At 35.0% G+C, this 72,089-nt stretch overlaps 2 protein-coding genes and 1 pseudogene across 3 annotated transcripts; 2 read left to right on the forward strand and 1 right to left on the reverse strand.

Moving 5' to 3' along the window:
* Positions 1–2,104: 2,104 nt before the first annotated feature.
* LOC145130479 (shikimate kinase 3, chloroplastic-like) lies at positions 2,105–46,714 on the reverse strand (annotated as a pseudogene).
* Positions 46,715–47,819: 1,105 nt separating this feature from the next.
* LOC145129905 (vacuolar-sorting protein BRO1-like) lies at positions 47,820–51,268 on the forward strand. Its single transcript, XM_079064739.1, has 8 exons — positions 47,820–48,655; positions 48,835–49,788; positions 49,893–49,982; positions 50,070–50,138; positions 50,261–50,401; positions 50,479–50,527; positions 50,608–50,711; positions 50,802–51,268. The coding sequence occupies exons 1-8, from the start codon at positions 47,981–47,983 to the stop codon at positions 51,084–51,086; spliced, it is 2,367 nt and encodes a 788-aa protein (XP_078920865.1). The 5' UTR covers positions 47,820–47,980; the 3' UTR covers positions 51,087–51,268.
* A 996-nt stretch (positions 51,269–52,264) lies between these two features.
* LOC145133601 (GDSL esterase/lipase 6-like) lies at positions 52,265–54,737 on the forward strand. 2 transcript variants are annotated; one of them, XM_079068529.1, is made up of 4 exons: positions 52,265–52,716; positions 52,887–53,029; positions 53,787–54,246; positions 54,356–54,737. In XM_079068529.1, the coding sequence occupies exons 1-4, from the start codon at positions 52,467–52,469 to the stop codon at positions 54,580–54,582; spliced, it is 1,080 nt and encodes a 359-aa protein (XP_078924655.1). In that variant the 5' UTR covers positions 52,265–52,466; the 3' UTR covers positions 54,583–54,737. The 2 variants fall into 2 exon arrangements, with proteins under 2 accessions (XP_078924655.1, XP_078924654.1); XM_079068528.1 differs by having other exon boundaries at positions 52,277–52,716; positions 52,887–53,032; positions 54,356–54,733.
* Positions 54,738–72,089: the final 17,352 nt, after the last annotated feature.

Here is a 72,089-nt window from a genome sequence, read left to right on the forward strand (position 1 = left end):
GTAGTAATAGTAGTGGCGGCGGTGGAGGTGGCAGTAACAGTGGCGGTGGTGGTGGCGGTGGTGGTGGTGGTCATCGTCGTCGTCGTCGTAGTAGTAGTAATAGTTGCAAAACATCTAATGTATGCTCAAGTATGTATACGTCCCTATATTATAAGGATGTTAGATAAATATCTAAACAACCTAATTAGGGATCATTAGAAAGCACCCAAATGGGTTTGGAGATACCTATAGAGAACAAAAGTCTATATGCTCAAAAATAGAAACTTAGATGATTTGGAGATCATTTGTATTAGGAATATGATTTTATTACATGCCAAAATGGTTACCGATCCATATCGGGATACATTAACATGCAATCATGATGAGCTATTTAATGAAATAGACGTCGGGATCATTAGAAAGCACCCAAATGGGTTTTGAGATACCTATAGAGAACAAAAGTCTATATGCTCAACAATAGAAAATTAGATGATTTGGAGATCATTTGTATTAGGAATCTGATTTTATTACATGCCAAAATGGTTACCGATCCATATCGGGATACATTAACATGTAATCATGATGAACTATTTAATGAAATAGACGTCGGTAACTTCTTCCATAATGGATGCATAATTTATAGCATGTTATGAGACATTAAATCAAGGAATATGGTTGTAGAATTTTGTCACGGGACTGCATATTATTGGTATTGAAAGACCACTAAAGTTGTGAAAATAAGTCAACAATGTTATATCCAACAACAGAAGTTCTATTAAGTCAAAACATATTGATATCAAGTTTCATTCTGTTAAAATAATAGTGCAAAATGGATATATATATATATATATATATATATATATATATATATATATATATATATATATATATATATATATATATATCACATATGAACAAACTCCATGATAGCAGATCTGCTCATAAATTGATTACCTCCCTAGGTATTTCATGAGCATACTATACACATTGGTGTGATATTTGGTTTTAGTAAGAGTTTCTTTTCGTGCTTTATGTTTTTTTTAAAACAATTATGTTTTTCTGTACAGAATTAAGAATTCGGTTATTCCATTATTAGTTGCACTTATTTGAAGTTTGATCTAACTAAAGAGGAACTCGTTGGAAATCTATTTTTATTTTAAAGCCACATATCATGTTTAATCTATGTCGTTAGTTATATATTTATATGCGACCATTGATGAGTTTAGTTATGTAAATTGTAACGAAGACCGTTTGTTTAAGGGTACCAATACTATGATAACATACAATATAGCGCTTATATGGCTATATGTACATTTATATATGCGTGGTCCATTGGGAGGTTATTAGATAATTATGGGATCACTTCATAAATATGTATATTGTTATCATTAAATCCGGTTATTATGGTTAAAATATAACTTGTTGTTGGACCGATTTATACGATATATTCACTTACCTTTTATGGGTTGGGTTCTCGATTTGACGCAAGATTATCTATATCCCTTCCATCTCTCACATTAGAGTATATCTCCATTTATATATATATATATATATATATATATATATATATATATATATATATATATATATATATATATATATATATATATATACATGTGATGAGGAACACATAAAGATATACAAAATACACATATAAATTCGTTTAGAGTTTGTTGAGGGATTTTAGAGAGAGTTCTTGTGATCAACTGGAAACTCATTCCATTCTCCAGATCCGAACATCTCTATATATAGAAGCGGGTATGTAATCGTTCTTTTATATTTAAGTATTCTTTTAAATAGATTCGAAAATAAAGATCCACAGTTATGCTTCCATGTTTTATGGTTTGGTTATGAAAATAACCAACATCAAATACTACAAGTTTTATTGTGACAATGCACATTGTTCTAACAACCGCACACTTGCCACTACCCAGTCAATAAAGGAGATACAACACAATTTTAAACTTTCATAAATGATAATTTAAGATGTGTCCCAAAGAAAACCTAGGTCAGCGAGTTTATGGAAATAGTATAGAATCTATTAGTATTATTCACATTGTTACAAAAAATTAATGAGAACATTTCCATCGTCTAGCATTTGAGCTTAATTGCAAAAGAGAATACATCAATCACACAACATCTGTAAATAACTTTCAATTTGTACAAGCACCTGCCAAATTATCCGAAAATGAGAAAGAGAAAACTTGTGCAATTTTAACAAACAACATAAGCCATCGAACATAGAAACATATATTTGATGTCGAGCATTAAGATAAGTTTTGTTAGATATTACATGTTTGAACATTGCAAAACTAAATCCGTTACTTCCATCAAATATTCAACCAACTCCACCATATTGCTATTATAGCACGAATATATAAGTTAATGTATATTTTCTATTCTTATAATCAGTTTAAGAAAATAATGATTTTGATGGAAAAATATAGTCAATATATTTAATTAGACCGGAACATTGTACTTCATCAAATCCCATGAAAGTCATAATGTTTTTATATTGGGATTTCTAATATAATAACAGTCAACAAAGGATCTAATGATGAAAATAAGATTTTTTTTCTTTTTCTTTTTGACCTAAGCCTAAACCAAATCCGAATGGCTTGATTTTTTTAGCCATTGGAAACCATTTATATGGTTTTATTTCTATTTCATGATGTTGGATAGTAAGAGCAATGATTGAAATTTATAAGATAATTTGGGACGACAAAATACATGAAAACTGATAAGAATAGACAAAAAGGGGAATGAGAGAAAGACACTTGAAAGCAAGTTTTGACAATTAAATACTAGTTTGAAACCTCACATTAAATTTGTAAGTGGTAGAAAAAAGCTTTTGACATAATGTAAGTGATTTAGTTGAAAAATAGAATAAACGAATTGTCTTGATAAATAATTTTAGGAAATGGAAATACAAATTGTAACCAACATTGTATTCCATGAAATAACTAAACGTAGTGAGATTAATATTTATTTTATTAGAGAAAACTTATGAAGGTAACTTAAAAAACTAACTAAGATTGATTATGTTGTTGCACGTTATTTTGGTCGTAAGATTGATATTATTTTGGTCGTAAGATTGGTATTAGTTTACAGAATTTTATGTGAATTAATACCAATCTTACGACCAAAATAATGTGCAACCGCATAATCAATCATAGTTTTTTGTTTTTTGTTTTTGCTCATTTCTGTATTGTTTCCAGTCCATGTTGGTTTTGATTTTCTTTAATGCATTTTGCTTAAAAAAAAAATACAGAAGTTTACAAACCTAACCTAAATTTTTGGCTTCTGAAATACTAAAACATTCAAAACCTTGTACTTTAAAAATAGTTTGGTTTTTCGGCCATTTTGTTTGAGGTGGGTTTATATATATATATATATATATATATATATATATATATATATATATATATATATATATATAGAGAGAGAGAGAGAGAGAGATATGCGTTCTATCGAAGTTGATATTGAAAATTACTAATAAGCTCTAGCAAATTTTCTTTTACCAAATTAATTAACCAAAACAAGAAAATTAATTGAAAACTACTAATCTTAACTTTTTACTAACTTAGTTTGTTACAAACTGTTGATTAAATAAGAAAAATATGTTGAGAGAGAGAGAGAGAGAGAGAGAGAGAGAGAGAGAGAGAGAGAGAGAGAGAGAGAGACCTCTATCACAATTTGAGTAGGAGTAATATTGCATATATTGCGATGCCCCAACTTGACTGCAATATCTATACAAGTATAAAAGAGAGTTTAAATGAATAGAGAGTTTATATGGATAAACAAAATGATATAAGAGTGTATCAACTATGATCAAAATGATATAAGAGTGTCTAAGTATGATGTTTGTAAACAAGGTCCGTAATTTTAAAAAAGCACTCCATGAAAGCAACCCCATAGGCGCAGCCAAATTCATGATGAAATGTCACGAAGGGGTTTATTGCAACGAATTGGTCTATATAATTCACAATACATATTCTTTGTACTACAATTTGTTTCCTATTTAATTTCACTTCCTTCTTTTCATATTAGAATTTCAATTTGCACCTCTCCTTTTGTTAGTTTGTTAGAAAAACATAATAAAAAATGAATATTATTTTTAAGCAATCACACCATCAAAAGACTAATTAATACCAATATTAATACCTCTCATTTTTGTTTTATGATTTTTTATAAAATTTATGGATTAAATTAAGAAACAAAATGAATGGAACTACACTAGACACTTGTACTAGAAAACCGCCAATTTTCCTACGAAACTTTTTGACGGAAATAATTATGTAGGAAAAACAAAGAGTTTATTGATAGATTTCCAACAAGCATAAAAAAACCCTAATTTAACGCCAATTTGCAACAAACTAGCAACACTAATAAATTCGTCGGAAATTCGTTGAATGCTACCGATGTAATATAATGAAATGCTACCGATGTAATATAATGAAAATATTTTTCAAAAGATTATTATTCATCAAAAATCAGTCGGCAAATAAAGATGAAAACATTAAAAAATAACGTATTATTTATAATCCGTTTACGTTTGTGCATATGTATGGATTTGTATGTGTATGTGTATGTGTATATGTATGTATTCCGCAAGAATAAACCAAGAAACTAAAAGATTTGTTGGTATTCTGTCGGAAATAGTTAAACATGAATTCTTGTTAGTTATTTGTTGGTAGTAAAATATAATATAACGTTTACCAATTATCTGTAGAAAATAGTCAAACCTGAAATTTTCAGAAGTGCGTTGGTAATTACCCATGCCTTGTAGGCCGAAGGATATTTTTTGTCCGATTCTTGTCGATAATGGCCACTTTGGGCGGAAATGGTCATTTTTCTAACATTCCCATCTATAAATCTTTAAAATGTTGATGTATAATAGTATATAGGTTTATAAAGAATATTCTTGGTGATATGTGCAAAAAGTGAAAAGGTGATGTGGCATTTATGGACCTCTAAACATTGGAGATGTTCTAAGATAAAAAGCATGGTCTACGTACTTTCCAAGGAAACTCTTGCATGGGCCTTGGTGTATGCTTCACTCCTTTCTTTCCAAAGCATAGATAGTTGCTTGAAAATCTACATATATCGCAACAATTGAGTATCATATAACATCTATACATACATAAATATATACATTTGCATCCGCATAACATAAATATGAATCCTCGAGGGCCGGCCTAATAGTGGGTAAGCTAGGGACCGACCAGGGTCCCACAACATCTGTGGGCCCAACTCTATATCCATTAGTATGTTTATATATAGGCCCAAACATCCCTTATATGTATTATTATACTAGCCATTACTCCAATATAATAAATAAATGTAATCCTAGGTAATACTATCTACGTCAGTGCAACGTCACTAATATTTTAATTATGTTCCATCAGCTTTGCAATGACTACTCACATCAGTACAATAACACCAATCTTTTAAAAGTGGTCCCCATTTCCACATCAACAATTACTTTACATATATATATATATATATATATATATATATATATATATATATATGTGTGTGTGTGTGTGTTTTCACGTATGTAATTCTAATTACCAAGACCATCTACATCAGTGCAACATCACTAATTTCAATTATGTCATATTAGCTTTGCAATGACTACTCACATCAATACAATAACACCCATCTTTCCAAAGTGGTCCCCACTGCCACATCAATAATTACTTTATATATATATATATATATATATATATATATATATATATAATAAATAACTATAAATTTAATTATTATAATATTAACATTTTATTTAAAATGGTCCCACTAAAAATTAAGAAAATGTTTTATATATCTTAAAATATATATTTGTGTGTAGACATTAGAAATAATATGGATATATAATAAAAAAGAATAAGCCCGCGGTTTGCAAGCTTTTCTAAACTTGCAAGATCAAATCCTAGGTGACAATGAAAACTCATTTGCAAGACCATCTGGATGGTCTAAGGCAGCTTCCATCTTTGACAGAAACACGGTTCCAACACATGGCTATGCCTTCGTTTTTACTAAATTTAATTTTGTTGATATTTATGCATATTTAAAAAAACTAAATACATAAGTTGTAGTTTACTTGGTAGAACTATAAAACATTATTTCTATTCTATCCACGTCAAGTGCAAAATCTTTATTAAAATTTAACTTTATTTTATATATATAAGCATATTTAAAAAATAATTAAACAGCCATACCTAGAAAGCAGTTTAAAGCACCTCCCTTTTTCTATGTTAAAAAAAATACCAAAGGAAGGCGTGTGTATGAAGCAATTTTACATAAAAAACTGAAATTTGTAAAATGACTTATGACCATGACTTCTGAAGAGAGGGGTTCTGCGTAAGCCTTAAACCTCTGAGTAATCGGACACGTGAGAAAAAAAAAAAAAAAAAAAATCCCGCTGGTTTACTTTTTCCGCAGAAGATGTCTCTACGGAAATGCATATGGCTTTGCGGAACTATGAAACCTCTGAGGATGTTTAACAAAAAAAAACAGTTTTTTTTTTTTTTTTTTTTTTAAGGCTAATTCCGGAGAGGGCACTATGGATCCGCAGAAAGGCCTCTGTGGATTTGTTCTTCGTCCAAACAACTTTGAAAAACTGTTCTTCTTTTGAAAATGACCAAATTCCGGATTTTCTAGCTGTTTACTCACCATATTCGTTCCTATTTCTTCGAGATTCGATCGATCGTTTCTTTCCCGTTTCTCGTCTTCGCTCTGCAGCAAACCTCCCCCAAACTCTTCCTCCTTCCGCAGCCAACACTAAAAACCCGGTTTTGTGTTTGGTGATTTTACAAAAATACCCCTGCCACCTCATTTCCTCAGTGCTATTTTCAGGTTCCTCATAGGTTTAAGGCCTCCGCAGAGCCTCTCTCTGCGGAAGTGTTGGTCATTTTACAAATTTCAGTTTTTTATGGTTAATTGCTTCATACATACCCTTTTGTTTGGTCATTTGATGAATTTTCTCAAAAAAAAAAAAAAAAAAAAAAAACTTCAAACATCATGGTTTCGTATAAATATGGTTTTATATGAACATATAAGCATTTTAAAGAACTAACAAATAACAAAACCATGTTTTTATATGTATATATAAATATATTAAAGAAAAACAACAAATATTTGTTAGAGGTTTTATATTTTATATAAGTGTTCACATTAATAATTTTGTAGTCTGCTTTAAAAACTTAAAGACCTTGCATCTTAACAATAACATAAAAAAATGTAAGTTAAATTTATTAACTTGTTTATATATAAATTTGTTTCTTATAAAAAAATTGTATCTGATCCATATTAACAAAAAAATTATATTAAATTTAGTTCAAAATTTAAAGGTCACATGAGGATTTTGTATATTAAAAGGTTTTTTATTTTGTTTTTGCTCCGTGTCCAAATATCTAGCAAAGAGAAAAATACCACCTTTACATATGCTTCTCCAGATTCATCATGCAAAAGTGGGCGAGATGCAGTTCCTACAGAAACTATTCGTAGTGCCAGTGTTTCCAATGGTACATCTAGAAATATAGTAACACCCTTCTGCATATATTTCCTGATAAAAAACGCAAACAATATAATTACCAAATTAGCAACACAGTTTGCTGACAATTTATATATATATATATATATATATATATATATATATATATATATATATATATATATATATATATATATATATATATACACATGCGCTAGATGTATATATACCAGTTGATAGGCTGAACAACAGCACCTCCACCCGTGGAAATCACCGATCCATGCATCGATGACAGCTTCCTCAACACCTCAGTCTTAATGAATTAAAGTACCAAGGAATTATAAAACAAAAAGTATGATCATCAGTGCGAATACATTAATGGAAAAAAAAAACAGTTTTTCAAGGTCCGAAAAAATTAATAAATTTAGAGCTACTTAACCTCCTTCTCTCTAAAGAATTTCTCGCCATGCAATTTGAAGATGTCAGCAACTGCGATTCCCCCAACAACCTCCTCTATTAGTTTGTCACTGCACGCATTACTCAAAATAAAACGTGAAAAGGGATGACATTTGGGAACGAGCTTTAACTTTAAAGTGATTAATGTAATCAGAAGTCTTGTCGACACAAACCTGTCGACAAAAGAATAGCCAAGAATTTCAGATAGGATTTGGCCAACTGTTGTTTATCATTCCTGAATTCATATTGTAAAGTTATGAACATTGAGTTTATAAATTTTCTATGCATTTTGAACAAAGACAATATTAGCTGGAACTCACCAACAAGATATATACACCTTCCATCTAGATATGGTCCAATCTTCTCTAACTTGTTCTGCCATTTGAACAACATAAACTTAATTACATTGCCAATGTAATTCATTTTTCGAAACAAAAAGAATACAAAAAAAAACGCTAAGATATAAGATATTAGATACCTTTATCATCAAATCTTCCTCAACACTAAAACATTCAAATTGGAAAGCTGAAGCTACAAGAGTTTAAATGTCAGAATTGGTTAATTACTTATAAATGCATGCAACACCCTTCATATATAGTTTCACATTAAATGGTAACCAATTAAGTTTAGCTTTCAAACATTCTCAAAATAGGATGTGAATACTTGACATGCATGCATACTTGTATAGAAGAGAGAAGTTATTGACATAATGACATGCATCTTTCACTAAATTCGAGGCATGTCTTTACAACTTGCATATACAATAAACCATATAGGGTTAACTGATCTTGAGTACGTATTTCTTGTAGTCTAATATTTAGCATACAATATTTGTTTTCATCTTGTGATCATTAAACTAGAAAGTATATACCCGAAGATTGCTGAGGAGAACATAAAGCTTTCGTTTCTGGTGATCCATGTCCAAACGCTGCATTTATAGGCCACAAGTGATTCCGATTAAGCATATGAATCCTTTGAAATAGCCTGTAGTTTGTACAAATCCTCAAGGAATTGTTCAGTTTCAGAAATTTTCTTATATGAACACTTACATGTTGTAAAGTTTAGGCTCCTAGAGATTTCGGCTTCCATTCTTTCAGTGATCAAAACAATCAAGATTGGCTTGAGTTTTTTGCATCAAACGCGCGTCAATGGAAGACCTTAGATATATTATTCATGTCAGAACAATAATCAGATAAGTTTGCCTGAATAAATATATTATTAACAAAATCATTCATCTTCTTCATGCATGGAATATTTTATATAGAACTAAACAGCAAAAATGTTGGATAAATCATGAATCGGTATGGTACTATATTGATATCATTAACTTTAATAATTATTTTCAAAAAAACATGGTGAGCACATTTAACACAAAGTTGTAAAGGATATGGAATATAAATAGTAAAACAAGCAACAGACATTAGAGACAAAGAGAGAAATTGTATAGATTAGAACCTGATTGGAGCTTTGAGGTACTGATAATGGATGGAAGCGAACTCAAAATATATTAATTTTACGTAGCGATATTACGTGTTTAATTTAATTACGGGAGTTTGAAGAGTTATGAGTTGTACCACAAATCCTCCCACCAAAAATATCACTAATCGACCCAATTTGGTATGAGTTTAATGCTTCGAAACCATGATTAAGACTTAAAAGTATCCACTATGATACGTTCTTTAGAATTTCATTTCCATGAAAAATGAAAAAATTGTAGGATTGAGGTTTATATGACATCTCATTCTCCATGAATTACAATAAAGTGGCCCCACCACTTATCAAATAAGATTTATATTTTTATTTCAAACCCTTTTAATTATATACGTACGGTACATATTTTACATCCTTTTTTTTAATATATCATGAATACATGCTAGAATATAAATAATAATTGAAAAAATACATCATTAAAAAATGCTAACTAATACCTTCAAAATGAGATCAATGTTGAATATGTTTTGACAATTTTTCATTATGATTTTATTTTTAGTTTATTAAAAAACCAATAGGGAAAATGACACATTAGCCTTACTATGTATTTTGACTTTGCCAATTCAGTTTCTGAAGTTTTTTTTCAAGCTTTTAAAGGGAACAAATTGTTTTTTTTCGGGTCGATTTGGTCTTTTTGTAAGAATTGAAGGGGTCAGCCGGTTACCCCTTTGTCACATAGACTTTGACTTTGAAATCTCCCACCTCTTTTGACCTGACCCATCGTTTCTCCTCCAAACCCATGACTCGATTCACCCCTTCCACCACTTGTGTCTTCTTCTTTTTTCTTCCTCCTCCCTCCTTATACCATATGAAGTGTAACTTTCTTCCTCACCCATATCATAATTTTTTCCCTAATTAACAACACAATTTCTTAATTACAGTTAACGGTTACCAAAATATCACAAAAACCCAACATTGAAACGAAATCTTACCTGGAAAATCCACTAAGTTGAGAAGTGTCATTGATCAAGAAAATCAAAGTCGGACACCCTTTGATTTCAAGATTTGAAGCGCCAAACAGAATGTTGTTGTTTTTATATGTAACAAACTGTTATTTCAAACCTATGTAATAATGTAGGTCAATTTTTAGTTCTTTTTAAATAATAAAGAGAAATTTTAGCATAGTGTATATATTTACATAATTGACCCTCAAAAATAAATTGTTAAACAATCTCGATTGGGATGAACAAAGTGGTAGAGATTGTAACAAGGTTTCCAAAAACATAAAGAACACTAAAATCCGAGTTATAACGAAGAAGTTATGACCAATCGAAGATCCGCGACAAAACCGGCAAAACACTGTTCAGTGTAAAAACTGAAATTTCAATAAAAGGCTTTTTAACCTTAACATTCTAAATGAAAGTTGTAGTTTATGTTAAACCGAGAACTTTCATAAAAAGAACGTCAAATCTGACTTCGTATGAACAAGTTATGATTTTTCTAAGTTTCAGTATAGCAGTGTACACCTAAAAACTCGAAATAATGATCGAGTGATTTTTAGCCGACACAACCTAAACGAGAATTGAAGGTCTCGTCAATAGTAGTACAACGGTAAAAAGACATACAAAAACGGACGTCGGATGAAAAAGTTATGAATTTTTAACGGATTTCCTGTCCCGTTCTGTTAAAAATAATAATATTAAAAATAAAGTCAAAATTAGTCGACGAAGTCTAAACAAAAGTCGTAAAGTATAATTTTACCTACGCGTGCATATAAAGAACGTCGAAAATGGAGCTCGTATTCGAAAGTTATGATTTTCGCAAGTTTTTGGCACAAAAATCGAGAAATGTTGAAAACCAGGAATTTTCGCATGGCTGACCTTCGGCCACGTCACCTCGCATGCGAGGCTTCCCCGTGTCCGCTACGTGTCGTCTGCTGATTGGACCGAAGTCTCGTGTGGCGCCTTCTGATTCGACTAAGGCCGCGGTCCACTTACCTTCCGACACCCTCGCAGGACACACCCCTCGGACACCCCTCGGGTACTCGTGGCACCTCCTCATTGGACCGAAGTTCGGTCCACTCCGAAGCCAACATCTCCGAGTCACCTGTCCGAAGCGAGCCTCTTCCCTTCGCCACCTGTCCGAACACGCGGCATCCTTCCCCAGCTTCGGATCCGAGGCTTCGGCCTATATAACCCATGCGAGACCTTCCGGATTTTTACACATTTTCACCCCATTTTCCATATATTTTCACTTCTTTCACTTCCACAAACTCATATACAACCCCTAAAGCCCCGATATCATATCTCAAACCCTAAGCAAACCTCGAAGCCCCGAAATTCTCGAGAAGTTAACCTTTCTCCAGTCGAAACTCTGCCCGATTAAAGTCGGTTTTTCGTCAAATAAACTCCTTTCCGGGAAACGAAACGCTGTCCAAATCACCACCTATCAAGTGAGTTCATAACCCCGTATTTTCATAATTTCTACTATTTTAAGGGGGGGGGGGGGGGAATACAAGCATAACACAAGAACTTTGTGTTATAAAATCATGATTTCAAATCATGATAAAACGACATTAAATCATCAAAATATACTCAAAACTTTAAACTCTTTTGTAAACTTATATTTTTCCCCAAAAATTCATATTTGTATATATATATATATATATATATATATATATATATATATATATATAAGATTTAAAAGGCTTAGGACTGACAACTCATTATGGGTCCTTTTCGTTGTTTGGATGTGGGCTTATAGTACCGGTTATTTGACCGAGTGTCGTTTAAATTTTACTTATATATAGAATTGTATATGTATATAAATATAAAAGTTATTTCATCAGTTTAACTACCTTTGTAACATGTTGAGCAAGGGGTTACATACAAAAATAGTTAAATACCGATTCAGAAAGTACATATAAATTATAATAGGTATAATTTATGATACATAGAACAATAATTCATGATTCAAGTATACTAGGATACACTGTTTTACAAGAAACTAGGGTTTTGATTCAAAACAAATCAAGGGTTTACAACTGTCAAATACATGTTCGGAATACTAATTCAAGAACATACTATCAATCGTTTATTTCAGAATGATTGGGTTTTCATGACTAATATACATGTAACGTTTATATGCTTTTTATGAGTCATTCAATTCAGGTTGTTTAATTCATTTAGACAACCAAGGTAAAGTCCTGACATTATAACCAGAATCTCCAGCCAGGGGATCGAAACAAGTTGTGTGTAGATCTATGTTGGGATTGACAACTCCACACTCATACTGCTAGCTACAGTCAGGCATACACGCCAATGAGTGACAATTGTTATCAACAGTTTAAACGCCTACAAGCGTTTGTTTCAGGCCATCCAGTCATAGTATGGTTATAAGAACTCATTAAAAAGATATTAACAGTACGTTAGTGTATAATCAATTAAACGAAAGTACACCTTCAAAGTACTAGTTTACAGAATACAAACTACAATGGTTCAATACAGTTTTCAATAACAGCTGGTGAAGCCAGGCACACTCTCAGTTACAAGTTTTACAAATACAGAACATTGGTTTACAAATAGAACAGTTTTATGGGAATAAAACTACTTTTCATATACAACAGAAAATATAGGATTTTCTGGAACATTTTACATATGCAAGATACAGAGACACCTTTTTAAACATAAACACTTATGCACTCACTCAACTTTATGTTGATACTCCCTTTTCAAATTACTTGTATTCTCAGGGAAACAATAAACAGGTACTCACCGAGCTTTTTGAGAAGATGGAGCTACTTTGAGTCATATCTTTTTCTTTTGTATAATTATTTTGGTTTCAATATACAATGATTGAACACATGTAAATACTTATACTTTCTAAATACAATGGTTTTTTGTACTTTGATTACTATGATGCATGTGTTGTGATACTACAAATAAAGTCCTCCACCCCCGGACGTTTCCGCCGTCTGGTTTGGGGGTGTGACAGATTGGTATCAGAGCATTGTTTATAGTGAACTCAGTATAGCAATCCATAAAAGATATACAAACTATAAATACATCGGGGCTAAGAGCTCTAACTACAAGTATACTTTTTAAGAATTATAAGTATTTTTACAAGAAGTATACTAACACTCATACCTACAAGTACAGTATCACAGTCATAAGAACTTAAAAGTATTTGGATGTTGAACACTATAGTCAAACCTGGGCAATTATGTACTCATATCTAGAATTAATATAGCATGATCAACTATATTGATTTGAGATATGACCAACATGTGTTTGGGAGTGATAGTAGTGTTGCGACATGTCTAAAACTTACCCTACATATTCAGAAGAACTATAGAACAGAACACAAAGATTAAAATACTACGGAGAGTATTTTACTAACCTTACTTCTAATACAGAACCTATGGCTAAACACAATTTACCTGGGGACCCCTACAATCCACAAAATACAGGCTGGATCTCAAACTCAGATGAAGAACCCTATGAAGACAGCGAATCAAGTGGTACGGATACGGAGCCACAAGTCTGCAACCCTGGGGAGCCTCCCCTGAGACAAGATGAAGCAGAACCCATACCCGAGTGGGGCCAATATATAAACCATTGGAGTCGACAAGACGGCCAACGCCCTCCCTACGGAATGGCACGAGGTTTCTATAACGTCTCTAGAGGAGGAACAGCCGATGGAGCTCTTCCAGTTATAGTAAACCGAATAGCCCGGCAAGTCGATCAATCAAGGATGTCGATCAATCGAATCCTATAAGTGAATACGGTTGCGCAGGCTAACACTGCAGATATCCTTCGTATTGATAAAATGTAGGATGACACCCAGCACCATACAGAATCCCTTCAGAGGCAAGTCTATGCTGCTCAATCAGAGATAAGAGAATTAAGAGAGTATCAAGCTGCCCAAGAAAGGCGCTGGAAGACGCAGGATGAAGCAGGACCCAGCAATCGTCGTAGCAACCGTCGTAGCAACCGTCGCAAGTAGTGTTTACACTACTTCTACTTTCTAGTTTGAGATACTGAATGTATAGACTACTTTTCACGATATGTACAAAACCGAGTATCAATTAAACAATAAGCACTTTACTTCAACAAGAGTTATTACAATTTTCATAAACATCCTATTCCCAAGTTTTGGATCACATAAATGTTCTAGTGTTATTTTTCATGCTTTCAATACGACCGCAAAAATTTTATTTTCGGTAGGTCGGTTTGATGTCGACACTTTCTCAGTATTGTGGTATATTATAGACCTGCTTTAAGGTCAAGTTTTCCGGACCTTATGTATTTAATATACCAATACCATCGACATGTACATTCATACTCTTTGAAAAATAACCATTCAATTTCATATTATCCTGTTTCAAGTTGTACTTGCAGTGGATTCATGTTGAATTAAGTGTTTAGTTCAGAGATATCAAATTCATATTTATTCTTGATATTTCACTATCTTTTTATCTATTGACTTTTATAGCAAAAGATGCCTCCTCGTAGAAATCCAAGACATGTCAATGAAGCACCGACGCCACCATCACCTCCTCAATTCGACCCCGCTATGTTCCAAGCGGCGGTCATGGTAGCTGTAGCTGCTGCCATGTCTCATATCAATACTCTTGGTGCTAATGGGTCGAGAGCTGGTGCACGTCCTTCTAACCATGGCGAGGGTCATGAGCACTCGTGAGAGTGCACTTATAAAGACTTCTCGAACGCCAAACCCAGGACCTTTAATGGAACTGGGGGTGTGATGGTTTTAAGGCAATGGATTGAAAAGACAGAAGCAATCTTTGAAATTTGCTCCTGTTCGGAGGGTAGCAAAGTTAAATTTGCTGTCTGTACTTTTTCAGATAGGGCCCTAACATGGTGGAATGACCATGTTAAGTCACTGACTTTGATAGTGGCTAATTCGATGAACTGGGAGAACTTAAAAGCCATGATGATGCGGGAATACTGTCCGCGCGGGGAAATTCAAAAACTTGAACAAGAGCTCTGGGGTCTTACCATGGCCGGTGCAGACATAACAACTTACACGAATCGAGTCTGTGACTTGGCGATTCTGTGTCCTGAAATGGTTGCTCTGGAGAGCAAAAAGATTGAAAGGTATATTTGGGGACTGTCGTCCCAGATACAAGCAAGTGTCATTGCTTCTAGGCCTGTCACCTTTAACAGTGCCAAGGAATTGGCACAGTCACTTATTGACCACGGAAATCGTCAAAATTTTGTGGTTATTGCTCCAGAACAACCTAAGGAGAACAAGAAGAAGAAGAAGAAGAAGGGTTGGAACAAGAGGAAGGGCAAATCTCCTCTGGAACCTTAAAAGAAGCAACAAGTAGTGGCAGTCCATGCCGCTACTATAACTGCTACCATACCTACCACTGTATCTGCTGCTGTCCCTAATAACCTTGAACCAACTAAGCCCTATGCTGGTAACCTCCCTAAATGCAACAAGTGCAATTTTCACCACAATGGAAATTGCCAAGAAATGCAGTGTCGTAACTGCAACAGGAAAGGGCATACTGCCCGATTCTGTAGAATACCACCTCAACCACTTAACCAAGTACCTGCCGCTGGAGTAGGCCGAGCATGCTACCAATGCGGTGATGTGGGGCATTTCAAGAAAGATTGTCCAAAAGCTGGAAATGCCGGTTGAGTTGGGAGGATTCTAGCACTGGGTCATGAAGAAACGGTGGCAGACCCTGCAGTGGTCACGGGTACGTTCCTTCTCAACAATACTTATGCATGCATTCTATTTGATTGTGGTGCTGAGAGGAGCTTCGTGAGCCATAATTTTAAACATCTACTAAATCAAAACTCCCAACCACTAAATGAAACTTTCACAGTAGAATTGGCTAACGGGAAATCCGAATCCACCAACGATATATACATAGGATGTATCTGTTGGGTTATAAGCATTCCAACACTCCTAAGTGTACATGCAACCCTAAATACCTTGGATCTATGTTTTCTCTATTATACATACAATTATGAACATCCAAGGTATTATCCTAATCTAGCATACAAAATAATAAATATAACAAGATAGAATACATACCTTTTTGATGTAGAATGTCTTCATGAAGCTTGAGTGCCTAGTGCCCCAAGTGTGACACCTCAAATGGTTCACACAACACCAAATACACTTGGAATAACTTGAGAGAAACTTGAACACTCCTTAAAATCGTCTAGCCCTCACACTCACACATTAGTGCACGATTTCTTGAGCCATGGGATTCTTTTATATGGTGGCTATTAGGGTTACACCATGTAACTCATAACTTTACCCATTCCTTATGCTCCATGGATTTTAACCTCCATGGAGTATCCATGGGTCACCCCATGGACTTAGTCCAACATAAGGAATCTTGGATCACAAGCCCACATATATAAGAATGAATGATTTACACAATCAACCCATATATTTAATTAGTCTCCTTTTGATCACTTAATTAATTCCAAATTAATTCTTGATCAATACTAATTAAATAACCTTATTAATATATTAGAACTTATAATATATTAACCAACCTTAAGTGTTATTTCTCTCATTATAGTCTATCCAAATGCATGATGCCATGCAACCCAAATGGACCATGCCGGGTCGGGTCAAGTCTTACCAATTATAGTTATGGACTTAGACATTAATCCAACAGTCTCCCACTTGGATAAGTCTAAAACTATTATTGCGTATGACTTCAGGAACCGATCAGCAATCGTAGCTCTCAAGCTTCTGTCGAACTCTGACCTTGTCGATGAACTCTGACCTTTGTCAATGACTTGTCCATTAGATAAGGGATCATATATTCCTCTATTCTAGATATCATATGGACTGAGACATGGATTATCAATCATTCTCTCTGTCCATTTGTTGTTTCCCGATTTCCGATTCATGATGACTGACTGATTGAACAAATCAAATCAGTCATGGCTTGGCCAAGCACTCACATGTATCATCTTTAAATCATCAAGGGGCCCACATATATCGCTTTTATCCCGAAGGTAAAAGGAATGGATAAACTTCGACTCATATGGCTTGTTCTACTACTTGTTGAATCATACACAAAGGCACGTTTTATAACATCGAGTTACCAATGCGTTTTCGTGCAATCAATGTATAACCAACTCATGTAACAACTCATATCTCTAGGTTTGAAGAATATAAGATATTATCGTCTCATGATCACTCGTGATAAAATCCATGAAGTGATTCAAATGAGCGCGGGTTGAATCCAATACTCAGAACTTATGAGCACTCATGAGTGTTGTAGCACCACTTTTTCCACCAACTTGGACCTCTACAAACCAACCCATGACAGTCTTGATTCATATCTACTTCCAACATATGACCGACTGTGGATGGTTTGAATAACTTAATCATTCAGGAAGAGCGACTTAGTTATTCTGGAAGTCAAAACATGCAAAGTGAAACACAAGAATAAATGAATCAAATATGGTATCAAACCCTATGAATATAAATAAACACTTTTATTTATCACCATACTGATTACTCATTATTCATTGTTTCAGTTTTATCAACTTTATACTTGAATTTAAAACAATAGTTGTCCCATGCTCCAAGCATGTACACTATGTTTTCTAAACACTAGTCATGCCATACACCAAGTATGCATACTATGTTTGTCTATGATCTTTACTTTGTAAAATAGATCAATTGAACATCACTCCAATGATCCTCTTTTCACAGTCCCAAATCCTTACTGCAAATGCAAGAATTCCAAATTCATGCCATTTACTGAAATCTGTTAGATTCTAAACTTATATGCATTGATCCTCTTAATGATTATGCACGAAGTCAGAAAGACTTGACAACAATCATTACAGAGCATTCCAAAGGAGATCGGCTCCTTGGAAACATCCTTCTTTCATTAAGTTTCCTAATCTTACACAGATTGAATAATTTCTAACTTTGAAACATTTCCATATTCCATTTTGACTCTCACTTCTGAACAAGAGTTGCCTCCTTACAGATTATGTCAATATGGTCCTTCCAGAATTAACATTATACTTCCAACTGTCCTTGAGCAACCAATCTTTGGTAAACCTTAGATTGTCCTCGACAATTGCTTAATCATTTTAGTCATATCCAATTCTAGACCTTTTCCCTTCATAATGCCCCAGGCATTTGGAAAATTTTAGAAAGGATGAATATAGCACATGTAATCGATCCTATATCCGAAGCATATGGGACACGATTCATGATGTCTCACATAAAGACTAAACCAGTCTTTTGCTATAATATTTCCATTTCAATTTGCCAAGTTCTCAAAATTCAGATTATGAAAAGGGATGACGTAATCATAATCGAATTTTAGAACGCAAATAATGGACCCATATATATAATTTCCTATGTTGAGCCATTCCAACATGAAATTCATATATATATCCTTGATTAAATCTCAATCTAAGCTTTTAGAATTGAAATGAAGTATAATTTCCTCTCCCTTAATTATAGCAAAACAACTTTTTCAACCCCTGCAACCTCACGAATTGAAACTTTTGTTTTCTATAATTAACGTTGCTAACTTGCAACCTTTGTCATAATTATCATGCTCCCACTAACATGATGATTATTAGCATAACACTTATGCTCCCACTAGCTTTGACATGTACTCAGAAATCAGCTGACTTTCTTACCAAAGTTCAGATTTCTGATACTAGATTGTTTTGATAAAACTTTATCAAAATCATACACCTCTCTTAGATAGCTCACATGTGTGTCCAAACAATTTTAGAACTATGAAAAGGGATGCCGTAATCATAGTCTCAATTGTTTAGACCTTTGCCACTTCTCACAAGTCCATGTTAGTGTGCCGGTAAACCACACACGCTCCACTAACGACTTTGAGAATGCAAATATCACAATTGCTATCTAGCTAAAATCTACTTAGTGAAAGTGTTTCCTCACCATCATTTTCATGAATCGGAGAGAAACCTTATGACACTTAGATTTAATAGTGTATGTGTTCTTATCCATGTGAATTTGTCAAAACCATAATCACAAGACATGGTTAGTGACAAATCCAAACTCATATTGATTAAACTTGTGCAATCTTAAATTCTTGCCATTTGGCAGCTCAGGTGCCTGCCATTGCTTCCAAGTAGTTGTGCAACCAATTGAGAACTCTCAGAACTCCTATGCAAAGCCAACTTGAATAGGCACAAAAATTTCAACACGATAGGTTATAAACCTCAAGTCGTGTGCTAGTGAAGGACTTTAGGTTTTATTCTTGATTAAGTCTTGAAACTTTCAAGAGCTTTAAGACTCCCACTGTCCTCTTGACATATAAGACTCCCTTGTCAAATATTCAAGAGATAGTGCGGATTCTTTATCAAGACTAACACTTTACACAATTGGCCTAAGTTGGTCTCTGTTTTATCCAAAACATCACAACTTACCAATTTCAAATGTACAAGAGTAGATAACATTTTACTCTTACATTTGACTAGTGTTAACAAACCCTCTTTAAGATATGTCACTCAAGTTACAATCTTGGAGTATGACTCTAAGAATTGTTTTGGAACGAAGTATGACTCATCTTTTTGATTTAACCATTTCAACAATTCATGACTCCTCTTCTTAGTCATAAGAATGCACTAAGATGACTTTAGAGGACCAATTGTGATATGGTATCTTAATCATTAAGATGATCATAAACATGATACTAAAGTACTCTCCCATCTTCTCAAATTTGAAAAACTTTTATCTTTCTGCCATACTTTGATTCTTCTTATTCGTTCTGTCTTACATTGAAACTTCTCCAATGCTACAGACTTATACTTAAACTTATAAGTATAACCATATTTACTGAACTTAAGTAGATCATGACGAATAGTCTTCTTGATCTTTTGTGGTGGACTTGACCAGTGCACAAGAATGTGTACTCGATCCCTTAGTCCTTTCCTATTCACATAAGGAATTAGTCTTAATTTTCCAAGCTGAAAGTTCTCATTCATCATACTATACAACTTGCATGATTCCAAGTTTCGGTCCAATTGAACCTTGGGTGATGAGAATCTTTCCTTATTTGGTAATATTAGACACTACCACAACCGAAAGAATCAAATCCATTTTTCCAATATTGCTATCAATGGAATCTTATAAGCAACAACTTTTCACAAATGCCATTGTAAGGATACTTAAAATAAATAAAATCAAAACCTTTTTCTTTTATTTTAAAACTTTGCGGAAAAACTTATCCTTACAATCCATATGATAACCTTGTTGTTATCTATTCCTAAGCAATATAAATATCATAACTCTTAAGTAATAGCCCAAAATTCTGATCACCGAACCATGCGATTGAAATCCATCTTCGCGATCAGAATCAGCTTGTACTTAATAGAGTTAGACAATGGACTTTACCTGAAGTAGAGCCAAACTTATTGACTTTAACATCCTTAGGTAAATTTGGCAGCTTCGTAACCAATGCCCCTTCCTTTGGCAATAGTTACCTATGGACCCTTGATAATGGGACTATCTCAGACTTCGCCTCTCTTTTTACCATTGGGTCAACCGAGTTGACTATGGCCGATCCCTTTCCACTGGGAAGAGAGAGCTTTACTGGATATCCAATGTCATCATTGTCAATGTCCATAGCGTTTTAGGAAGTTGATCTTAGCAAATAGATAAGATCATTAAGGGTCTTGTCTTAGTCTGTTTCATAGGATTCCCAAAAGAACTCACTATGTGACTTAGAAAGTAGTTGAGCCACCAACTTTCTCAAGACTTTGACACCCAACTCTCCCGGCTTGTCAATATGTGCCTACATCTCCAAGATGTGATCACACCTAGACCTTGCCTTGCCAATAGGGCTTGAGTGACCTTAAACTTTTTAGGAACTTGTGGGTTAGGGAGAATAATTGGAGGAGGTGAAAGAAGTATGATATCCATAGGACATCATCTTCATTTAGGAAAGCTTGTTTCAAGAGATTTGGGAAGATCATAAATGTCTAGACCAGACATCTTTTTGGGAGATATTCAAGATAGTTGATTTAAAGTCCTTAATATGACACCCAATGAAATATTAAGGCTAGGACCCAACAAACTATTTTATAACTTAGAAGAGGGATGCCGTAATCCAAGCTATAAAATATTTGAAGGTAGGTGAATGACGATTCACCAATTTCCACCATGAAAAACGAAATAATTTATTAGGTTTTAATTGGATTTGAAAGTCCTAGATCTTTGAGATTCATTGAACTGTTCAAAGGCATGTTTCAATCTCGAGTGTGCCCTTCAGGTTTTGTGACTGGGATGCCGAGGATCACAAAACAAGGTGTGAATAACCATGCAAATATACTTGGTACCCTTAATATTTACCCCTTAATCAGTGTGCCGGTTAACCACACACGCTCCACCGATACTATGATAAATATTAAGTTACCCTTTGCCTACCTTGTTAAGTCCAGGTTAGTGTGCCGGTTAACCACACACGCTCCACTAACGACTTAAGCAAAGTGCAAAGTGTAATTTCATGGGTTAACACCAAATTCACATTTTCCTAAGTAACTAAGATTGGGTATTAATAAGAGTTTAGTTACTTAGTATTTATCATTAATACTTTTAATGAAAGGAGAATTATAGTCCTTGTCATACCCGTTCGGCTAACGATCCTCCACCAGTCAAGGAAGCGGTGGGTGAGAGTGGACACCCATTAAACTGCCATTTTATAGGCAGTAACCTTATACCCCCCTTATAGATCGACTTCGTGAATGAGGCCTACTAACGGTAAGACTGACTTTACTCTTATACATATATATAAATATTATTAACTTATAATATTATAAAGTATAAGGGTTGAATTTTAACTTTTAAAATTCTAAGGGCTAACTTGGAATTAAAGTATTCATAAGTGAAAACTTTTCAAATTCCAAAACTTGAGGGCAAGTTTTGAAACTATTCAAAACTAATTAATTCCATAACTTATGAGTTTAAAGTAGTTTTAATTAAAAAAAAAACTCTTCAAGTTCCATATCTTGAGGACAAGTTATGGAAGACTTTAAACTAATTAATAAAAAAAAATAACTTTTTTTTATTGTAACTTATGGAACTAATTAAGGTTACACATTTTTTTTTAATTTAATGAAGAGACTCTTGAACCTCCATAACTTGAGGACAAGTTATTGAGTCATAAAACCATTTAATTAGAACTAGACTCTTCATTTTGTAACCTTTGCCAACTTTTATGAGTTTTATGATTCTTAAATGTGACTTTTCATATAACTTGAGGACAAGTTACAAAAACACACTTTGGAATCAACTCTTAGATTAAAATGGATTGAAAACAACTATTTCACACAACTTTTCTATTAATCTAAGAACCTCATAAGAACAAGATAATTCAAATCATCAATCTTCAAGAAATTAGCATGAACATACAAACTAATACAAATCTTGAAATTATGACAATTATCTTAGAAATTGGACTAGCATGAACATTATCACATTAAAAACAAGTTTATAAGTCCAAAAACATCTTAGGGTAATGTTCCTAGTCCAATTCCAGCCAAAACAATCGAATATATGCATCCAACTCGATTTTTCAGCTACTTTTGCAAGTATAACAAGAAAACAAGCCTAGGCTCTGATACCACTGTTGGGTTATGAGCATTCTAACACTCCTAAGTGTACATGCAACCCTAAATACCTTGGATCTATGTTTTCTCTATTATACATACAATTATGAACATCCAAGGTATTATCCTAATCTAGCATACAAAATAATAAATATAACAAGATAGAATACATACCTCTTTGATGTAGAATGTCTTCATGAAGCTTGAGTGCCTAGTGCCCCAAGTGTGACACCTCAAATGGTTCACACAACACCAAATACACTTGGAATAACTTGAGAGAAATTTAAACACTCCTTAAAATCGTCTAGCCCTCACACTCACACATTAGTGCACGATTTCTTGAGCCATGGGATTCTTTTATATGGTGGCTATTAGGGTTACACCATGTAACTCATAACTTTACCCATTCCTTATGCTCCATGGATTTTAACCTCCATGGAGTATCCATGGGTCACCCCATGGACTTAGTCCAACATAAGGAATCTTGGATCACAAGCCCACATATATAAGAATGAATGATTTACACAATCAACCCATATATTTAATTAGTCTCCTTTTGATCACTTAATTAATTCCAAATTAATTCTTGATCAATACTAATTAAATAACCTTATTAATATATTAGAACTTATAATATATTAACCAACCTTAAGTGTTATTTCTCTCATTATAGTCTATCCAAATGCATGATGTCATGCAACCCAAATGGACCATGCCGGGTCGGGTCAAGTCTTACCAATTATAGTTATGGACTTAGACATTAATCCAATAGTATCCTTACCTTGAATGACTTGTCTTTCCCAATAGACCTTTTGCCGGTATCTATCAAAAGTTTTAACATCATAATAGGTATGGATTGGTTGTGCCCCAACCAAGCCGACATCCTATGCTATGAACGACATATTTGTTTGAACTTGCCAACTAATGAAACTCTTATTATCTATGGAGACAAACCCGGAACGAACCTTCAGATCATTTCTTGCATCAAGGCACAAAAGTACCTTCGCAAAGAGTACTGTGTTTTCTTAGCTCACGTGGTAGACAAAAAACAAGAAGTGAAAGATATCGCGAGCATTCCTGAGGTCTGCAACTTTCTCGACATTTTTCCCGATGATCTTCCAGGAGTGCCTCCCGAATGACAAGTCGAGTTCCGAATTGACTTAATCCCTGGAGCTACCCTTGTAGCCAAATCCCCCTATCGTCTTGCACCTTCTGAAATGCAAGAATTATCCAGCCAGCTTAACGAACTCCTTAGCAAAGGTTTCATAAGACCAAGCTTCTCACCTTGGGGAGCACCGGTTTTGTTCGTAAAGAAGAAGGATGGATCATTCCGCATGTGCATAGACTACCGCGAGCTGAATAAACTTACCATCAAGAATTGATATCCTCTGCCTCGCATTGACGATCTGTTCGACCAACTTCAAGGTGTGAACTACTTCTCGAAAATAAACTTAAGATCCAGGTATCACCAGTTACGGGTTTTGGAGGAAGACATTCCCAAGACCGCGTTTAGAACTCGTTATGGTCATTACGAGTTTATAGTGATGCCATTCGGATTGACGAATGCACCTGCTGTGTTCATGGACCTAATGAACAGAGCGTGTCGTCCATTCCTGGACAAATTCATCATAGGCTTCATTGACGACATCATTATCTACTCAAGAAGCAAAGAGGAACATGGCCAACATCTTCGTCAAGTATTACAAACCCTTAGAACATAAAAACTTTATGCGAAGTTTTCAAAGTGCGAGTTTTGGATTAGAAAGGTTGAATTCCTAGGTCACGTGGTCAGTTCAGAAGGAATACACGTCGACCCATCCAAAATAAAGGCAATTGAAAACTGGTCAGCACCCAAAACACCTACAAAAATCCGTCAATTCTTAGGTCTTGCTGGCTATTATCGCAGGTTCATCCAGAATTTCTCTCAAATAGCTAAGCCTCTTACCACCCTGACGTAAAAGGGTGTAACCTTTAGCTGGGGAGAAAAGCAAGAAACAACGTTCCAAACGCTGAAGCGAGCTTTGTGCAGTGCACCGATCTTGTCTCTACCCGAAGGGACAGAGGACTTCGTAGTGTACTGTGATGCTTCTAATCAAGGGTTTGGATGTGTTCTTATGCAAAGAGGAAAGGTTATATCCTATGCCTCAAGACAGCTAAAGACACATGAAGTCAACTATACAGCACATGACCTTGAACTAGGAGCAGTGGTATTTGCTCTGAAGATCTGGAGACATTACTTATATGGCACGAAATACACAATATTCACGGACCATAAAAGTCTCCAGCATATCTTCGATCAGAAAGAGCTGAACATGAGACAACGACAATGGGTGGAGCTACTTAACGACTACGATTGTGAGATTCTTTATCACCCTGGTAAAGCTAACGTAGTAGCTGATGCCCTTAGCAGAAAATAATACTTGGGACGCCGAGTAAAGTCGTTGACCATGACAATCCATTCACATCTGTCCACACAGATCAAAGAAGCTCAACTTGAAGCCTTGAAACCCGAAAACGTGGCAGGTGAAACCCAGAGAGGAATGGATAAGAACTTCGAAGTCAGGGATGATGGAGTCTATTATTTCATGAACCGGATCTGGACACCAAAGTTCGGTGGTTACAAAGACGTGGTTATGAATGAAGCACACAAAACCCGATACTCCATTCATCCAGGTTCAGACAAGATGTATATGGACCTCAAGAAACTATACTGGTGGCCTAACATGAAGGCCGAAATCGCTACCTTTGTGGGCAAGTGCCTTACTTGTGCCAAAGTCAAGGTAGAGTACCAGAAACCTTCAGGTTTATTACAACAACCTGAAATCCCTGAATGGAAGTGGGAGCGGATTACGATGGATTTCATAACTAAGTTACCCAAGACAACGGGTGGTTATGATACTATTTGGGTAATCGTCGATAGATTAACCAAATCCACACACTTCTTGCCAATAAAAGAAACCGACAAGATGGAGAAGCTAACAAGAACTTACCTCAAGGATATTGTTAGACTGCATGGTGTGCCAATATCTATTATTTCAGACCGAGATAGTAGATTCACCTCTCGTTTCTAGCAGTCTTTACAAAACTCCCTGGGAACTAGGTTGGACATGAGTACAACCTACCATCCACAAACCGACGGACAAAGTGATAGGACGATTCAAACATTAGAAGACATGTTGCGAGCTTGCGTGATAGACTTTGGAAAGGCATGGGATATTCATTTACCCCTTGTTGAATTCTCCTATAACAACAGTTATCACACTAGCATAAAGGCTGCTCCATTCGAAGCTCTCTATGGCCGCAAGTGCAGATCCCCTCTGTGTTGGGCTGAAGTGGGTGACACGCAGCTAGCTAGAGGTCAAACTCCTGATAGTGCTCTCACTGGTCCGGAAATTATTCGAGAAACTACCGAGAAAATCGTACAAATTCGGGAGCGACTTAAAGCTTCCAGAGATAGACAGAAAAGCTACGCTGATAAAAGGAGAAAACCCTTGGAATTCCAGGTTGGTGACCGCGTCTTATTAAAAGTCTCTCCCTGGAAGGGCATGATACGCTTTGGAAAGCATGACAAATTGAATCCAAGGTACATAGGACCATTCGAAATTTTTGCCAGAATCGGTCCTGTAGCTTACAAACTTCGACTACCCCAAGAACTAAGTAACATTCATCCTACCTTCCACGTCTCGAACTTCAAAAAGTGTCTATCCGACGAGACTCTTGTGATCCCACTCGAGGAAATCGAGTTAAACGAGAGTCTCAACTTTGTGGAAGAACCCGTAGAGATTCTAGACAGGGAAGTTAAGAAAACCAAACAAAGCCGTATCCCGATAGTGAAGGTTCGCTGGAATGCAAAACAGGGACCTGAATTCACTTGGGAGCGGGAAGATCAAATGCAACAGAAATATTCACATCTTTTTCCCTAGTCTATCTGTAATTTCGGGACGAAATTCTCTCTAACGGAGGGGATAATGTAACAAACCGTTATTTCAAACTTATGTAATAATATAGGTCAATTTGTAGTTCTTTTTAAATAATAAAGAGAAATTTTAGCATACTGTATATATTTACATAATTGACCCTCAAAAATAATTTGTTAAACAATCTCGATTGGGATGAACAAAGTGGTAGAGATTGTAATAAGGTTTCCAAAAACATAAAGAACACTAAAATCCGAGTTATAACGAACAAGTTATGACCAATCGAAGATCCGCGACAAAACCGACAAAAACACTCTTCAGTGTAAAAACTGAATTTTCAATAAAAGGCTTATTAGCCTTAACAATCTAAATGAAAGTTGTAGTTTATGTTAAACCGAGAACTTTCATAAAAAGAACGTCAAAATCTGACTTCGTATGAACAAGTTATGATTTTTCTAAGTTTCAGTATAGCAGTGTACAACTAAAAACTCGAAATAATGATCGAGTGATTTTTAGCCGACACGACCTAAACGAGAATTGAAGGTCTCGTCAATAGTAGTACAACGGTAAAAAGACAGACACAAACGGACGTCGGATGAAGAAGTTATGAATTTTTAACGGATTTCCTGTCCCGTTCTGTTAAAAATAATAATATTAAAAATGAAGTCAAAATTAGCCGACGAAGTCTAAACAAAAGTCGTAGAGTATAATTTTACCTATGCGTGCATATAAAGAACGTCGAAAACGGAGCTTGTATGCGAAAGTTATGATTTTCGCAAGTTTTTGGCACAAAAATCGAGAAATGTTGAAAATCAGGAATTTTCGCATGGCTGACCTTCGGCCACGTCACCTCGCATGCGAGGCTTCCCCGTGTCCGCTACGTGTCGTCTGCTGATTGGACCGAAGTCTCGCGTGGCGCCTTCTGATTCGACCAAGGTCGCGGTCCACTTACCTTCCGACACCCTCGCAGGACACACCCCTCGGACACCCCTCGGGCATTCGTGGCACCTCCTCATTGGACCGAAGTTCGGTCCACTCCGAAGCCAACACCTCCGAGCCACCTGTCCGAAGTGAGCCTCTTCCCTTTGTCACCTGTCCGAACACGCGGCAGCCTCCCCCAGCTTCGGATCCGAGGCTTCGGCCTATATAACCCATGCGAAACCTTCCGGATTTTTACACATTTTTACCCCATTTTCCATATATTTTCACTTCTTTCACTTCCACAAACTCATATACAACCCCTAAAGCCCCGGTATCATATCTCAAACCCTAAGCAAGCCTCAAAGCCCCGAAATTCTCGAGAAGTTAACCTCTCTCCAGTCGAAACTCTGCCCGATTAAAGCCGGTTTTTCGTCAAATAAACTCCTTTCCGGGAAACGAAATGCTGTCCAAATCACCACCTATCAAGTGAGTTCATACCCCCATATTTTCATAATTTCTACTATTTTAAGGGGGGGAATACAAGCTTAACACAAGAACTTTGTGTTATAAAATCATGATTTCAAATCATGATAAAACGACATTAAATCATCAAAAATTACTCAAAACTTTAAACTCTTTTGTAAACTTATATTTTTCCCCAAATATTCATATATATATATATATATATATATATATATATATATATATATATATATATATATATATATATATATAATAAGATTTAAAAGGCTTAGGACTAATAACTCATTCTGGGTCCTTTTCCTTGTTTGGATGTGGGCTTATAGTACCGGTTATTTGACCGAGTGTCGTTTAAATTTTACTTATATATAGAATTGTATATTTATATAAATATAAAAGTTATTTCATCAGTTTAACTACCTTTGTAACATGTTGAGCAAGGGGTTACATACAAAAATAGTTAAATACCGATTCAGAAAGTACATATAAATTATAATAGGTATAATTTATGATACATAGAACAATAATTCATGATTCAAGTATACTAGGATACACTGTTTTACAAGAAACAAGGGTTTTGATTCAAAACAAATCAAGGGTTTACAACTGTCAAATACATGTTCGGAATACTAATTCAAGAACATACTATCAATCATTTATTTCAGAATGATTGGGTTTTCATGACTAATATACATGTAACGTTTATATGCTTTTTATGAGTCATTCAATTCATGTTGTTTAATTCATTTAGACAACCAAGGTAAAGTCCTGACATTATAACCAGAATCTCCAGCCAGGGGATCGAAACAAGTTGTGTGTAGATCTATGTTGGGATTGACAACTCCACACTCATACTGCTAGCTACAGTCAGGCATACACGCCAATGAGTGACAATTGTTATCAACAGTTTAAACGCCTACAAGCGTTTGTTTCAGGCCATCCAGTCATAGTATGGTTATAAGAACTCATTAAAAAGATATTAACAGTACGTTAGTGTATAATCAACTAAACGAAAGTACACCTTCAAAGTACTAGTTTACAGAATACAAACTACAATGGTTCAATACAGTTTTCAATAACAGCTGGTGAAGCCAGGCACACTCTCAGTTACAAGTTTTACAAATACAGAACATTGGTTTACAAATAGAACGGTTTTATGGGAATAAAACTACTTTTCATATACAACAGAAAATATAGGATTTTCTGGAACATTTTACATATGCAAGATACAGAGACACCCTTTTAAACATAAACACTTATGCACTCACTCAACTTTATGTTGATACTCCCTTTTCAAATTACTTGTATTCTCAGGGAAACAATAAACAGGTACTCACCGAGCTTTTTGAGAAGATGGAGCTACTTTGAGTCATATCTTCTTCTTTTGTATAATTATTTTGGTTTCAATATACAATGATTGAACACATGTAAATACTTATACTTTCTAAATACAATGGTTGTTTGTACTTTGATTACTATGATGCATGTGTTGTGATACTATAAATGAAGTCCTCCATCCCCGGATGTTTCCGCCGTCTGGTTTGGGGGTGTGACATTATACCCTTCTCTGCCATCTCCTTCGTTATCCCTGTTTCTGCCCATGACCTTATATCTTCATGAATCCAACGGAAGAAATCAGGGCAAATGTGTGTGGATTCTGATACTTTTTTGAAAATTTGATCTACTATTTGAAATCGTTTTTGGGTAATAATCATTAGAGCAAGTTTGAGTGAGATTTCCGAGAGTGCAGTTAAGTGGGAATTCGATTTTGTTGCTTAGTTTTTCTCGAAGTGGAGAAAGCCAAGAAGGTGAATTATGCATTGTAATATCAAAAATGTGAGTGGATATGAACAAATTGATGAACAAGCAAACAACAAAGAAAAGGATTCGAACAGAGGATGTAGAAGTAGCCATTAATGGCTACCAAATAGGCTCGAAGAAATGTCTATGAATTCCTCTGGTCCCGGATCCGAAAATCGAACTCACTTGCTGCATATTTTCGATAACTTGCTTCAAAATATGTGTTGAAACCTCCTGAGGAAAAAAGAGTTCCTTCGTCGTTTAGACTACTAGGTGTGGACCACATGTTATTACATGTTACCAAACAAAAAGTGTCAACCTCATCATCTTAGTCACAATTTGGTGTTATAACACCCAAGGTGGAAATGGGCAACACCTACTATTTTATGTTTTTTTTTAATGTTTTTAATTTCTATTATTCTAATTTTTTTTATTTTTTTATTTACTTCATATATTTCTAATTTGTTTTATTTTTTTATTTACTTCATATATTTCTAATTTGTTTTATTTTTTATTTATGTCATATATTTATAAAAAACATACAAATTAATAAAACATAATTTCATTAAAATAGTAAATTAAAAATACAATACAAACTTAAAAAAACATAACAAAGCAAAAAAAAAAAAAACCATAGTCCTAAAAACACACGATAATTTAACAAAAAACACCGATAAACTATTCGTCGTCCAAGTATTTGCTCTCAATCTTTTCCTTCATCCTCCGTATCACTTCAGCCTGTCTCGGTGGCATATTTTCTTCGTTTGTCGTAAGAATTGCCAAATCCTTCGATATGCGATCTTGCTCGGCTTCATGATGAAGAAACTCCAAATGCTGACGTTGCAATTCATATCTTTTATTTGAGATTTTCGTGTGGGCGTCGAATTTTTGTTTCATTCCGCGTGCTCTCGAAGCCGACTTTCATTCTCCTGCGAATGTCGTTGAACGCGCTTCTCTTTGTCACGCCCCATCAGTCGTCGTGGCGGAGAGATTTCCTTGATTTCGTCAAACTTGTCCGGGAGCTCATCGGTGTCCGCATTGAGGTCGATGTTCGTGCGTCCGTCGGAAACATCAACCGAACCCGAATCACGAGACCTCTTTGATTGTTATTGCGATGATGTTGGCATTTTTATCCATTTTGGATCTTTCCTTACGATTACCCAAATTTTTCCGTGCTCAAATACGTGACCCATTTGCACATGATATTCCTCCCTCACAGCTCTAAACACATCGAACTCATTCGCACCACTTTGTCGTTGCGAAGAAAGTTTGTTGTAGATGGAATTGAATTTATGCACTTCCGGCTAATTTGAGTCCATTTGCCACTAAGCATATCATGATTGCGATATGTGTCATTCTTATTCAAAATTGTGCAGAATTTGACAATCATGGCTTCCCAAAAAGCAACTCTCTTCATATCGTTCCCCAAAGTTGGTTGTTTTGAAGTCCCGCACCAAACCACCGCCAACGTATGCTCTTCCTCCGGCGTCCACCATGTTGGAGGTGCTTCCGTTTGCTCCGCCCCGACCACGACCTCTTTCCCTTTCTTTTTTTATCTCCCTTTTTATCCCGATGCTTTCTGACTCCCCCCGGCTTGAGTCTCGATAACCGTTTCTTGCGTGGGTGGGGGTTGTGTGATTGTTTGTCGCATGGGACCGAATGTGTTAAAAAGGTTTTGTTGAATGTTTGCATTTTGTTGCATAAAAGGCGAGGTAGAGAATTGTAGTGGGGTGAGGTGGGATTGGAAAATTTGCTGGAATATGGAAGTTGTGGTGAGTTTTGCGAGTTGAGAAGGTTCATGTAGCCCTCGTATCCCGCAAAACCTATTGGAGTGGATGTGTTTGTGTTTGGAGGTGGAGTATTCTGGTTTTGATCCATAGTTGGTTTTTGTGTTTGTGTTTTGAATGATAAAAGAAATCGAGATGGATATAGAGAAATAGAAGTGTAGGCAAAAAGAATAAGGTATATATGTATTTATATAGTTTAAAAAAAAATAATTAGTATTTTTTTTTTTAATTTACCGTCAATATTATCGTTTTTAAACAAGTGAAAAAATGCAACGGTCGAAAAATTACACGTTACCATGGCAACGCGTGATCACATAACGGCTGATAACGGGATGGGGGGGGGGGTGTACGCGCGTTATGGCGGCGTTAAGGAGCTGTCAAATCAGCTTAACGCCCTATGGCGTTGCCCATACTCATCGGTCTTATGAAATACGATTTTGCCTTTTAAATGGATTTTGAGAAATGAAGGAATGTTGACTTTCAAATAGAAAAATGCTTAAGTCACATCAAACTGGCTAATACAGGTAAAATGGACTAAAAAGACTTACTAGAGTTTACTCCTTTATAAAGCATCAAAAAAGTTTTGAGACTGAATGGACAAAGTCGAAATACTTTGTTGGGCCAATGTGTCATTTTCGAAAACTTTTATCATAATATGTAACAAAAGTATATATATATATATATATATATATATATATATATATATATATATATATATATATATATATATATATATATATATATATATATATATATATATATATTATGGTTATGTATAAATTATATGTTAAATGAATAAATAAGTGTGCGTGGTCTATCTATGAATTTTTTTAAAGGTTTTGATGTAAAAGTTTATATATATATATATATATATATATATATATATATATATATATATAATGTAGCACTTTCAAGTATGATAACTTAGAAAGCCATAGACCTTAAAATTACGTCCGCCATCAAGATGTTCTATATTTGTTCTTTTTAAGTGTTTATAAGATAACTTAGAAATCCAATTTTTTTTCAATTTTTTTTTTCACCCAAATATAGATCTATGCTTGATTTTATGATTTGTATTTTTTTTTAGATTTTTTTTCAATTTTTTTAAGTGTCCTCACGAGTCCTCACCCGATCCTGTTTCTCTCTCTCTCTCTCTCTCTCTCTCTCTCTCTATATATATATATATATATATATATATATATATATATATATATATATATATATATATATATATATTAGTGGCATATACCCGCGCGATGCAGCGGTACCAATTAGTTTTATTCATCAAATTGTTTGAAACGACGATTAGTTTTTCTTTTTGCACACTGTTTCGGGTTCAAAATAAAAATACGTTTATTTAGGTTACAAATAGTTCCACTTTGATGAATAGTTTTCTTTCGACAGTAGTTTTATTTGACATATATTGCGAACAACTTTTTTTTTTTTTTTTTTTTTTGTGTTGGCATTGAATAACCATTTTACCCTTATGTGTAAAGCTAATTAAAAATTCCTCTTTATTCGATAATTGTTAAATATCAAAATTCTCAATAACATAATTTCAAATAACCTTTTGTTTTTAGCTAGTCTATTTAATTGGTTATCGATTTTTGTTCGGCTCGATTACATCGTGTATTTACTTTTAAAATAGTAATAGAAATCTAACCGAATAAAGTTTAGCGTAATTTATTTTTAGTTTGTTTGGTTTGGTTTAAAGTTAAAAATATAGGTTAATATTTTTTGGGTTTGATAAATTTTTTTGTTATGTAATTTAATAAATTTATTTTATCTTGATAAAATCTGTCTATTTTGATGGAAATTATGTCACAAATTAAATCATTACAGTTCATTTTTATAAAGAAACAACATTTAATAAAGTTATACCACTTAAATTATAAATACGAATGCTAAAACCTATAACATAATTTGGGCATTTAAAAAACTATATTTTGTTCTTTTTGATTGTTGGTGATTTCAAAAAAATGTCTATTGCTTGAAGATTGTTGTGCATCTTCAACGTTAATGGTCTAACTCTTTCAACACATCTTTTTGGATTGTTAGCCGATTAATTTCATGGTTTGATTATGTTATAATTTTTAAAAACTTCAAATTCTAATTCAAATGGAGTTTGGTTGAAAGTCATACCTAAATAGACGCAATGTCATTTATTTTTATTTACGTCGTATTTATTCCTATGAAAATCTTAAACCCAACATTTATAACCAAATAAATTACAAAAAGCTTATATTGTTTGGTCGTTAGAATTTACTTGTTTTAGTTGGAGTTTGTGGTTAAGTATAATTTAACATTTATTATAGAAATAACTTTTCTAGCTATGTATTTTCAAATGTGTAGTTTAAATAACTATTTTGTCTAAAAATGTGAATTGGGTAAATGACAACTTTAAATTTAATGGCAGCAACATGATCTCAGCAATCAACAATACCAGCAATACTGGAACAAAAACAATGTACTAAGATAAATTTCAAGAAGCGATGTGTTATGCACCCATGCCTTTAACTAAAATAACGATAAAATTTTGGTGCTCCTCTACTAATTTGCGTCTATTTATACCCTAAACCATTTCTTGGTGGTCTTCATTGTTGTAAAAATTTCCCCTTCAAGTTTTCCTTGCATCTAACCATAAATATCACTATATATAATTGTTTTTTTTTTCATTCAAAGCAGAAAGAACGATTTAACTGAAAGTCATATTTTTCACAAAAAAAAACTATATTTTTCTTCCCTTCGTGTGACATCATTTTCTCAAAGAAAGTAAAACACACATACAAACAAAGGATCTGTCACCTATCTTTCTCTTAAGTCAATTATATTAAACAAAGATCGCCAAGACACTTACTTGGACTATTTCGACCTTGAATGAAAAAGATCCATTGCTTTCTTAGCTTCATATGTAATTTGGCGTTAAACAAACGACCTGTGTTCTGATATGCATGGTGGGTTTCATTCCTATTGACGAACAACATAACCAATCTATTTCAAGAGAGATGCACTTCCGTGGTCAAATCCCTAATTTCACATTTCAATTGACATGGATTTTGTTACAAATTGAGCACCAAGATTGTTGGTATAATTCACAAACAAAAAATACCTTGTTTTTTAGATTTAGCCACTCAATGGCATAACACTCACACGACATACACTGGAAAAAGAAACTTAAATACCTCAGAAAGGTTAGTAACTGACCAAGTAGTGTAACATGGCAAGCTGAACAAGTTTAATAAACACACATACACACACTACAAAAAAAGACTTATAGAAGCTGTAGCGGAGTAAGTTGACCAAGCTGCAGAACCGATTTTAAAACACAAGCCTACATTTACATAACTTTCCTTCTGATTCAGAATCCCTGATAAGAAAAAAAAATGAAAATACAATATTTTTAGAAAATGATGAGAAAATTCATGAATTCCATTAATACCCTTCTTGTACCAATAAACAAATACATGGATTTAATTAGTTAAAATTTACATTATTGAAAAGGAAACAATCCCTAAATATTTTTTAGACACCGAACTCAAAATAAGCTCCATAAAATGGATTAGCAAAATTCTCAAAAATTAAACTACAAACATTTGAAACATTTACCATAACAAACAAAAAGATACATTGTTATAATTAGGAAGTTGGGCCATACTGGTGTGGGCCTTGTTGGTCAATTGAACTTCTGACTTTGGGCATGGATAGACTATGGTCTTTGTTAGGATTAGCTCCATGATAGTTTTTGGGCCTAATTAGGAAGTTGGACCATATTGGGCCTTGGGATGCCATTTAGGATATTGAGCTTTTTGAGCATTTAAGATGGGCCTTTGTTTTGGGCCAAGTAATAAAAAGGGTAAAATGGTCTTTTACCTTACTAGTAAGAAAATATAGTAGGGTCATGACGCCATTGGGAGTTTTGATTTCGCCCCCTAGTTTTCGTAGTCGTGTTCCGCCCCTGCTCATATATCGTGTCTCTTATATCGTTTTCCCAGATCTTCCATCCTTATTTCAACAATTTTATGATTATGTGTAACGCTCGTGTTTCGAGGCTAAGCATTTATGCGACGATGTAATAGTCAGGTTCAACAAATGTAACTCATTTTGAAGTACTAAAAAGGAATTATTTGAGTATTAGGTGAATTACATGACTTTATGTGCTTTATACTTATTTATAATGATATAATAAATTAAGAAATGAAAATAAGCGTCAAAAATAAAATGTTATATAAACCCGATATCTATGATGAAAGTTGTAGTGGTCATGACAAGGATTCCGGAGATATAAAGAACGCCGAAATCCAAGTTGTAACGAAGAAGTTATGACATGTCGAAATTTCGCAACAAAATCGGCACGACACTATGTGACGTAAAAAGTGAGTTTACGATAAAATGCTTTTTTAGCCTTAGCGATCTAAACGAAAGTCGTAGTATACGTTAAACCGAGAGCATGCATAAAAAGAACGTCCAAATTTGACTTCATATGAGGAAGTTATGAATTTTCTAAGATTTGGCATAGCAGTGCGCAGCCCGGAATTCGAATTTTAGATCGAGCGATTTTTTGATGGGTTTTGAGCATTCTAACACTCCTAAGTGTACATGCAACCCTAGAAAACCTTGGATCTATGTTTGTCTAAAATACATGCAAAATACTTTTTCCAAGGTTCATAATCCTATCTAGCATACGTGGGGAACTTTTAACATAAAAGATGGCTAGAATTACATACCTTGTAGTTGATTTGATTCCTTGAAAAACCTTGAGAGCCTAGCACCCCAAGTGTGATGCCTCAAATGTTTCACACAACACCAAGTGCTTTGGAATGACTTTGAGAGAATGTAGAACACTTCTAAATTCGGCTTGCCCTCTCTTGCAACTTCATGTAGCCGATTTTGGTGGATGTCATGTTCTTTATATAGTGTGTTACACTTAGGGTTACACCATGTAAACCCTAATGTAACATGGCTCTTCATTTCCATGACCCATGGGTTTGTAACTCCCATGGAGCATCCATGGAGCATCTTATGGACCTTAGCCCAACTTGATAATCCATGGAGCATCTAGCCCACTATACAAGTATGGATGATTTACACAATCAACCCATATATTTAATTAGTCTCTTTTTGATCACTTAATTAATTCTAGATTAATTCTTGATCAATACTAATTAAATAATATTATTAATATATTAGAACTTATAATATATTAATAAACCATAAGTGTTATTTCTCTCATTTAGTCTATCCAAATGCATGATGCCATGCAACCCAAATGGACCATGTCAGGTCGGGTCAAGTACATACCAAAAATAGTTATGGACTTAGACACCTTATCCAACATTTTTAGCCGACACAACCTAAATGAGAATTTAAGATCTCATTAATAGGAGTTCAACGATAAAAAGACAGTTGAAAACGGAGTCCGTATGTAGAAGATATGAATTTTACACGGTCATTAAACAATGTAATCTTCTCATACTGTTAAATTTATAATTGGTAGGGAATTAGCCGATGGAGTCAAAAGGAGAGTTGTAGATCTTATCAATACCTACGCGTGGATATAAAGAACGTCAAAAACAGATCTCGTATGAGAAAGTTACAAGGGTTAAAAGTCGGAAGGGTGCTGCAGCGAAGTGGGTGACGTGGCGCAATCTGAGCCATTGCTTTCTCTCCACTAGATGACGAAACGTGGCAGCAACTCGACGAGTTGGACCAGCAACTCGACGAGTTGGGGGCCAGAAACTCAATGAGTTGGGCCAAAAACTTGACGAGTTCACCTCTTTTCCAGCCTATAAATATCACTCGAGAGTTCCTTCATTTTTCATACCAAAATCCACTTCTTCTTCTCTCCACTCACTCACTAAACCTCCCAAAACACCCCCAAAAGCGTAGGAAACTTCCCTAGCACTTGAAGAAAGCCTCAGAGCGCTAGAAGGCTTCGAGAAAAAAAAGAGTTTTTCGGTTCGGAAACTCTGCCCTCGCAGAGTCCGGTTTTCAAGCAAACCTCCCGGATTCGTCGAAGCGAAGCGTTGTCCAAGTTGGAATCACCACCTTATCAAGTGAGTGCATAGTTACTTTCATCTTACACATAGATATGAAGTATTTTATATAAATTACGTGCTATGTGTGCATATTTACTTGAGATCTGTGCTAGATGAAAGATTTAAACTTCTTTGTTTTTCAGATCTAAACCGTATATGTATTTTGTTTTCAGATCTGAACCTTTTCTTCAGATCTAGACTGTATATGTATTTTGTTTTCAGATCTGAACCTTTTCTTCAGATCTAAAACTATAGAAGTATTTTATATCTACAAATATGTTGGGTAGAACATGGGTAGATAAATGATGAGGGATGAAAGATGATATAGATGAATATTGGTAGCTGCGCCACAACCTGTAGATGTTTTCGAACTACGATGTACTCTAAACATCCTAGCAGCTGCGCAAAAGGATAATATCGGCAGCTGCGCCTAATAGAGAACGTCATAATCCTAGCTGCTGCGCCTAAATGATAATATTGGCAGTTGCGCCTAATAGATAACATTGGCAGCTGCGCCATAGGCAAAGATGGACTTCGTGCCTATTCCTTAGGAGGGTCCTTAGGAATTAAAAAATGAATGATAGATGATTCTTAGGTTAGATCCTTAAGAGTAAAAAAAAAAGATAACGGGGATGGGTAATTGGGTTGATTGTTTGATGTTTAAACATAATAACTATATTATTGTGGGTTGAAAACCCTATGTACTCACCAGGTTTCCCAACCTGACCCACTCAGTTTATTTGTATCACAGGTGACGATATAAAGCTACACTACACCGAGAGATTTAAGAGATGTAGATCACTAGTGTAAATGAATGTAAGTCCTGTTTATGCTTCTGTTTATGTATTGACGTTGACATCCCAAAGTTTTAAAATGAATAAAATACATTTCTTCGGAAATGATTTGATAACATATTTATCATGTTTTTCTGGGAACAAAATTCCGCAACACTTTTCTTTAAAAATATACTCGGATTTTAAAAATGAAGCATAAACAAATCGGGCTTTTCTGACCGTGAAAATGGGGATGTCACATTACGTCTATACATTCTTGTGAGTCCTTCAATGTTTGAGATTCTCTTCCTTATTTAGTATTGAGGTGTTGTGAATTCATCAATGTTATAGGTTTGTTGATTACATCTATGCTTCGATTCTTCCTGACCATATTCAATCACAAAGATTCACAATAAAAAACAATCCATCTTATTTCAAATCGAGATTTTATGTTTTATCATCCTATATTTCTTAATTTTTTCTGGTTAATCACATGAAACTTAAGGCGTTTTTCGATTTTATCTTTTTCAATTTGTTCTAGTTGTGCATTAAGTGAAATTAAATTAGATTGATTTCAACTTTTTTTTTACTAATTTGATTAGATTGAGGTGTTTTGTTTGATACCAGGTTTATTTCTAGGGTAATTTCTATATATTTTATTTTCATAGAAATGTTTTTTGTAATGTACACCAAGTGTTGATTTAATGCCTTAGTGAACTTTTGTCTCAATGTAGCTTAAAAACATAGGTTGTTATCGAGAGTGGGTGTTATCAAGCACATGACTTTACAAGAATAACATGTTATCGAGCATATACTGTAGTTAATGTCATTGATATAAATATCATGTGTAAATGAAGTGTTGTAATGATATGGACGCCTATTTAGGAAAAGTAAGTTACTGTTAAGGAGGATATGAAAGTGCCAGATAAGAAGATTCAAGTTAATCAAGTTGATGGAATAGTAACTGATGTGGAGAGCAGTCCATAACCACAAACAAATCAACCAGAATTCAAGTGCCGCAAAAACTTGATGAGCCTTTGATAATTTTGATTGATTTAGGTTGCCTACCAAGTTACCAACACTTGAAACTAACACGTAAGAAGAAAAACATGTCGAAAGATACCACATATGGTAAAGGGAATAAAAAGATCAAAAGTGGTAAATGCTCTACGTCTTTTGAGAAGTTAATACAAGAGATATGCATGGCTTTTTTTGTTACATGGAATACAACATATGATTGAGGTAGGTGGAGCCATGTGTCATGGGATGACTCTTTCGATTAGTCTATCTTGTGTGCCACTTAGTTTATCTTCGACTAAGTCATACCACTCCGACTTTTTGAATGTACTAATGATGATAGGAAGCAAGAGATGCGGTATAGAATAATTCAAAGTATGAAATAAATTTTGTATTATAGAAATAAACTTTTTTACAAGAGAACTTTTAAAAGGTTTGCTACAAATGGCTCCACCCCCATTTATAGGGTTCCTACACCTCTTCAATGGAAGGTTCTAGATTTCCCATTATCATGATTTTTCTAGATCTATCTACTAAGATCATACATATCACAAGTATCCATAATGCTCTAAGTTCTTCTTCGATGTCCTAGAAATCTCTAGGACATTCAAGCGTCTTATGGGCTATTCTAGCATACTCTAGCAACTTCTCGTGTACTTCGGAAAATTCTAGATTCCGTTTGTGACACCCTCCCCCACCCAATTCCTTGGTGTCCTTGTCAAGTCTTGGATAAGTATGTTGCAATATTATCATGCAAAAGTGAGCGAGATGCAGTTCATACAACAATTATTTGTAGTGCTAGTGTTTCCAATGATACATCTAGAAATGAGTAACACCCTTTTGCATATATTTGCTGACAAATGCAAACAATATACTTAACAATTTAAACCAACACAATTTTCTCACAATTATATATATATATATATATATATATATATATATATATCCCACTGAAAATCCCATGATTGAAAGATATAGCCTAACGCTATATATATATATATATATATATATATATATATATATATATATATATATATATATATATGTTATTTTGTTTCCTAAATCTATTGTGTGTCCGTAAGCACAATTCTGCACCAATAGATGAATAAAATCAATGGTCATGATCTGAGGGTCTACAATATTAGAATAGGGTAACATGTACCATATAATCACTCAAATTTAATTAAAAAGGTATTTTAGACCATTAATTATATTTAAAAATTGAAACTTTCAAAATTAAAGGGATAATTCTATTTTTTTAAAAATTAATTCAATTTCAATTCTAATTTAATTTGTAATCATAACCGATTATAACTTATTTTATTCTGATAGAATGAGATTCTATTAGAATTAAATTTTGTTATAATGACATTCTGTTAGATTAACAGTTTATGAAAACTTTTAAGAATACATAAATAAGAAGAAAACATGAATAAGTACATTATGAAACAATATACAAAATCGATTCTTGAACTAATAATATATCAAATAATTATATTCTATGATTGTGATACAAAAAGAACATTCTTGAATAATAACAACAATATGAAAGAATAACAAGTGTAATTCTTAAAAAACAACAACATTCTTAAACTGTGAGTGTGATCAATCTTCGATTCATTCTTCACGTCATTCCTATAAGGTCTTCAAGCCATTCCTATCACAAATGCAACAGAAGCATCAAAATCCAACAAAAAACACTAATTTATTCTGAAAGAATAATGTTGCTAAGATTCATTTTATACATTCTGGCGGAATACATTCTACTATAAGACACTCTTGTTCTCCATATTTTCTTTCTTTTCCACATGAATGACAAATCTTCAAAGCCTAAAAAGAAAAAGAAAAACCATTAAAATCTAACAAAAACACTAATCTATTCTAAAAATAATATTATTGATAAGATTTGATTTATAAATTTGGCAGAATACATAAACCACATTCTGCTAGAATACAAACATTATAAAAGAATGGATTTATATAAATAAATTCTGACAGAATACACACAATTCCATTCACACCTCATACTCAACTTTCACATCATAATAGACTAATTTCTTCTAAATTCTGACAGAATACACATAATTCCATTCACACCTCAAGAATGATTTGTAGAGTGAAATAGAAAAATTATCCACATATGTTCACAAGAAAATCCATAAATGAGTAAATGTAGACTTATACTTCTGTTTTACCTTATTAGACACCCCTATGTAGGGTTGTAAACGAACTGAACGTTCATCGAACTGTTCGGCGGGATGTTCGTTTATGTTCGTTTATTTAATAAATAAACGAACATGAACACAAATTCTCGTTCATTTAGTTAAACTAACAAACATGAACAATGGTCACGTTCGTTCGATTATGTTCGTGAACATTCGTTTATGTTGTTCATTTACGTTCGTTTATGTTCGTTTATATTAGTTCCTTTTATGTTCATATATGCTTAATTGTGTTTGATTACATTACTATATTATATGTTCATATAGGTTCAATTATTTTTTTAATCATTGTTCATTTATGTTCGTTTAGCATGTTCACGAACATAAACGAACGAACTTGAACAATGTGATTTGTTAAACGAACGAACATGAACAAGAAAACCCGTTCGTTTATCCGTTCGTGTTCGTTTATTTGTCCGACTAACTTAAACGAGCGAACATGAACAAGCCTCCGTTCGTGTTCGTTCGGTTCGTTTACAGCCCTACCCCTATGAATGCAAAAATACAATATACTAATAGAAGTTTACATAGAAGTGTGAAGTTTAACAACAAAAATTGCAGCAATCTAAAGTAAATTTAACTTATCGATTACAAAGAATAACCAGAAGTGTTAAATTGTATGTTTAAGAATAATATACATGAAAAAAAGGAAAACTTACTCAGGTAAAGAGAAGATGTTCTTCAAATATTACAGTTCCAATGAGTAATTGTTGCAGACAATTAACAAACAACGATTATTTTTCCATAATCGAATTACAGATCAATCTTGATTTGGTCAATACAGCAAACGATTTTATCAATTTATCAGAGAACAATCATTGATCTAAGTTCAACATCATAACTCACTTTCAAATAGAAAATCGATAAATATCAATGATTTATGATGAAATCAACAATCTCATTGGAACGACAAGCCTAAACAAATCCACAAATCACAAAATGATTTTGAAGAAACGAGATTCGATTGAAGAACATAAAGTCAATTGAATAAAGAATAAATCTAGTCAACAACCGACAACATGAGAATCGTGACTCATAAGAGGCTTGAATCGATTACCCAAATAGCGATTTTGGCTTCAAAAATCGATAATAATTGAATCGATGAAGAACGCCACAAGTGATGAATTAAGATCAGACGAGCAATGATAAACTGAACTTGGTGATGGTGTTGATGCCGATGATGAACGTGTTCGACCACACACATGACTAGGTCAAATATATTTATTTTATTTCCTTAATTGCAGGATTTGAATTAAATGATTTCCTTAAGTACAAAAGGTCCAAAATACCCTTAAATGATTTATTTAATTATTTTTTATTTCTTGAATTCTCATTGGTGCATTTAGGTACACAATAGTTGCTAGAAACATTTGAACCTAACTCTCTCTCTCTCTCTCTCTCTCTCTATATATATATATATATATATATATATACACACACACACACACACCATTTGATAGGTTGAACAATAACACCTCCATCGGTGGAAATCACCAATCCATGCATTGATGACAGCTTCCCCAACATCTCAGTCTTAAGGAAAGTACCAAGGAATAAAACAAATAGTATTTCCATTAGTGCAAATACAATGGAAATGAAACAATATTTCACTATCAAAGGAAATTAATTTATAACTTAGTAACCTCATTCTATCAAAAGAAGTTTTGACAATGCAATTTGAAGATGACAGCAAGTGCGAGCCCCCCAAAAACTTCCTCTATTACTTGTCACTGATTGCATTACCATAAATAAACATGAAAGGGGATGGAAATTGAGAATGAGCTTGAACTGTGAAGTGATCATTAATGGAATCAGAAGCATTGGCACAAATAAACCTGTCGAGTGATGAACAATGAGTTTATAAATTTTCTATATGTTTTAAACAAAGAAATGTTAGCTGGAACTGACCAACAAGATATATACACCTTCCATCTAGATAATGTCCAATCTTCTGTGACTTCATCTGTGATTTGCACTGCCAATGAAAAGAAAATTTTGTGGAATTTTAAAAGGTTCATAAACTTAATTACAGTGCCTATGTAATATTAACGATTTGTTGAAGGATATTTGTTTAAACTATAGATTTGTATACATGTTATTGAATTCATTTTCAAAACAAAAAGAATACAAAAAGACGCTACAAATATTAGATACCTTTATCTTCAAATCTTCCTCAGCACTCAAATATTCAAATTGGAAAGTTGAAGCTACAAGAGTTTAAATTTCAAAAATGAATAATTACTTATAAGATGCATGCAGACCCTTCATATATAGTCTCATATTAAATTATAACCAATTAAATTTTGCCTTCAAACATTCTCAATGTAGGATCTGAATACTTGAAATGCATACTTGATCCTTGTATAGAAGAGATAAGTTGTTGGCATGCATATTTCATTATATTCTAGGCATGTCTTTACAACTTGCATATACAATAAACCATCAATATGGGATCGATTATGAGTACGTACTTCCTTTTATCTAATATTTTATCATACAATATTTTTTTTCATCTGGTGATCATTACCAGAGAGTGCGTACATAAAGACTGTTAAGGAGAACATGAAGCTTTCAATTATGGTGATCCATGTCCAACTAATACATTTAAAGGACACAAGTGATTTCGATTAATTAAACATATGAATCCTTAAAAATTAAGGGCATCCACAATGTATTAACTTCATAGAGTTCAATAGATTGCCACATCATCTTTCTACATCCCATACAACTCAATCAATTTTTTTTTAAAATGCATTGAACTCTACAAAGTTCAGTAAAACAATACAAAAGCTAATTGATAGTATATGTTTAAGAATTAAAAAACATTCCTTTTCCCGTTGAATATTTTGATGGTTATTGAACTCCAAATCTATTGAATGCCAATGTGGTATCTCACAATGGTAGAGTTTTATCCATTGAATGAAAACTAGATTTGTCACCTCATTATTTAACTCTCCCATTAAACTCATCATTTTGGATGCTCTAATAGCATGTACTTTGTACAAATATTCAAGGAATTGTTCAGTTTCATAAGTTTTCTTATCTGAACACTTACATGTTGTCAGGGTTACGCTCCTAGAAATTCCGGCCTTCATTCTTTAAGTGATCAAAACAATCAAGGTTGGCTTGAGTTTAAGCATCAAACGTCAATGGAAGGCCTTAAATATACTCCTCATGTCAACACAATAATCATATTAGTTTGCATGAGTAAAAAAATTATTTAATTGGTTCATTCTTCTTCATGCAGGGACTGTATCTAAACAGGAAAAATGTTGAGTAAATCATGAATCGGTATCATCTATGGGTTACATACTTAATCACACATTGGTAGCTGATAAAACTAATATAAATGTCATTAAATTTATTAACTACTTTAAAAAAAGATGGTGATTATGGATTTGATGTATGTGGTGCACACAAAGTGTTTAATGAAATGCGTCAATGACATTCAGTAAGTTATTAAGATGTGAATATGTGTTTTTATGCACTAAGTTGTGAATTAGTGTCTAAAATATTGAACTAAGATAAGAATTAATGTCTGAAATGTTGTATTAAACCGTGAAATCTATTTTTTTTATTCAAATGTGTTTTTGGAGGGAATGATAAATGTGAACTTGGGAATACAGGGGTCCGGAGCAGTGCCCCTGGGTATTGGGTTCCAAGGGGCAGTGCCCCAAGCGGGGTCAAGGGAAGCTCCCTTGTGGGGCTCAGTGCAGCGCCCCAAAACCAAAACGGATTTCTGTATCAAGAAAGACTCTGGACATGCCTTTTCCCACCAAAATAAGTGGTGACATCATTATGATGTAACAATTGGTTATGTCTTATACCCACTCTTCTAACCATCATATTTGGCACCAAAAATGAGTATAACCACCCTTAACCACTTTTCCATCCTTTATAAGAACTTAGAAAAGTTCCAGAATTGGGTTGGCTTCTAGATACCCGAAAATCTATTTTTTGATTTTATCCATCTTATCAAGAACACAAAAACAACAATGTATTTATGTGTTTCGTATTTGGAAGTGGCATGACTTCTAAATTGTCTCTCTTGGATTATCCCAAATCAGATTTCATGATACCCCATGCATAAGGGTCCGAATAACAGATTTTGAAAAGTGATTGCAATCACAATCCTAGAAACTATCAAAGTAATTATTGATATTTTTAAACCCAAAATATAACACTTTATGGTGGATAGACAATTGTTGATATTTTTGACGGTGTTGATGAGGATAAATGCTATTGTTGATTCCACCTCTAACCCATCGCCACCATCAACTCTTCGTAACATTTAGTGGTTGGCAACACTTGGCGATAATGATAGGCAAGTTATCCATATTTCTTTTTATTTATATTACATGAGTTGTTAAACTCAAGGTTTTAAGGCGCGACACGACGTTGAGACACGACTTCGTTGCCAATATCGTGATATGACACGAGCTCTTTTCAAAATGTTTTTTTTTTCATTTTAAATCGCGTCTTGAAAAAAGTAGTAACTTGTCATGGGTGCACTTGGTTCACTGGAATGGAATGAAATTCGAGGGAAAATGAATCCAATTCCATCTCATTCCAGTATTTGGTTCAACTTTGCATGATGGAATTGGAATCTTAAATGAAAAAACGTTCCATTGAATAGGGAAAACACTTTCGTTCAAGAAGACAATGGAATTAATTCCATACTATGAAGGAAAATGACATTTTACCTTATTACACTTGTTTTATTTCACAACATAACCTCTACCACCATCACCCACCACCATCACCCACCACCATTACCACCGCCACCATCACTTACCCACCACCACCTTCATCACCGTCACCATCACCGCCACTGCCACCACCACCTATCACCCACCACCACAACCACACCTACCAATACTATTTATTATTGCCACCACCATTTACCACTGTCACCACGACCACCTACCGTTACTGCCATCACCAGTGGCGAGTCTAGAATAGAAAACCACATGGTTCACTAACTTTTCTATAAAAAAAATTCTATACAAATTCAAAGATTTTATTGGTAAGGTAGGTCCTAAATTTTTTCTAAGGTAGGTCACAAAATTTTTAGATAAGTTAGAAAAATTAGGTAGGTCATTGGAACCATCTTCCTTCATATAGCCTCGCCACTGGCCATCACCACCTACTACCACTGCCACCAACACCTACCATCTTCACCTACCATCGCCACCACCACTGCAACCGTCACTACCACCTACTGCCCCAGAGTCACCGTCGCCGTCACCGCCACCACCACCGCCACCGCCACCACCACCTACCACCGCCACCATCGTTACTACCATCGTCACCACCAACCACTTACCGTCACTTCCACCACTACCACCACCACCACATACTACCGCCACCACCTATCGCCACAGACACCACCAACACCACCACACCAACCACCAGCAGCACCTACCACCGCCACCGCCACCACCACTACCATCACCACCCACAATCACCACCACTACCACCCACCATCACCACCTACCACCTCCGTCTCCACCGACATGAATGATCAATTAATAAAATGAAAATTTACTATTTTTATAGTTATATAATATATCTTTCCATGTAAGATTGAAAACAAAGTAAAATTAAGCACAACAAACAAAAAGGGTAATTTTGTCATTTTATATGGATTACAATTTCATTTTCTACCAATCAAAAAGAATCTCTCCAGTTCAATTTTCTGCCAACCAAACATTATATCAAAAACAATATATGAAATTTGATTCAACTTCCGAAAATATTCTTTTTATTCAATTTTAATTTATTTTAAAACATTATGCCAAATAAACAACATCGATAAGCGACTCATTTAGAATCTTAATTAAACTTGTAATGGGCTTTTTATTTTTTTATTTTTTTTTAGTATCGGCCCGTCTCAATTCTCATCCATCTGACATGGAAGTTGGAATGATCGAAGATCATCGTTTATTCTCTGATCGCAGAAAGCAAGATCAATCACGACGCTGGTTGGAGCGCAATAATCTGTATGAAATTCATTGACTTGCTAGTCACCATCATCGACTGATTCATTGAGCTATGGCTGCTCCATCGTCGTCGGCGACGAACATCATGCTCGCAATCTACGAGAAGAAAACCGTCGCGGTCGATCTCTACCGCCCTCTCCGCAACTACATAGTCTTCAATTACTCCGAACGCGAGGCTCAGAATTTAGAAGACGACCTCGAAACCCTAAAGGAGATGCGGAACAACATTGAACGCTTCTCTGCCGCTGATTCCCTCTCTACCCGTCGCGACCTCCTCCAGAACTACATCAAAGCCCTAACCACTGTTGAATCGAGGTTTCCAATCTCTCCTGACAAGGATCATGTGAACTCTGTGACCTTCACGTGGTATGATGCGTTTAAGAACAGGAACAAGGCGTCGCAACAGAATATTCACTTGGAGAAGGCCGCGATTTTGTTTAATTTGGGCGCGGTGCACAGTCAGATCGGATTGGCTTGTGATCGTTCGACGGTGGAAGGGAGACGACAAGCGTCGCACTCGTTTATAGCAGCCGCGGGTGCGTTTGCTTACTTGAGGGATAATGCGGCAACAAAGGCGTCAATTGGTAATTCAACTACTGTGGATGTTTCAATGGAGTGTGCGGGGATGTTGGAGAGGTTGATGCTTGCTCAAGCGCAGGAATGTGTATTTGAGAACACAATTGCTAAAGGAAGCACTCCTGGGGTTTGTGCCAAGATTTCAAGACAGGTAAGTGTTGGTTTTCTTGCTGTTAATAGCTTGTATAAGTCCCATATAAGCGTCTTAATCCTTCTGCATTGCTTGTTGTTGCATCAAAAGTTATTCTAAGCAGTTTTTGATCAACAAACTCAAAGAAAAGAGTACTTGCATTTGGTTACAGTCTTATAGAACAGTTTACATAAATATAGGCGGGTCTCTACTATGAGGAAGCAGTAGCTGCACTAAATGTCACACCACTCAATCAACACTTCGACAAGACATGGATCTCTCACATTCAGCTAAAGGCAACTCTGTTCTATGCAGAAGCTTGTTACAGGTATAGCCTAGAGCTTCATGAAAAAGAAGAAATCGGTGAAGAAATAGCACGAATCAACAGTGGCATCACTGCATTATCCGAAGCCAAGAAGTCATATCCAAGGGGTACTTCACAACAAATCCTCGATTCAATCAACAAGCTAGAAACCAAACTCAACATCAATTTAGATAGGGCAATGAAAGAGAACGACAGAGTCTATCTTTTAAGAGTACCTCCAGTTAACTCTCTCCCCCCTCTTCCTGCATTCTCATTGGTCAAATCAATGAACATGAACGACGTATTGGATGCAAGTAAAGTAAAGATGTTTGCTACTCTTGTACCTGACAATAGTGCAAAGGCTCTTTCTAGATACACTGAAATGGTGGATGATGTCATCAGAACTCAAGCTGAGAAACTCCAACAAGGGAGTGAGCTTGCTAGAGTCCACCTCAAAGAGATGAGTTTACCTGATTCGATTCTTGCATTAGAAGGACATTCTGTGTTGCCACCAGCTTTATGGGAAGATGTGGAAGCGGTGCAAGTTAGCGGAGGTCCAACTGGCTTACAAGGTGAGCTTCAACAGCTTCATGATCTAAGAAGAGTAAACCATGAATTGGTTGTTCAAACTGAGGAGTTACTTGAGAAAGAAGCAACAGAAGATGGACAATTTAGAAACCAAATTGGGACACGATGGACTAGACCTCAGTCAAATACTTTGACTAAGAATTTACAAGATCGATTAAATGGATTTGCTGCAAATCTGAAGCAAGCTGCAGATAGTGATGGAAAAATTGATCGATCTGTAAGGCAACACATGGCACTCATGGCTATTCTAGATACTCGTCCAGTATGCTTTCTTGAACTTTGACTAAATTGTTGACTTTTTATATGCTTTAAATCAGGCAATTGTGGTTGTAAATCATCATTGTTTTTCATTTTGTTTTTTTCCAGATAGAATCTGCCCTTCCAAGTTTGGGAAGACCAATAATGTCTTTGGATGCCAATGAAGATGCTGTAGTAGGGGCCCTGAAGCAGAGCTTGGTAACATAAAAAGGAATCATTTATATTTATGGCATAAAATTGTTAATTGTTTTTTTTATTTAAAATATATTGTGGTGATTTTTGTAGAGGCAATTAGAGGCATTGGGTGCACAAAGGGCAGGTCTAGAGGACATGCTTAAAGATATGAAGACAAAGGTATTTATTTTTCTTGATGAGATAAATGGTTTTATCTTTATACATTTTTTTTTAAAGATTGTTTGATGTGGATATTATTTTAATAATGGTTTTATTTGCATTTGTGTGTCTATTGGGTTTAGGATGATATACTCCCAAAGTTGATGACATCTACTGGTTCATACGAGGATCTTTTTAGAAAAGAGATAACAAAATATGATAATATATGTGAAGAAATATCAAAAAATCTACAGGCTCAAGAGCAGTTATTGCTTCATATTCAGGTGTTCTTTCTTATTTCATTTTCAACAAAAAAAAAAAAAAAAAAAACGAATTCTAATTACTTGTCTTCCATATATAGGCACAAAACAACCAGTTTGCAAGCACCTTTAACATTGAGGACTACACGGGTAGGTCCCACATCCACTTAATAAAATATTTAATATTTATCATTTTTTTTTGTTTATTTTATATTACATTTGGTGTGCAGCTTCTTTTGAGAAGTGTTATAAGCAGATTGAAGGTGCTATAGCCAAGTATAGAGAAATCAAAGAGAATATCAATGAAGGACTGAAGTTTTATGTTACTCTTCAGGTTATAACAAAAACCTTTTAATAATAATTAATATTAATATATCTAATCATTAAAATTTATATTTTTATATTATAATTATTGTACATGCAGGAAGCAATCAGCAACATAAAACAACAAGCAAGTGACTTTGCTATGACGCGAAGCATGCAGTGTCGTGAAATGGTGGAAGACGTCCAAAGACAAATATCCGGTCTCAGTGTTCAACCACCTTACTACCACCAACCACCACCACAACCAGGAGGCGGCGGCGGCGGTGGTGGTGGTGGTGGTGTTGGTGGGGGGTATCTTTACCCCCCTCAACCGACCCAACAACCGGGTCCAAGTGGACCCCAGTATGGCCCCTCAGGTTGGCAGGGGCCACACAGTACTGCATAGGGTCAACAACCTTACCCTCCTCCTTATCAGGGTGGGGGAGGTTACTATAAACAATGATTTGTGTATACGATTCAGATTCTTTCATTTTTGGTTTTGGTTTTGGTGTGTATAAATAAAAATGTAAATGTATGGACTTGGACTTTATTTGATTTGTATGGTAATTGAGGTAGGTGTTCATGATTTGTGAACTTGTCGGTTACATTACATGTGATAGACATGGTGTTTTGGTAGTTGATGGAATTTCTTACCTAAATTTGTCTCTAACTTGCTTTATTCTCAAAATATTTCGGTAAAATATAATCCTAGTAAACTGTAATTTTAGTTAATACAAACTTTTTAAATCGTTTTATGGAAATATAATTGTATTAATATTATAAATGAATAAACTAAAATGTATTTTTTATATTTATAACATTTGGCAACATACCTAATGAGTGGATAAACTCAAGTTGAGATATTGGGCATGCTTTGGAAATTGATAGATTATAGCTAGAAATTATAGTTTTTATTTGTATATAAACGTTTGACAAAAATAGTTTGAAGCTTTTAAAAGATTTAGAATTACATAAAATAATTTATCTAAAGTCATTGATCTTACAAAAAAGGTAATTAGGTCAATTTGTAAAATTATAAAAAAGATTTTTGTTAAACGTTATTTGAAGTAGTTATTAGATTTGAATTTTTTGTTTTTGCTAATAACTAAACGATTTTTTTTTTAATTTTATTATTATTATTATTATTTTTAAGTTAAAAACTAGAAGCTTTCAAAACTGCATATCAAACACGACCATTAGCTATAAATTATGCATCACTAAGAACCAATATTATATTATCTCAACAATATAATTTTTTAACATTTTAAAACCATACGGGTCTTGTCATTGCCATTATCATTGCCAATGCCAATCATGCTTTTTTTTGTATTATATGATAGATTCAAAGTCGAATACCATTGGAATAAGACATTTCCTTTATATAACAGAATTGTTGATTGATTCCTAATGATTTCATTTGAAATTATGAAATTGCACACTTTCAAATCCAAACAAATAACCAAATGAAACATGTGATTTCGTTCACCAAATAAAATTAAGAAACAATATCTCTATTTTAGTTTCAATCAATCAAATTTATGTATTATAGAACGACTACACCATACATATGTTTCAATCAATATTTCTTTACAAGTGTCGGGATAATAATGGCAAACTAATGGTGCACTTTCCTTGTGTTTTCAGTTTCATTTCCTATGTCATTCTTTGGCCATTTTTTGTTCCTTTTCTTCAACATATTCCCTCTGTTTCTTCTTCAAGTCTATTTAGCTTCAAATTCACATCATTTCCACAAACATAAAATAAAATAAATAAATGTTACCAATTTATGATTAAGATGATGGGAAGATCACCACAATTGATCATAATATTCCTTAGTGTATTTCTTGTGATTTCAGCATCAGCCAACGAATTTGTTAAATCGGTGTTCGTGTTTGGTGACTCCCTTTTTGATCCAGGTAACAACCCTTTTGTCAAGAACTGCACTGCTCAAGCAAATTTTCCACCATACGGTTCAAATTTCTTTGGCCAACCCACTGGACGCTTCACCAATGGTCGAACTGTCGCAGATTTTATTGGTAAATCTGTCACCTTTTTACACGGTTAAAACACCGGACTTATATTCATTTATTGTTTTTCATACAAACAATAAAAAGATAAAGATAAAATGAAAATTTAGTTTTTGATATTTCTCATATATGTATAAATTTATTTATTGCGACTAAAACTACAATATTTTTTTATGCAGCACAATTTTTGGGGATTGAGCTCCAAAAACCATTCCAAGAGGTATATCAAGAGTTCACAAACGGCAGTCGGAAAGATTTTCCGGCCAATGGAATCAACTTCGCCAGCGGTGGAAGTGGAGTTTTGCCGTATACAAACAAGAATGTAGTAAGATCACCAAATTTATTACTTGTGCTTTCAATACGCAATTATATATATTTATTTATATTACAATTTCAAATATTGAATAAAATCGGTATGGAGGTTATGTATTGATCTACAACTTTTGGTTATTTAAGTGTTATTCGAAAAAAAAAATTGGAATTGTTTTTCTTTCAATTTTTTATTTGGTAAAAGAAGTTTGATAATTATCAAGAAAAAGCTTTTAATTATGTAAGATAATGATTTTAATTGGTGTTATTTCTATAAATGCATATATAAACAATTAACGTGGGCAATATAACCCTAAACGGACCTATTAAGTATTAACCTTTTTTTGTTGATGATTTTCAAATTGTATGACGACATAGAAATTAGAAGAAAGTTAAAAAATGATTTATTTGTAATTACTTATTTATTTAATCACCGAAACCTTACTTCGATTTTATATTATATTATTAAACTTTAAATGTTAATTTAAAAATTATGTTTTATATGATAAATATATACCGAATTTATGTTTTGGCAACGGAATCCCATGAAGAACTGAATCATTCGTAAAAGAGGATTATAAAATGGACCACAATTAAGATTAGCAATTCCAAATAATGACCTCTAAAGAATAAATATACAACTTTAACAACAGAAACTTATAATTAGAGGAGTTTAATTGTCATTCATAATAGTCAAAGGCATCAAATTGTATATTACTTGAACACTTCTTTTCTTCTCTCATTTGATTTTAACCATGTCTTATGGACAGGGGGTAACACCAATCCAAGTACAACTACAGCAACTCCAAACCCTAATTGATGAAAACCGCTTACACAAAACCCTAATTTCAAACTCTCTATTCTTCCTCGAATCAGGTTCTAATGACATTTTTAATTATTTCATGTCACCTCACACAATAAGTTCAAAAGCATATGTAGACAACATGTTGAAAGAAGTTTCCCACTTCCTTGACAAAATATATGAGGTTGGAGCTCGTAGGATCGCCATTTTCTCAGTAGGCCCCATGGGGTGTATTCCTGCTAAAGTTCTTCTACCAGATGCACATATTGACCAATGTTTAGATAAGATAAACAACGTTGTGAAAGACTATAATAAGGGATTGGAAGATATGGTAAACGATATACCTAGAAAGTATCGTGATGCAATTAGTGTTTATGGACTAGTGTATAACATTACACAAGATATACGTGCTAACCCTGGATCTTATGGTATACTTTTTCTATAACATGTTATCTTTGATTATATATGTTCATTTTAGAATGAAAGTTGTGATCTTACTTATGTAATACTTATGCATTTTCTTGTGAATTTGAATAGGTTTTGTCAATGTATATAAGGCGTGTTGTGGGGGCGGGCCTCTAAACGGAATATTGCAATGTGGGACCGACGGTTATGATAAGTGTTCAAATCCTTATGACTTCTTTTTTTGGGATTATTTTCATCCTTCAGAACATACTTATAAGCTCATGTCCGAGTCCCTTTGGAATGGAGGTAATAATCAAATCAGACCAATGAATCTGAAGAGTTTGGCCAATATCAACTAGTCATTAACTTAGATAAAGATTTATTTATATAAATGGATTAATTAAAGTCTTTGCATATATAATGTATTGTTGTAATTGGCATTTAAGAGTTGATAGTTACTGAATAAGTTTATGTTTGAGATGGTGGATTGTGTTTTTAATTTACTATTTTACTAATGGGAATGCAAATACATCTTTTGTTATATTTACTAGAATTAGCCCAAGAAAGTTTATTGTTAAAAAGTAATTAAACGATTTGTTTATCAGATGTGGTTTCTAGTTTGAATCGTGTCATGTAACTTGTTATTAGACGTGGCTAGTCGGTGGACATTGTGTCCGGTTAAACAACACATTATCGCATGCGACTTTGCATCATGAATTGTGCCTTGGTTGTAAATCGGGTTATATGAAGGGCTAGTATATGTTTATGCTACATCAACCATAGTTATCTAATCATGTCATACATTAATCTTTAGCAGACCATATGAATCATGTTGCAGTAGGGACTAGTGGTTATAGAAGATTTGGAGTTGATAAAGTTGTTAATTACACAAATTTAAGTATAGAAAATATGTGTTTTGTGTCTGACGTAGATAACATTGATAAGAGAAATGAATTCATTGAAGGAGGAATATGATCAATATCATAAACGGGCAATTCTTGTTATAAATTGGTTAATTAACATCAAAAGGGAACTTTTCTAATTCAAGGATCGTGTATACATATTTTCCTAAATCTATAATTTCGATCTTATAAGTTTGGGTCATAAAATCAGATTTGGGATAATCCAAAAAACAAATATCTCAATTTTATGCAAAATCGAATATACAACCACAAAATGCTTGCTTTGTTCTATGTTTTCACTAGATAGAATTTGCAGAAGATTATAAGGAAAGTTCAATCGATGTCGGGAAACTATCCTACACGTCTCGAAGGAGACACCCCTTGACTCTGCTTGCTTTTTCGACCAGTAAGAGCAGTGCAAATGACTTTTCCCCTTGGAATCCCACCAAAAGCGTTGCCCCAAACCCTGTGTTCTCAAGATCAAATTAACTTATGTGAGCCTAGACTCTGCACCTTTCAATCTTGCATCATATCTAAAAATGAACTGATTATACTAAAAGACTTGATGACAATAAAATCACCAACAGTCCATCACACTTTTGAGTAGAGAAACAATTTGATAAGGAGTAGGTGAGTGAGTTTAGATATTATGAAATATTCATATTGTTCACTCATTAATTGTACATGAAATAAACTAACCCTTTAGTTTTAATTTTCTGGGTAGGTACACGTTTTATTTTATATTGTGCTAAAGTGAGGAACCATTTAACATCTTTTCTTGTGACTATCACATAACTCTAGTTATGAATGGTTTAAAATGGTAAATTTCAGATTTAGTACTAACTGAGTTTTAAAGAATAAATATGAATCATTTCGGCTAGATGCAAATAATATGTTTTTGTATGTTGATCTTTCTAAGGATGTGTAAGAACCCGAAATTTAGAAAGGATTTGACTTTGAGAGAGTTTTTGACCAAAAGGGTAATTTTGTCATTTAGATAAATTTCAAGAATTGTGAAGATGTAGCTCCATGAGATTAGCCGAAATAAGTCTAAGTCACATTTATGAGATGAGATAAGTGGGTTCAAGAGAAGAAAGACAAGAGATTGTGTACTTAGGCATAAAGGGTAAAATAGGAATTTTATGTCTTTAGTGGCAAGTTCGCGATTTATGGTTTAAGTGATGGGTTTTCTATGCAACTGTACACTAAAATAAGGCAACGAAAGCAATCAAAAATCATCCTAAGTGTACATGCACCCTAGGATCTAAGCTTTACTATTATAGCAACGTACTTTTAAAACTAACATTACAAGCTAAATGAGAAAGATTGGTACAATAACCTTTTTGACAAACTCTGATTTGTCTCTTGTAGCTTATATTGTAGATTAATAAATCTTAGTTATCATCGTACAACGAATGAGAAGGCAAACGGGCAACAAGTTGCGCCGCTAATCCTTCTTGTATGGTAAAGCCAATTCTTTTGAAGACTACATCCATAGATCTAGGGGATATAACATTGCTATGCATTATCCGTTGTACTTTATTAAGAAGCTCCACCGCATCCAGCGCAAGGAAACGAAACTTATCAAATGCAAATGGTATGAACACATGTTGTTTTTACATGCACGATTTCTCATGTTTGGTGACCTTGCATGTAGCAGATTTTAATGCAGCCTGTCCCACCGTGAAACCCCAACCCTCAAGACTACGAGAGGGGATACCTCTGTAAGGTCCACACATGCGTGTTTTTGTAACACCTTGTTTCGAATCGTTTCCTATTTCGGGGTGGTGGCCAAAGAGCGAGAATTATCAGGCTTAGGACCGTTGAGGAAATGAGACCTGGACCACTTTGGATGTGGGTGATGTAAATTTAGATGATCTGGGGTTCGGTTTGTGTTTTGGAGCCAAGGGGTATTTTGGTAAAGTGTCAGCTCGGAATTTGATGGAAATAGGATTTTTATTCGGGAAATTCTAAGGCGGTTATGAGATGATAAAAGCGTAGAGCTTCTCGTTACCTTTTCATTGATATAAGGATCGTCAGAATCGTATTTATAATGAAGAAGTTATGGCTTTTGGAAGAATTTAGGGTTTTGGGGAAAAACCCTAGTACGCGGGGTGTACTTGGGGAGTACGCAGAGCGTACTCGTGCGAGGACCCTTACGCAAGGCGTACCTTGGCGTACGCTGAGCATAGTCAGTAGTTTGATCGCGAAGCTTCGGCCTTGTACGCTGGGCGTACAAGGATTTCATGAAACCCTAATTTAAGTGGATTGTACCCTATTTAAACACCTTAAGATCCTAGGGCGGGCCTCTTTACCAGCCCCCAAACCTTCTAAAAACCCTAAATAGTCCCTTAAGCTTCCTTGGTGGTGTTCTTGAGTCCTTGAGAGAGATTATTATTAATGGTTGTTCTACTCATTGTGAAGGAAGCTTTGAAGATTGAGGTGCTTTGCTTGGAAGGAAGGTCATAGATCCAGAATCATATCACTTGTTGCAATCTCTTTGAGGTATCAAGTTCATACCTTGGCTTGTAGATGTTTAGATCTCCTCATAGTGTGTTTTGATATGCTTTTGGTACCATTTTGGGTTGATTGAAGAGTTAAGACGTTTTAAGGGTTTGTTCTTTTAGATCTGAGCTTGTGGTGGACTCATTGAGCATAAAGGTGCAAGCTTTATGTGATTTTTTGTCACATGCATGCATTAAGTTACTTGTTAAGTCCTCTTTAAGCTTAAGAGATTCATTTAGCCATGCATGAACGCAAAGTTAGCAACTTTTACGTGATAATCCAACTCAAAGAAGTTAGATCTATGTTTTGGAGCTATGTCTTAAGGGATTAAGTCTTGAAATCAAGTTTTGGGATGAATTGGTGAGAATGTTGGGCGTACAAGCCCTCAAGCGAGTACGTTGCGCGTACCTGTTGGGGCGTACTCAGTCTGATGGACTTCACATGTTTGGGCTTCCGAATTGGGCTATTCTTTGGGCTTAGTGTTGGAACCTGAAAGTGAACCTCTAGCAATCTCTATCTTTTGAATGTTCTGAAGTTAATCAGTTCCGAAATGAATGGTGTTCCGGAGTCAACTTGTGGTCCGGAGTCAAATTGGTGTCTGGAATAAAGAAAATGTTCAAGTGTTGATGTTCCTAGTTGGTGTTCGCTTCCGAGTCAGTTTATCCGTCTGTATTAATTACTTCTGTCATTTAGTTTGATGTAACGTATCATAGGACTTAGTCTCTTTTGTCAACTTAGATAATCAGAGTGTCAGGAGTAACTCTATTATCCGGTCCTATGTACGTGTTTGGTTAGTACGATGTAACTTGTTCTCCTATTTAAGTAGCATTCAATGACAAAACCAAATGACGAATTATTTTCTCCAAAGATAGATATTTTCACATTTACTTCACTTGCACCTTTCTCTCAAATCATTCTTTCAAACATTCATTGTGCTCATTTATTGTCTTTACTTTGATCATATTCATAGTCTCATATTTAATACTTGAAGTACTTTGTTGATTCTCATATTCAGTCTTGACCGGTCTTGCCAGACTTGACTGGAACTATTAATCAGAAGCAGACATTGATCTTAAGCATTAACTCAAGGTTTGAGTTTTTGAGCCTTGTCTCTGTGCAATCAGATCCTTGTTCTCACAATTGGTATCAGAGCTTGAGTGGTTGTCCTTTGAATCCATAAGAACAGATTATAGTTGATTCGATATTACCTTGGTATTTCGATCATTTATGTGTTCAGGATAAAAGTTCTTCTATATACCACTTTTGCTCAGGATATCTTAATTTCAATGGCTGCTTCCAATCCTCAACAAATGTACTCAATGCAAATAGAAAATAGCGTAGGTTTCCCTACACGTGCTCCACTGCTAGTTGTTGAAGAGTATGATCATTGGAAAGTCAGAATGGAAAGATTTTTACTTGGAAAAGAAAAATGTGAATCTATCTGGAGATCCGTTAAAGAAGGTCCCCATGTTCCAGTTCGAACCATTGTTAGAGATGCTGCTGCAACTCTCATGGGACTGGATGAACAACGTCAAGCACCTCTCACTGCTGATGATATTGAAAAGCTGTATGCAGATCAAGTTGCCTTTTCCGAAATGGTGTTTGGTGTTCCACCTTCTCTCTTTGAGCACATCAAATTGTGCAAGTCCGCAAAAGAGATTTGGTACACACTTCAATATTTGTTCGAAGGGTCAGAGAACATGATGTTGGATTAATGTCTAAGTCCATAACTATAATTGGTAAGACTTGACCCGACCCGGCATGGTCCATTTGGGTTGCATGGCATCATGCATTTGGATAGACTATAATGAGAGAAATAACACTTAAGGTTGGTTAATATATTATAAGTTCTAATATATTAATAAGGTTATTTAATTAGTATTGATCAAGAATTAATTTGGAATTAATTAAGTGATCAAAAGGAGACTAATTAAAATATATGGGTTGATTGTGTAAATCATTCATTCTTATATATGTGGGCTTGTGATCCAAGATTCCTTATGTTGGACTAAGTCCATGGGGTGACCCATGGATACTCCATGGAGGTTAAAATCCATGGAGCATAAGGAATGGGTAAAGTTATGAGTTACATGGTGTAACCCTAATAGCCACCATATAAAAGAATCCCATGGCTCAAGAAATCGGGCACGAATGTGTGAGTGTGAGGGCTAGACGATTTCAAGGAGTGTTCAAGTTTCTCTCAAGTTATTCCAAGTGTATTTGGTGTTGTGTGAACCATTTGAGGTGTCACACTTGGGGCACTAGGCACTCAAGCTTCATGAAGACATTCTACATCAAAGAGGTATGTATTCTATCTTGTTATATTTATTATTTTGTATGCTAGATTAGGATAATACCTTGGATGTTCATAATTGTATGTATAATAGAGAAAACATAGATCCAAGGTATTTAGGGTTGCATGTACACTTAGGAGTGTTAGAATGCTCATAACCCAACAGTGGTATCAGAGCCTAGGCTTGTTTTCTTGTTATACTTGCAAAAGTAGCTGAAAAATCGAGTTGGATGCATATATTTGATTGTTTTGGCTGGAATTGGACTAGGAACATTACCCTAAGATGTTTTTGGACTTATAAACTTGTTTTTGATGTGGTAATGTTCATGCTAATCCAATTTCTAAGATAATTGTCATAATTTCAAGATTTGTATTAGTTTGTATGTTCATGCTAATTTCTTGAAGATTGATGATTTGAATTATCTTGTTCTTATGAGGTTCTTAGATTAATAGAAAAGTTGTGTGAAATAGTTGTTTTCAATCCATTTTAATCTAAGAGTTGATTCCAAAGTGTGTTTTTGTAACTTGTCCTCAAGTTATATGAAAAGTCACATTTAAGAATCATAAAACTCATAAAAGTTGGCAAAGGTTACAAAATGAAGAGTCTAGTTCTAATTAAATGGTTTTATGACTCCATAACTTGTCCTCAAGTTATGGAGGTTCAATAGTCTCTTCATTAAATTAAAAAAAAAGTGTAACCTTAATTAGTTCCATAAGTTACAATAAAAAAAAGTTATTTTTTTATTAATTAGTTTAAAGTCTTCCATAACTTGTCCTCAAGTTATGGAACTTGAAGAGTTTTTTTTTTTTTTTTTTTTTTTTTTTTTTTTTTTTTAAATTAAAACTACTTTAAACTCATAAGTTATGGAATTAATTAGTTTTGAATAGTTTCAAAACTTGCCCTCAAGTTTTGGAATTTGAAAAGTTTTCACTTATGAATACTTTAATTCCAAGTTAGCCCTTAGAATTTTAAAAGTTAAAATTCAACCCTTATACTTTATAATATTATAAGTTAATAATATTTATATATATGTATAAGAGTAAAGTCAGTCTTACCGTTAGTAGGCCTCATTCACGAAGCCGGTCTATAAGGGGGGTATAAGGTTACTGCCTATAAAATGGCAGTTTAATGGGTGTCCACTCTCACCCACCGCTTCCTTGACTCGTGAAGGGTCGTTAGCCGAACGGGTAGGACAAGGACTATAATTCTCCTTTCATTAAAAGTATTAATGATAAATACTAAGTAACTAAACTCTTATTAATACCCAATCTTAGTTACTTAGGAAAATGTGAATTTGGTGCTAACCCATGAAATTACACTTTGCACTTTGCTTAAGTCGTTAGTGGAGCGTGTGTGGTTAACCGGCACACTAACCTGGACTTAACAAGGTAGGCAAAGGGTAACTTAATATTTATCATAGTATCGGTGGAGCGTGTGTGGTTAACCGGCACACTGATTAAGGGGTAAATATTAAGGGTACCAAGTATATTTGCATGGTTATTCACACCTTGTTTTGTGATCCTCGACATCCCAGTCACAAAACATGAAGGGCACGCTCGAGATTGAAACATGCCTTTGAACAGTTCAATGAATCTCAAAGATCTAGGACTTTCAAATCCAATTAAAACCTAATAAATTATTTCGTTTTTCATGGTGGAAATTGGTGAATCGTCATTCACCTACCTTCAAATATTTTATAGCTTGGATTACGGCATCTCTCTTCTAAGTTATAAAATAGTTTGTTGGGTCCTAGCCTTAATATTTCATATTGGGTGTCATATTAAGGACTTTAAATCAACTATCTTGAATATCTCCCAAAAAGATGTCTGGTCTAGACATTTATGATCTTCCCAAATCTCTTGAAACAAGCTTTCCTAAATGAAGATGATGTCCCATGGATATCATACTTCTTTCACCTCCTCCAATTATTCTCCCTAACCCACAAGTTCCTAAAAAGTTTAAGGTCACTCAAGCCCTATTGGCAAGGCAAGGTCTAGGTGTGATCACATCTTGGAGATGTAGTCACATATTGACAAGCCGGGAGAGTTGGGTGTCAAAGTCTTGAGAAAGTTGGTGGCTCAACTACTTTCTAAGTCACATAGTGAGTTCTTTTGGGAATCCTATGAAACAGACTAAGACAAGACCCTTAATGATCTTATCTATTTGCTAAGATCAACTTCCTAAAACGCTATGGACATTGACAATGATGACATTGGATATCCAGTAAAGCTCTCTCTTCCCAATGGAAAGGGATCGGCCATAGTCAACTCGGTTGACCCAATGGTAAAGAGAGAGGCGAAGTCTGAGATAGTCCCATTATCAAGGGTCCATAGGCATTTGTGAAAAGTTGTTGCTTATAAGATTCCATTGATAGCAATATTGGAAAAATGGATTTGATTCTTTCCGTTGTGGTAGTGTCTAATATTACCAAATAAGGAAAGATTCTCATCACCCAAGGTTCAATTGGACCGAAACTTGGAATCATGCAAGTTGTATAGTATGATGAATGAGAACTTTCAGCTTGGAAAATTAAGACTAATTCCTTATGTGAATAAGGAAAGGACTAAGGGATCGAGTACACATTCTTGTGCACTGGTCAAGTCCACCACAAAAGATCAAGAAGACTATTCGTCATGATCTACTTAAGTTCAGTAAATATGGTTATACTTATAAGTTTAAGTATAAGTCTGTAGCATTGGAGAAGTTTCAATGTGAGACAGAACGAATAAGAAGAATCAAAGTATGGCAGAAAGATAAAAGTTTCTCAAATCTGAAAAGATGGGAGAGTACTTTAGTATCATTTTTATGATCATCTTAATGATTAAGATACCATATCACAATTGGTCCTCTAAAGTCATCTTAGTGCATTCTTATGACTAAGAAGAGGAGTCATGAATTGTTGAAATGGTTAAATCAAAAAAGATGAGTCATACTTCGTTCCAAAACAATTCTTAGAGTCATACTCCAAGATTGTAACTTGAGTGACATATCTTAAAGAGGGTTTGTTAACACTAGTCAAATGTAAGAGTAAAAGGTTATCTACTCTTGTACATTTGAAATTGGTAAGTTGTGATGTTTTGGATAAAACAGAGACCAACTTAGGCCAATTGTGTAAAGTGTTAGTCTTGATAAAGAATCCGCACTATCTCTTGAATATTTGACAAGGGAGTCTTATATGTCAAGAGGATAGTGGGAGTCTTAAAGCTCTTGAAAGTTTCAAGACTTAATCAAGAATAAAACCTAAAGTCCTTCACTAGCACACGACTTGAGGTTTATAACCTATCGTGTTGAAATTTTTGTGCCTATTCAAGTTGGCTTTGCATAGGAGTTCTGAGAGTTCTCAATTGGTTGCACAACTACTTGGAAGCAATGGCAGGCACCTGAGCTGCCAAATGGCAAGAATTTAAGATTGCACAAGTTTAATCAATATGAGTTTGGATTTGTCACTAACCTTGTCTTGTGATTATGGTTTTGATAAATTCACATGGATAAGAACACATACACTATTAAATCTAAGTGTCATAAGGTTTCTCTCCGATTCATGAAAATGATGGTGAGGAAACACTTTCACTAAGTAGATTTTAGCTAGATAGCAATTGTGATATTTGCATTCTCAAAGTCGTTAGTGGAGCGTGTGTGGTTTACCGGCACACTAACATGGACTTGTGAGAAGTGGCAAAGGTCTAAACAATTGAGACTATGATTACGGCATCCCTTTTCATAGTTCTAAAATTGTTTAGACACACATGTGAGCTATCTAAGAGAGGTGTATGATTTTGATAAAATTTTATCAAAACAATCTAGTATCAGAAATCTGAACTTTGGTAAGAAAGTCAGCTGATTTCTGAGTACATGTCAAAGCTAGTGGGAGCATAAGTGTTATGCTAATAATCATCATGTTAGTGGGAGCATGATAATTATGACAAAGGTAGCAAGTTAGCAATGTTAATTATAGAAAACAAAAGTTTCAATTCGTGAGGTTGCAGGGGTTGAAAAAGTTGTTTTGCTATAATTAAGGGAGAGGAAATTATACTTCATTTCAATTTTAAAAGCTTAGATTGAGATTTTAATCGTATTTTATCAAGGATATATATATATGAATTTCATGTTGGAATGGCTCAACATAAGGAAATTCTATATATGGGTCCATTATTTGCGTTCTAAAATTCGATTATGATTACGACATCCCTTTTCATAATCTGAATTTTGAGAACTTGGCAAATTGAAATGGAAATATTATAGCAAAAGACTGGTTTAGTCTTTATGTGAGACATCATGAATCGTGTCCCATATGCTTCGGATATAGGATCGATTATATGTGCTATATTCATCCTTTCTAAAATTTTCCAAATGCCTGGGGCATTATGAAGGGAAAAGGTCTAGAATTGGATATGACTAAAATGATTAAGCAATTGTCGAGGACAATCTAAGGTTTACCAAAGATTGGTTGCTCAAGGACAGTTGGAAGTATAATGTTAATTCTGGAAGGACCATATTGACATAATCTGTAAGGAGGCAACTCTTGTTCAGAAGTGATAGTCAAAATGGAATATGGAAATGTTTCAAAGTTAGAAATTATTCAATCTGTGTAAGATTAGGAAACTTAATGAAAGAAGGATGTTTCCAAGGAGCCGATCTCCTTTGGAATGCTCTGTAATGATTGTTGTCAAGTCTTTCTGACTTCGTGCATAATCATTAAGAGGATCAATGCATATAAGTTTAGAATCTAACAGATTTCAGTAAATGGCATGAATTTGGAATTCTTGCATTTGCAGTAAGGATTTGGGACTGTGAAAAGAGGATCATTGGAGTGATGTTCAATTGATCTATTTTACAAAGTAAAGATCATAGACAAACATAGTATGCATACTTGGTGTATGGCATGACTAGTGTTTAGAAAACATAGTGTACATGCTTGGAGCATGGGACAACTATTGTTTTAAATTCAAGTATAAAGTTGATAAAACCGAAACAATGAATAATGAGTAATCAGTATGGTGATAAATAAAAGTGTTTATTTATATTCATAGGGTTTGATACCATATTTGATTCATTTATTCTTGTGTTTCACTTTGCATGTTTTGACTTCCAGAATAACTAAGTCGCTCTTCCTGAATGATTAAGTAATTCAAACTATCCACAGTCGGTCATATATTGGAAGTAGATATGAATCAAGACTGTCATGGGTTGGTTTGTAGAGGTCCAAGTTGGTGGACAAAGTGGTGCTACAACACTCATGAGTGCTCATAAGTTCTGAGTATTGGATTCAACCCGCGCTCATTTGAATCACTTCATGGATTTTATCACGAGTGATCATGAGACGATAATATCTTATATTCTTCAAACCTAGAGATATGAGTTGTTACTATGAGTTGGTTATACATTGATTGCATGAAAACGCATTGGTAACTCGATGTTATAAAACGTGCCTTTGTGTATGATTCAACAAGTAGTAGAACAAGCCATATGAGTCGAAGTTTATCCATTCCTTTTACCTTCGGGATAAAAGCGATATCTGTGGGCCCCTCGATGATTTAAAGATGATACATGTGAGTGCTTGGCCAAGCCAGGACTGATTTGATTTGTTCCATCAGTCAGTCATCATGAATCGGAAATCGGGAAACAACAAATGGACAGAGAGAATGTTTGATAATCCATGTCTCAGTCCATATGATATCTAGAATGGAGGAATATATGATCCCTTATCTAATGGAGAAGTCATTGACAAAGGTCAGAGTTCATCGACAAGGTCAGAGTTCGACAGAAGCTTTTGAGAGCTACGATTGCTGATCGGTTCCTGAAGTCATACGAAATAATAGTTTTAGACTTATCCAAGTGGGAGACTATTGGATTAATGTCGAAGTCCATAACTATAATTGGTAAGACTTGACCCGACCCGGCATGGTCCATTTGGGTTGCATGGCATCATGCATTTGGATAGACTATAATGAGAGAAATAACACTTAAGGTTGGTTAATATATTATAAGTTCTAATATATTAATAAGGTTATTTAATTAGTATTGATCAAGAATTAATTTGGAATTAATTAAGTGATCAAAAGGAGACTAATTAAAATATATGGGTTGATTGTGTAAATCATTCATTCTTATATATGTGGGCTTGTGATCCAAGATTCCTTATGTTAGACTAAGTCCATGGGGTGACCCATGGATACTCCATGGAGGTTAAAATCCATGGAGCATAAGGAATGGGTAAAGTTATGAGTTACATGGTGTAACCCTAATAGCCACCATATAAAAGAATCTCATGGCTCAAGAAATCGGGCACGAATGTGTGAGTGTGAGGGCTAGACGATTTCAAGGAGTGTTCAAGTTTCTCTCAAGTTATTCCAAGTGTATTTGGTGTTGTGTGAACCATTTGAGGTGTCACACTTGGGGCACTAGGCACTCAAGCTTCATGAAGACATTCTACATCAAAGAGGTATGTATTCTATCTTGTTATATTTATTATTTTGTATGCTAGATTAGGATAATACCTTGGATGTTCATAATTATATGTATAATAGAGAAAACATAGATCCAAGGTATTTAGGGTTGCATGTACACTTAGGAGTGTTAGAATGCTCATAACCCAACACATGAATGATAAGTGTCTAACCTCGGTTGTCAATGATTTCGACACTTTCACTACAACACCTGGTGAATCTGTTGCCTCAGCCTCAAACAGATACCTAATTGTTGTCAACAACATGACTGCTCATGGAATAATCCGAACTCCATACAACCTCAAGTTCATTAACAGTCTCGGAAAGGGATGGGGAAATGTGAAATCATGTCTTCAGATCAACGGGTCTCTGAAAAAGCTCAAGCTCTATCAAATTTTTGATGAACTTCAAGGTCATGAGTCAAATGTTGCACAAACTCTACGCGAACTTACTGGAGGTCCTCTAGCTCTAGTCAGTTTCTATGATCCACAAACCTCAAACCTGACCGTTTCGGACCCCTTCACTGCTGTTGTTCCTTATATCCCTCCTGTTCAACCCTCACCTCCAACCATTCCTGGTCCTACGAACTCTAACTATCAATCTGTGGGTGATCTTAACCCTGAAGAGATGGACTCCAAACTCTGTTTCCAACAAGAGTTTGCCCTACTTTCTATGAAATACAACCGTCCTTTAAAGAAGCCATATAACAATCATTTCCAAGCTTCTCACCAAAACAACCGTTTCGAGGCACCTCACCAAAACAATCCTCAACCTTTCAACAAACCTTCAGAAAACCCACCATCCTACAAGCCTAACCTTCCTACACCAAATCACACCTCGGAATCATCACAGATTCTGATGTCGGAAAAACCTAAGATTGTATGTCACAAATGTGGCCATGCAAATCACTTTTCCAAAGATTTCTTAGCCGAATTCCCAAAGAAACCCAAGATCAAGGACTCTGCTTACTATGCACGTCGAGCTCAAGAAATGGCAGAACGTGAAAAGGCTTTGTTGTTACAACTGTATCAAGGGATGTAGAAGGGTATTGGTCGTCTGGAGATGATGATGACGTAACCACTGGCAGAAACATGTGTCTTATGGCTCGACAAGAAATAGAATGTGATGAAGGCTACTTGTCGTTTGGGTCGGAAATAGATGATGAAGATGTTGAGCCAAACTACTGCTACATGGCTACCAACGATCCACCTGGTAGAAGCATCGTTCAACAGGTAAAATCTAAGATTACTGATAATAATTTTGACTTATCTCGTTGTAAACCATATCTAACCTCGATCCAATTAGATATGAACATCATTTACAAAGCCTATGAGTCAGCCATAGAAGCCAGTGAGAAGAAGGAAAGTGAATTAAGTCGTCTTAGATTACGTTTTGAGGATAAGAAGTTGAAAATAGAGTCTTTAGAACGAGAGCTTGTACTGTCACAAGATGAATGTATCATTTTTAAAGACAAATGTGAATCACTTATTCTAGAAAGAAATGTTTTAATTTCTGATAACAAATGTCTCAATGCTAAAATAGATGCTTTGCACTATTCCATAGACATTCTTGAGGAAAATGAACAGATGACTCACAATTTTCGTCATCCTTGGTCAAAAGCACCTCGTCTCGAAAGTGAGTTTCCAAAACCTATTGCTCGTCCCTTGAAGGAGTTACAAAATCTAAATTTTATGGGAGACGTTTCGAACATCAAACATTCAAATACTTCTGTTTCTCCCTTGTCACCCCTTCCTGAGACTTCTGACCATTTTGCATCTTTGATCCCTAAGTTTAAGCCTATAGTTGTCAAGTGCCCCGATTCCACGCCTCTTCCACCTTTGACAAACCTGGACCTGAATCGGACCTTGGAACCTCACTTTAGTATTCCGAACCATGTCATTCAAAATCCGAACCATAGCCCTCCTAACAACTGTGTTGTTGAGGAAATTTTTCTGGAGACAACTGGACCTAAATTCTCTGAGTGTGTTTGGGCATCTTTAGATAGTGAAGTCGATTATTCGTCAATCTCATGTGAGTTTGAACCCCAAGTGATTTCCAAAACAAAACTAGTTCCAATTAAGCCTGTGTTCAACAACCCTTCAGTAGGACAAACCTCCAAATCTTTTGCCTCATTCCAAAAGAAAATCCATGTTGAATGGGAAAGATATTGTCGATCCTAAGGTAGAAGCCCAGAATGCTCACAAAAAGGAAGTAAAGTCTAGACAAAATTCTAGATTTCTTGAGAACTCCAAAAAGGGTGTATCTCAGACTACTCATTCATCAACTAAGAGTCAAAACACCTTCACACCCACTAAGATCCTCAAGAGACCTTCCAATCCTTCTAGTCCTGTAGAACAAAAGAAAGCGATCAGTCCCACTCCGAATAAGCCTATCGTAAGCACTACATCTGTCCGAACCAACTCTCCTCGGACTGTTTCATCCGTTTTTATAGCAAAAGCCGATGCTATAATTTTTAAACCTGAATCGCTTTCAAAATCAAGTGTACCATCGAACAAAGAAAGATTTTGCAAGAAAACAATTTCAAAAAAATCTTCAAAACAAAATCCTGTTTGGAAAATAAAAAATCCCATTGATGAAACTGTGACTCCGGAAGGCACCACTACTCTGGAAGTTCCTTGTCCGAGAAAAGTTGTTCCGAATCCTCATGTTATTGAGTATGACTATTGGATAGATGAAAGAACCATGGCCTTCTGTTTGTTTTTCCAAAGTATTTCAGAACAAATATTCTAAACCATATGTTGCTCAAAAGTCACAACCGAAGCCTAAGACTCGTGCCTTTGTCCTAAAACCTAACTCGGAGACTAAAAACTCCACAACTCACTAATTTTGTAGGCACTCTGTTCTTCGGAGCAAGAAACAATATGGTATATTGATAGTGCTTGCTCCATGCACATGACGGGGCAGAAGGACTTTCTGCGAGATCTCAAACATTCACCAAATGATGGTTATGTGATGTATGGAAACAACTCCAACTCTCAGATCCGAGGTTATGGTATTCTTACAAATGGCAACTTCTCCATTTCAAACGTGGAATATGTAGTTGACTTAAGGAAGAATTTGATAAGTGTGGCTCAACTCACTGATGCAAATCGACGAGTTGAATTCTGCAAGAAACACAACTATGTCATGTCCGAAGACCGAAATGAATGCTTAATCAAGTCGAATCGCAACAAGAACATGTATCCTCTTGACATCAACATGATATTTGGCAAGCCCCAGCTCTACTTACTCTCAAAAGTTATTCCTGACTTTAGTTGGTTATGACAAAGGAGGCTTGCTCACCTGAACTTTAGATATATGAATGATCTTGTATCCGGTGAGATGGTCAGAGGTTTGCCACTCCTCAAGTTCGAAAATGATCATTTATATGCTGCATGTGAGTGTGGAAATCAGTCAAAGAAGGGTCATCCTGTCATCATTGAAAAATCAATCTCGGAGTCGTTAGAACTTCTACACATTGATTTGTGTGGACCCTCAACATTAGAGAGTTTGCATCACAAAAAATACATTCTTGTGATTGTGGATGACATTACTAGGTTCACCTGGGTCTTCTTCCCGAGGCTCAAGTTAGAAACAACATCCGAACTCATCAACTTTATCAAATGAATAGAAGTTATCATCAAACTCCCAGTAAGCCGAATCCGAAGTGACAATGGTTCGGAATTCACTAATTCCACCATTAAAAATTCCTCACCGAGAAGGGTATTGACCACAACTTTTCTGCTCCATACACTCCACAACAAAATGGTGTAGTCGAACGACGTAATAGAACACTAGTTGAAGCTGCTTGATCCATGCTTAAGTTTGCAAATCTTCCACTCTATCTTTGGGCTGGAGCTGTTTCTACTGCATGCTTTACTCAGAATAGGAGTATAATCAACCGACGCCTCAATAAGACACCGTATGAAGCCATGAACGGTCAGAAGCCAAGTATCTCTTTTCTTCACGTTTTTAGGTGTAGATGCTTCATTAAGAATAACCGTGATCAACTTACCAAGTTCCAACCCAAAGCTGATGAAGCCATCTTTCTTGGGTACTCTACTAAATCAAAGGCTTATCGAGTTCTTAATCGCCGAACTCGTGTTCTGGAAGAAAGTTCTGACGTTACCTTTGATGAAAATTTTGTTTGGAATTCTAGCCCAACCCAGGATGTCCGAACCAACAAACAATCTATGAAGTTGACTTTGAGACCTTGTTCGGACCCTCAGAAACAGCTCTTGATTCAGAATCACGAACAAGACGAACCCAATCTGACGCTCCGGTCTCCCAAAATGTTTCCGGTCCGACACCCAGTCTTCCTCCATTTGATTCCGAACTGTTTCAACCTTCTCAGGTTGAGGGAGAGAATGGTCAACCTTCCCTTGAATCAAATGTGGATGGATTCCAAGATACAACTACTAAATTTGACTCTAATCCTATCAACATCGATAATGATGCAAATTTCTTCGATTTCCCACCTGATGATGACGTCAACCTATCCGGTTTGAAAGTTCAAGGGGAGCATCATCCATAAGTTCAATGTATTCAGGGGGAGCAACACAACCCCATTGTTGATATTGGATCATCTGCAACACATGACCTTCCGAGATTACATGTTTAGACTAAGGATCATCCTCCGAACCAAGTTATTGGAAACCCAAACGCTGGTGTACATACCGGTTCTGCCACAAGTGTTCAAAATGAATGTCATTTTTCGGCATTTATCTCAATGGTTGAACCCAAATCCATCAAAGAAGCACTAGAACATGCTGATTGGATTACAACCATGCAAGAAGAATTTGCTGATTTCGACACAAATGAAGTATGGACTCTCGTCCCTCCTCCTCAGAATCATCCCATTGTTGGTACTAGATGGGTGTTTCGGAACAAACTAGACGATGTAGGAGTCATTATTCAGAATAAAGCAAGATTGGTGGCTAAAGAATTAACACAGATCGAAGGGCTTGACTATGATGAGACCTTTGCTCCTGTTGCCCGTCTTGAAGCTATCATAAATTTTATTGCTTATGCTGCTCACCAAGGCTTTAAGGTTTACCAGATGGATGTTAAAAGTGCTTTTTCTAAATGGTGAACTTGATACTGATGTGTATCTTCAGCAACCTCTCGGTTTTGTCAATCTCTCATATCCAAACTACTGCTACAAACTCCGGAAAGCAGTTTATTGCCTCAAGCAAGCTCCTCGTGCATGGTACGAAACCCTCACCAACTTTCTCAATCGTTTAGGTTTTCAACGAGGAATTCTCGATCCTACTCTGTTCCGAAGGTAAAATGGAAAACATCTCATGCTTTTATCAGTAGGAAGTGTGCTGATTTGGTCAATCTGTCTACGATTACCCATATGGTGTCAAGCCCGCCCGATGTCTTAGGCAGCTTGGTTATGAAGTCCATGGTTATTCGTTCCCACTTCCACTCAGGTATATCCGGCTGTTGTAATAGCCCGGATGGTTTCTGGTATTCGATTTTGACCTTGGCGCAAGTCAGGCACTTGCTCACATAGGTAGCAATCTCAGCTTTCATGTTTGGCCACCAGTATAATTTCTTGAGGTCCAGATACATCTTATCCGACCCGGGATGGATGGAGTATCGAGTCTTGTGTGCTTCATTCATGACGACGTCTCGGAGTCCACCGAACTTCGGTGTCCAAATCCGGTTCATGATATAACGTGCTCCATCATCCTTGACTTCTAAGTTTTTATCC

This window comes from Lactuca virosa, chromosome 8 (genome assembly GCF_052849685.1).
Source record: "Lactuca virosa cultivar CGN04683 chromosome 8, Lactuca_virosa_CGN04683_v6, whole genome shotgun sequence".
Lineage (NCBI taxonomy): Eukaryota > Viridiplantae > Streptophyta > Magnoliopsida > Asterales > Asteraceae > Lactuca > Lactuca virosa.

Bases quoted from the DNA above. Each gene is read 5' to 3' on its own strand.
- LOC145133601 (XM_079068528.1), top strand. From the start codon at position 52,467: ATGATTAAGATGATGGGAAGATCACCACAATTGATCATAATATTCCTT. The intron at 53,033-53,786 runs GTAAGATCACCA...TCTTATGGACAG, and splicing joins CGTATACAAACAAGAATGTA to GGGGTAACACCAATCCAAGT. The intron at 54,247-54,355 runs GTATACTTTTTC...GAATTTGAATAG, and splicing joins TGCTAACCCTGGATCTTATG to GTTTTGTCAATGTATATAAG.
- LOC145129905 (XM_079064739.1), top strand. From the start codon at position 47,981: ATGGCTGCTCCATCGTCGTCGGCGACGAACATCATGCTCGCAATCTAC. The intron at 48,656-48,834 runs GTAAGTGTTGGT...ACATAAATATAG, and splicing joins GTGCCAAGATTTCAAGACAG to GCGGGTCTCTACTATGAGGA. The intron at 50,528-50,607 runs GTAGGTCCCACA...TTTGGTGTGCAG, and splicing joins TAACATTGAGGACTACACGG to CTTCTTTTGAGAAGTGTTAT.